Genomic DNA, 68,934 nt, shown 5'->3' with positions numbered 1-68,934 from the left:
GGATGTTGGAGGTTGTGTTCATTTGAGACAGCCTGTCTTTTCCAAACACAACACAGCATTTAATAATTCAACTGCCAATTCAACTTTCTTAAGGTAACAGCACATTGGCTGCTATTCTCAATTGATTTTTTTGTCTTTCTCCAACTAACTGCTTCATTGATTCTTTAGATTTATTCAACAATCATCTGTCATGAAATGTCGTCAAATATACTAACCGGTCAACATCAGGTGGAGTAGCTCTATATAAAATGAAATCATTCTAAAAATGTGAATGTTGACGATTAAAGAGTGGGCTTTGATCATTTTTCAGAGGCCATGACTGTTATGCTAAAAGAGGCACTCTCTATGATTCTTGGCCGGAGCCTTATTTTCTGTATAAATTACATACAAAGAAAGCTTAAGAGGTGTTTCTCAAGGGCTCAAAATTTTTACACTTACACTTCATTGGCAAATCTACTATGGAAAAGCTGAACTATACTTGAAGTGCTGTGTTTTACTGTGGTTTGGAGCTGAGGCAGAGATCAATTGCTTGGTTTCTGCAGCATCATCCCAGAAAGCCCCAAAGAGGCATGTCTGAAGGACAGGTGGGGAGCCACACAGTGCCACCTCAAACCACTGTCCCCACAGCAAGGGGCGGCGGCATTAGAGAGCAGCCAGGAGGAGGTCAAACACTGCCACGTCTGTTTGTGAATGTGGAGAACCGCTGCTGCAGATTATTTTCTTAATTAATGGATTAATCTGTTGGTTATCTTTTGAAAGAATCCTTTAATCTAAAAAATTAGCCTCGTTCCAGACACCAATTACTGCTTATATCTTAAATTTGTTCATGTTGAAGCTGAGTAGCACCTCAGTCCGATTATCATCCTGTCAGAAAATGTCCATCACAGTTTCACATCTGGCCAAAATAATCCAAAGATTTTTAATTTGCAATGCAAAACAGAGAGAAGCTGTGAATCTTCTGTGTGTCTGTAAGTAATGTGTTACTTTTAGTTTTTTTTAATGCTTTCATGTTGTCTACTCTTTCTGTAGAAGTTGTACTATTGACATACGACAGTATTCACTTGGTGCTCTTGCTTCATCAACTTAACTAGATTGACTTTGCACGATGTCTCAGAGTCCAAATATAAATTCAGCATGTGATATTTTATTCAATTCTATTAATTCTTTTAACATAGGGGGAAAAGTATTTGGTGTTCCAACACATGGCATGTCTGTAAGAGAATGGACGTAATGAAACAACACTATGTCGGAAATGATAACAAACAGACGGAGAGTGAGGCTGTAGACCAGAAACCATAAGTCAGTAACGAGTCACACATCTGTTATATAGTTATTGAGGTTGTCAGTGTTGCTTGTTGAATGTTGTCCCACTTTTCTTGAAGGGCTTGGCGAACACATTCATCCAGAACCATCTGAAACTGTTTCTTAGATGATAAATGTTAGAGTTGTGGACTTTCAAGTGCCTGGCTATGATCCTAACTCATCTCATATCCACTCTTCATACTGTTACCATTCATCACTCTGTGTATTGACTGTATATGTAGGAACAATTTGGGTTTTCTTGGTTCATTATCAGAACTTGTTTGAGTGTTTGGTTACTATAGCTGTTTGGTGGCCAGACAAAGGTGGCAGAGTTGCCAGTCCATATTTTTGTTAATTAGACTGGGATATTTTGTATTTTTTAGATATTTACTTAGTTTTATGCAGCATGGCACTAAGGGCAGCTCCACTGATTATACCTATATTTATCTCCTCCTTCGTATTTACATTTATGTATCTTAATATTGTTATTTACAGCATATTTTATCTATATGCTTAGTGTGTTCAATCCACTCTGTTCATACTGTTCATTCTATTTATATTCTTATAATACGATATACACCTATACTGCATGTAATGCACTTTTACTGCTCCTTTTGCCTGTCTGGTTAGATGCTAAACAGTTTTTTGTTGTCTTAGTACTTGTGCTGTGTCAGTTAGGTTTAATCTAATTGAATCTTATCTAATCTTATTTATCTGTGGGATTGTGGCATTTAAATGAAGCTGTATCGTCAGATGGCTGCTTACAGTCACTGATCAAAGAAGTGTCTGTGTTCTGGTCACACTATCAGATCATTGTTTTATAAAGCCACACCTGACCAGGGTGCAGATTAACTCAGTGGTCTAGAATTTGTAACCAAACTTGTAGTGCATTATGGGCTGCATTTAATGATTTTCTAACCTCATCAATAGAAATGAGACTTTCACATTATTTTGTGCAAGTCAGAAAAGACCAACTACATGCTGTATTTGTGTTTTTGTTCAGTCGAAGTGCACATCTCCGTTGAACCATCTCAGTTTCTTCTCACTGTAAAGCACAGTGTGTTTTAGACATGAAATTTGCTTTCGTGTATGTTTTCTATTAAACAATATAAAACTTTTAATAAGCCAAACCCGTTTCTTTACAACAATGTGGTTGCACTGCCCTCTTCTGTTACAACAGCAGATTTCATATTAATTGCTTAACATTCGCCCATAACGCATTGTGCCAAAAATAAATCGTTAGAGACACTGTAGTTCACAATAATAAGTGCTAACCGTTATCAATTATTGGGGATTGGACCAAAACCCTGCCATAAACCTGAAACTGCAGCTGTAAAACGCGAGCAGCCGTCAGTGCCATTAAACCGCCATTAACATTGTCCCCTCTCCACCTAATGCAACTCAGATTAGGCACTTAAAGTCACATTTGTCTGCCACATTATATCACACTGTCAATAACCTCTGTAAATTAAAACAATTGTGCAAATGCGTTCGTCGGGATTTGTGCAAAGCGGTTATCTAAAACACACAGCCTACGGTTTCTTTGTGGCGGCGGCCTGCCAGCGTTCCATTCATAGCAGGCCAATCAGAGCGCAGCTTACTGCGGACCTTCAGCCAATAGCGGCGCTGCTTGATGTTTGGCCCTGTTGCGACCGCGGACAGACAGAAGCAAGTGGACCGGTTTGAAGCTAAGCTAATTCAGTCAATTTACAGCTGGTTAATATCGATTTTTGCATTTGTTTCGTTCACAGCACACGCATGTATCTGTTTTTGAAAAATCTAAGCTACGTGTAAATATTTCTGCCACTAGGCTAACACGCAGGACTGGACGTTTATTTGAAGAAACCGCTTCTGTCCTGCTAGCTTTGTCGGCAGCGGGTAGGCGCCACTTCTGTTTGACAACAGCGCGATTCGGTCACGTTCCCGGTGTTGTTGTTTGTAGCGGCTCAGTTAAGGAGCTGATTTCCGTTAGCTGCAAGTAGCGAAAATAAAGAAAACTTCACATCGGTTTTAAAAAAAGTTAGCATGGCAGAATTCCTGGAAGACCCGTCGGTTCTCACGAAAGATAAGCTGAAGAATGAGCTTACAGCAAACAATGTGCCACTTCCCAGCGGTGAGCACAAAAAAGAAGTGTACGTGCAGCTGTATCTGAAAAACTTAACCATACTGAATAACAAGAAAAGCCCGCCTGCAGACACTTTCTCCAGCGACGAAGAGTTACCTGCCCCCGTGGTGTCAAACAAAAGTCGGTCTGGAAGAGTAAGTTCTTGTTTAATCGGATTTGTAAGCGTGTGATAGTAACCATGCGTCTGTTTGGACTGATGCAGCACCTTTATGGGTGTTCATCTTAACGCAGTGATTGATGGATTTTGGATCTTTTTGCAGAAAGCTACCAAAAAGACAGATAAGCCTCGCACAGAGGAGGTGGAAGTGACAGATCTCACCGATGAAGATTTAAAACAGCAGCTGGCAAAGCATGGTGTGGAGACAGGACCTATTGTTGGTGAGTTCCTGGATGCATGTCTTACCCTTAACACAACGTCAAAGATTAAACTCAAAGATGCAAACATGTGTTTATATATTATTACTAATTTATGCGGCACTTAATGGAGAAAAGTTGCAAAGCAGGTTACATTAAATAAAACGTTTGCTTTATCAAGCATAGCTGTTTGTGTCAGGTTATATTCTGTAGCTTTTCAAAAGTTTTAACTGTAGTCCTACTGATACTGAGATCAATACAGTTATCGCCATAGTCGAGGGTAAACAAAGTAGAAACTTACCCGATTGTTTTTAATGCAAAAACATGTACTGTTAGAACTCTGAACCCCATAAAGTGATGATAGGTTTGAAAAAATGCCCAAGCGATGCAATTTATCAGAGTAATCACAAAGTTTATTTTGTTATTTTATACTTTTATGATGTTCCTTTATTTTATTGTTTGTTGCTTTTATATGTAAAGCCTCTTTGAGTGTTTTGAAAAGCACTATACAAATAAAATGTATTATTATTATTTCATAAGTCTCATTGAAACAAATTCCAAAAATAAAGCTGAAAAAAAAAAAACATTCTGCAATCATGAAACTCAGCTGCAATGTGGAAAAAAATCTGAGACTTTTCTCCTGAACTTGGCTGAATGGCACTTTGACAAAGGAAATAAAAAACTGAAGTTGTAAAATATCTTTAGTATGCAGAGACACCATTTTTTCAGAATTGGTTACACTTGTAGACATTTTGAAAAAGGTTTTACATGTTGATTCCAGATATTTTTCAATTTTTATAAAATACATGATTCATGACATACCGTAATTTTATTATATTGCACATAAGACATTTTTGAATTCTCTACTTCTAGATTTGGTTATGATGTTTTCATGTTTAGATTAAAATGCACAAAGCTACATTAATTGGAGTAAAAGTACCATAGTAAGTACTGTATGCACTTTTGCGCCTCTTTTTCTGTCCTCTCAGCCTCTACCCGTAAGTTGTACGAGAAGAAGCTGCAGAAGCTTTTGGACCAGCCTCCAGCCGAACCTGAAGCTCCTACAGATGTCACAGCTCTCCCCAAGGCAGACAGCAACCAGAACGGCAACACAAACTCTGACCAGTACAGCGACAAAGAAGATGGTGAGCTCTGACCACACATTACCGGGGATGTTTTCAAATTATACTGGACTTGAAAGGACAAAATCAGCTTTTTTTAAATATATTAGTATGTTATAAAACATACTTTTCCCTTTTCTGCAAAAAATTGAACATCTGTTGTCATTCCTTGGGTAAGAACTGCCACACTGATTACTGTCCTAATATCGCCATGGTTCACAGTTCTTCATATTAACTGTTTTTCCAGAGGAGATTGCCGCGCCTGAACCAGAGCCAGTTCCTGTAGTAGAGAAGCCTGTGAGGAGCAGAGGAAAAGCTCCTGTCACTGTCAGAACCAGCAGCAGACGACAAACCAAGGTGAGGCACACTTTGCCATTCCTGATTTTGGTGATCAGAGTGTAGTTTCAATTTGTATGACCATATCTTAATATATCCTGACAGGTGGTGGAGGAGATAATTACTGAAGAGACCCCTAAAAAGGCCAGCGAGAGTGTTGTTGAAGATATCCTTGCCAATGAAATAAGCACACCAACAGGCATCAGGTAAGCCGTGCTCATTATAGACTTGTTAATTATTTTTCCTCGTGTCAAGATGCTCACACTCAGTCAAATATGTGAGTTGTGTATTTGGAAATATTCAAGGAACTGCAGGGTTTCTGCAGGGCATTAAAAAGCATTAATAGTCATTGAGTTGATTTTGCGAAAATTAAGGTCTTAAATGGCTTTAAAAATCATTACATTTGATTCTCAGTGGCATTATAAGTCTGTCTGCGGTTTTCAAGAAAAATATTCGACAGTAATAAATATATAATTATAGACTGCGATTCGTCAGATATGTACGTCCGCGTAAACATGCTGAAGCATGGCGATATTTGTTCCGACCGGTCGGGTACAGTTGCCAAAAGCTGCGTGTTTTTAAAGTGGCCGGCAGGTAGGACCAGGTGGAGGAGAGCTGGGAAAGGGTTGAAATGCAAATTCCAGCCAAAATGGCGAGAAAACGTGGATTTCAGAGAATGACTGCAGCCCGTGGGTGGTCAGGGGTGGTTTCCGGATTCAGAAATGGTGAAATGTAGGGACAGATTTCATATAAAAATCATCTTTTACAGAAAACAAACCCGTGTCATTTGTTGAGTTCACGGTCATGGCATTAAAGTTTTTACAGTATAGCATTAAAATGTAATAAAAAGCATTAAATATGACTGGCGGATTTCTGCAGAAACCCGGAACTATATAACTAGAATGTCAAATGTCCTAAACATGGAATGTGGAAGTTATTACTCAACTATGTAAACATAACTTGGAAGACAGTCCACTTGCTAGATTTGAAGGCAACATTTAACAAATCATCACTAAAGCTCCCTAAAGTTTGGTTTAAGCTGGCAGATGCAACAAGTCTGTGATGAGAAAGCAAACTTAATTTGTAGTAACAGATAGTGAGGTCTTGTTCTGAGCTGTAGAAAAAACAAGGGATTGGACTTTGACTGAGGATTTCTTTATTGGTTTTCAATCTAACCTGAAAGTCAATTTCATTGTTTGTCTAATCAGTGCAACCTGCAGACGTCCAATCAGAGGTGCAGCCGGTCGGCCTGTAAAACCAAGTGAGTACTGGCTGGACGAGTCCCGTGTCCAGCACAGTGTCCACACCGAGAGCCGCTCTTACTCTGAGTCTTTGTCCCGACCGAGCAGCAACGTTTCGTCAGGCAAAGCGCCTGTCCGACGAGGCTTCCTGTCCCTGTTGCTTAAGCTCCTGCTCCTTGTGGTGGTGTGCGGTTCTCTCTATTATGCCTACCAGAACCTGGATTCCGATCAGATCAACACCCTCAGAGGCCTCCTGGACAGCGTGGTCGTCCCGCTCCAAGGCGCTGTGGACACGGCAGCCGCCTACCTGGGCATCGGCAGCAGCGGTGCTCAGGAGAGCATCGGAGAGTAAAGACCCTCGGCCGTCCCTCACCACCTCCCTGCCACAGCACACCACGACTCAAGCAGTAAACCTGGCTCACCTCTTCTCTTTTCCTACATGTTTGGACAAAGGACACAGTTTTAATTGAAACAATAAACTTTCCTCTCGCTGAAGTCCAGCTCTCCTCCCACCACCAGAGGGAGGTGTACTCAGACAGTAGCTTCTGGATAACACTGTTATGTGGCAGTCAGAAGAGACTAATTTTAATGTTGAGTTTAATCTGTGAATTGTTTGTGTCTTTGTGTGTATTTAACCCTTCTATGTAGAAACGAGTGCAGAACGGAGAGGCCAGTTTATCCATGCATGGTTGTAGTTTTCGAAGGTCATACTGTAGTTTTTCTCTAACGCTCTGTGCCAGGTGTTTTTCTGATGGTGAAGTGCCTGGACACCGTTAGCACTTAGTGCCCTCCCATTTATTTCAAGCACAAAGCAGAGCTTCTACTAACACCAGAATGTCTACACGTGTTTCTCATTGAATTTCAAAATTTGCTCCATAGCTATAGATTTTAGGTAGAGTGATTCATTATTTCTATGGTGCTCAGGTTGATTCAACTCAAACTTTTTAAATGTGGTCTGTGCTGGGAGGAGACATATGGTGTAATCAGGACACATCACTGCATGAGGAAAATCAGCCCACATTCAACTTGAAGTACTTTTTTCTTTTCTTTTTCTTTTTCCAGTGGCTGATCGCTTGTTGAAAAAGCTCATATGGGGCTCTGTGATCACATCTCAAATCAGGATTCTATGTTTTGCCATCATGATTTTATGGTCAATGGATTGAGGTAGAAAATTTTCTGTACTTTGGGCATCTTTTGTCAACAATGTCAATTTAAAAAACTGAATATTTTAAATGGAAAAGCTCTTAAGCATCATCTACCTTTTTATTTGTCAAGTACTTGTTGAGGAAACTAAAATTGCAACATTTGACAACAGATTATTGATTTTTTTTTCCCACCCCTGCCACAATGCCCATTTGAGTTTACATGCGTTGAATTTTAGTGCTCTTGTGCTTTTCTTTATTTGTTGTTTTTATAAGATTTCTGATCCTTCGGTCCTGTATATTGGACTGGCTGTTGCAGTGCACCCACATAGCCCACCTCACTGACTGCATGTGCTCAGACAGCGCAGATTTGCAAAGAAGACACATGGAGAAAGTAAATCCTTTTGTTGCAGTTTACCCATTTAATGTTCCAACTATTCTTCTGCCTGGGCAAAATTACTACTAGTAAAGACACTGTAGGCTGCTCTGACTGGGGTTTTGTGCCCACTGGGAGAGAGGGAGCGTTCACTGGAGAGGACGTTGGGGGGTAAGAAGATTTCCTTGGGGTTTGGTTTCTATTTTGATATTTTTCTAAAGTGGTGTGTTCAACTTTTTATAGCACATTTTAAGGTAAAAATGTAAAGCAATATGTAATACATGCAAGTCATACTGTATCTTAATCTGAACCTTGCAGACTTAACACAACTTATTCATCATCAGGCAGCTCTCCCACAATGGACAGAAATGACAGGGGATATGTGGGTAAGGATTTTTAATCTGTTTATTTATGATAATGTAGGAAGTGTATCATAAAATAAACCTGGCTGTTAAATCTTCTTTTATCTTCTGTCTGAATCTTTTAAGCAGTACCATTTTTTTTGCATGTAGATAATTTAACAAACTAACACATTTCTTCTCCAAGAGGAACAACTCTGACATCAAAATCAGACCTGGCGAGTTTGAGCGGTTCAAAAGCTTACCAATCATTGTGCTGCCAAAAGGCTTTGGAAAGGTCTGCATGGATCACCATGCCTTCTTCAGATTTGTGTTCCCTGGAACAATCTGTCACACATGCCTCTGACGTGTGCGTCACTAATTAGTGACCCTTCTGCTACAACAGGTAATCTGGAACCATATACAAAAAAAAAAACTACTAGGCTAAAGAAACTCAAAAACAACCCAAAAATAATATTCACCAAAATATGCAAAATGCACTTGTTCTATATTTTCTATCACAGTATTCAACGGAACAAGCTGCAGCAGATTTGTGCAGATATGATCATTTGGAGATGATTATTTGAAACAATGAAAAGTTCACTTGAATAAAGCTTGTGGACCCACAAGAGGAAAAAGAAAACACAGACCTGATTATGCAGAGGCTGAGATACCAAAAGGTTTAGTCACCATATGAGCCTCAAGCTTCCCAGCACTGAATCCTACACTTCCAATAATGCGTCTTTGCACCATAGGTTGTCTTCACTCTCTGACTTTAACAAGGTTTTATGAATGTGCAGCATCCAAACTCTAATGAGCCGATGTCATCCGAGTCTCAGATGTGACAGAGGAGCAGACATTATAAAGTGTTTTAATCTTAGAAATAAAAGATGTCCCTATGACTAGTCTGAGTCTTTACAGTTTTAAAATGTGATTATTTTACAAATCCTGACTTTATGATCTTGAAATGAAAAACACCTTAACTAGGTGAACAACACATCGAAACAGCACAAAGAGGACGAGAAAAAAAGAGTTGCTGTACTCTGTGTTGTCCACTAGAGGGAGGTGTATCTCAGGTGATTCAGATAGCGACCAGATGCTGTACCTGTGCCCAGGTGCTCATCCTTCATATGCAGAGACTGCAAAGCCAGTCATTGGAAAATGAAGCAAGGGGCCAGATCATCATGCCAAAGACAGTATCCACTGAAACCGCATGCCATGGGAAGGTAGGAGATCCAACAACTGAGGTTCTGCTGAAAGCAAGAGTTTTGAAAAAAATTAAGAACCCTGACTAAATCTTATTTTGCCAATCACTACATACAAATGATTATCAATTGGTTTGATTTCTGGGCGGTTGACTTCATTGTGGATGCTGAACCTCCTTAAGTCCTCGATCCGAATAGAATAGAATATGCTTTATTGTCATTATACAGAAAATAACAAAATTGGAAAGCTTCTCCTTTTCAGTGCAAAGTAATCCTAAATAGTGCAAAACAGTCTATTTACAAATGTTCATTATAATTACCAGCGTGAATGTAACATACGCTGTTTAATAAAATTCTGTCAGGTACAAAGTAATTGACTTGTGCTCACTTTTTTAGCGTGCCTGTCCACCTGGTTTCACAATATTGTGTGCATTCACATTCCAGGGTCAACAATAGGGGTTTCCAGGAAAGTCTATCCATTTGTAACAGAGTGCTTTCACAGGACTTGCAAAATCTGCAAATCTCTAGCCTGAGTTTGCAATACGTGGATGACTTATTAATTTGTAGTCACGTAGAAGATCAGTGTGAAAAAGATTTAATTACAGTGTTAATAGCACTAAGAGGTGTCAATAAAGATTAAATTACAGTTTTGGCAACAAAAAGTTATTTGGGCAGACCAAGGGCGTAGGTTTGGTCTCAGCATTGGTAGGGACGATTTAACAGTATAACCTGCATGTACACTTTTTGCTGGGGACGGGACATTAATAAGACCAAACAGATTGGGTGAACGGGGGTCAGGGCTACATTTCTCACGAATATGAACCTAATTAATTGATAAGCTAAATGATCAATGCAAAGTAAATCTGTATTGACTTATACTAACTTTCATGTGTATTGGTTCAGGTGCTACACCATTCGATTCAAATCTTTGTTTTCAAAAACTACTAAAGAAACATTTTGAAAACTTCCAGAATAAATGTCTCGATTTTATTAGCAAATTTAAATTGCAATATTTGAACATAACTTAATTTATATTAGCATACACAATAAATACATGCTCTAGCCTTCTTTCCTTCTAAACCAGGCCGTTTACAAGAAGAAAAGCAGCAGCATGTGTTTTGTTTTTTTTTTTACTGTCAACACTTTCCTGTGAAACACAGACTGCAACCTCTCTCTCTAAGCAGCTTCTTGCTCACGGTTTTCTGGTTCTATATTTTCCAGCAGAGTTCACTACATTTCTCACAGTTTAATTAACGTTAACAGTAGAAAACACATACAGGAGGACAATTCTCTCTAAGCAGCTTCCTACTCGAGTTTTGCAGGTTAGCAAGTTCACACAGTTTAATGTTATGCTAACTCTGATGCAGGTCGGACTTTCAGTAGCAACATTAGTGGTGTGTTCCCCACGTCCACAACATTGACGTCTTTTTATATTACTTACAATGTCGTCTGCTGCTGCTGCTGCTGGCCGAAAAAAACTTCTAATATCCCTCATCTTCGAAGGGGGCGGAGAAGGCGGCATGTTTATTTCTTGTGTATTTCTGTCGGGGCTGTGTGAGTGTGCGTGTGGGTGGCGGCGGCGGCGGCGGCGGGGGGGGGGGGGTCAAGTCATCAGCCAATCAAACACACGTTTGATTGGACCGGCACATTCAGCAAGTGAAAAGGGGTAAATGTAAGTCTGAACCTGGTCTGAACATAATGAAAATAATTCACTTAATAATGGTAGGGTCAATTCTATCCTTACAACATATGGGAAGACAATCAAAATTACCTATATAACTGAACTCATTATATAATGCAAATAAGGTTGCTTAAAAGTTGGTGGGGACAATTTGACCCTCTTGAAAAGTTGGTAGTGTTATGTCCCTACCGTCCCTATGCAAACCTACGCCCTTGGGGCAGACCATTACAGGGAGATAAAATCCCTCACATGTGGCAGGCATAACCATAATTCCAAGACTGCAAACAGTTGGCCAAAGATTTCTTCTGGGGATAAGATCTAGCCAACTGTGGATCTGTGACCATGCTCTTAAAACAGCTCCACTGCGAGCATTAATTAAGGCAGTGGGACAATGTTACAATGGTCAGAAGAGGCTCAAGGGGCCTTCTAGGCATTGAAAAAGAGGTTCTAACTTGTCAACTGAAGTTATGAGTACACTGAATAATCTTGTGGGAAGCAGTAACCCAACTGAAGCCTATGGGGCCCACATAAGGCATGAGACAGGAAGTTCATGCCCTCTATGTCTGCACTCATGAGTTGAAACCAAGGGCATGCTGAGCCAAACAGAAATAATGCCAGTCTAGCAGAAATAAACAAGAGGAGGTGGTCTAATTTTTGGTAAAATTACATCATATGCATTTTGTTTGGGTCTTAAGATGATGGGTTGTGGCTTCCAGAACAGAAGAGTGTTTAAGAGAGGCTATATAAGATGACGTACTGCTTTATGTAGAGTTACAATCTTGAGATTTGTTTGTACAACATCTGTTTTGAACAATATTTGCATCAGACTCTGAAGACTCTTGAAACCATTTTTGAAGACTCCAACTTTTGATCCAGGATTGATTTTTGACCATGTGTGTGACAAAGCTGCCTGGTCATCACCTGCCCTTAGCAGGCAGACTGAGTCACAATGTTCTAAATACAAGCTAGGAAGTCAAACTAATGCAAACAGACAAAAATCACCAACTTACTGAGTTTACAGAGAAAGTGAAAGGAGGCTGAGAAATCAGAGACAGACCCAGTTCTGTCCAACTATAGAAATCCAGAGATTAACCAAACTGAAAAATACATCCAACTGAAGACAGACAAGGAGACGCAGGATTCAGAAGTAGGTAAACGGACAAACCGAGAAAACTCAAATACAGGAGAGAAAAATCTTTAAACCAAGTAAATCGGAAACCACAACTCCAGGTGCAGGTCAGTTGGCTAAAGTCTGGATTCTGATCAGATTGTTTCGTGATCAACCTTTGTCACCCGTTTCACAGATTCCCAACCAAACCTACTTTAAATGGGACTCACTGACTCATGCACATTACGAGCACAGGTGACAGAATCCTCATTGAAAAGCAGCATGAATATAGTTTACAGAATATTTTCTGTAAAATATATTATGTGTCATTTGAACAAAATACAGCCCCAAAAAAATTAAGCAACTGGCAAAATTGTTTAAACCATTTCCACCATACGCAGAAATAAAACAAATTAAAATCAGAATCTATTCAAGTTTATTAGTGTTTAAAAGCCACAGTGACTCAACTCTAGACATGTGCAGCACATTGGATATGGCTCCCTAGAAAACAACACGTCAAACTAGGGAGCAAAGTTGTGATCAGGCAAACAAAAGTGAATTATACCAGTTATTTGTGGTTACATGCACCTAGTGTTCATTTCAGTAACATTGTGTTTTAACAATAAAATCAGCTCTTTTCTTCTACCACATTAAAACTTTAGATTCAACATTAGATTCTTCTGAAAACTGAAGGATTTTCATTTATCTGCAATAAACAACCTCTCCTTCAGGTCCACATTCTACAAACAGTGGCTATTTTAAAATCATTAATATGCTCTTAATCACTTCCACATTTAAAATTAACTTCTAAATTCCGATTTAAAATGTAGTCTCCATCTTAGCTTCTGCATGTCATGAAGGAGGCTTTTAAAAGAGAAGCAATCTTTCACATCCAGCGGTCGATGGTACACAGCTGGTGAGGTGGAGGAGAGGATGTAACTCCTTCAGCTGGAGTCAGATCCAGGTCATCCTCTGAAACTCCAGGTGGAGGAGTGATGCGAAAGCAGTGCAGGAGGGAGGTGAAGAGGAGGAACAGCGCCATGTTGGCCAGACTCTCTCCAAGAGTAATCTTGCAGCCTGCAAAACCAGAACAGAACAGCTCAGCATGATCCTACAAGCAGCAAACTCTCTCAAGGAGCAGCTCCAGCAAACAAGTCTGACCTTTGGAAAAGACCACAAAGGCATTTCTCTGGATGAACTTGCCCTCCCCATTGAGAAAATGAGCAGGATTGAAGGTGTGTGGAGTCTCCCATTCACTCTCATCATACAGGACAGAGGTCAGCAGAGAAAACATGGTTGTTCCCTGCAGGGGAAAGTAGAGCAGGTCTCAGAACTGGACTTGGCATAAATCAAACGCCCAAATAACTGTTCCATTGTTACTACTCATTACATTTGTGCCCGTTTTGAATAATGGAGAAAGGTCTTGCGCCATTTTTGCACAATATTATATCATTGCTATGCAGTAAATGCTCTGAACAAAACTATTGTTAAAATAACAAGATTTAATTGAAACAGGTTCAGGAATTTTCAGAGACACGTCAACAAACCTGTTTGATGAAGTGTCCCTGAAAGGAAAGGTCCTCTGTGGTCTGGGAAGCGATGGCCATTGGGACGATGTTCACCATCCTCTGGGTCTCATGAATCACAGCGTTAGTGAATGGAAGATTCCGCCGGACCTCCACAGAGAGAGAACCATTTCCTAGCACCCTGTCCAGCTCCTCCTGGACCTGGTCTGCACAGAACCACACAACTTGCCTTCATTACTCATGTTGAATATAGAAATTCTACTGAAAGTAGAGATTCTGGGTCTAAACATGAACAGGATGTTCAGACTCCGTTGAAGAATCCTTTTGTGACTTCAGTTTGGTTACAAATTCACCACAAACCAGTGTGCAGTTTGCAAACAAAGTGGGTGTGTGCAGCAAATAGACAGAATATTCTGGAAATGAACCAAGTGGAAACATCAGTACTCCCACACTACAGATTATCCCAAATGTTCTGCCTCAGGAGGATCTCCTCTCTGAATTCTCACCCTGAATCTGTGGATATTTGGCCATAAACAGCAATGCCCATCTCAGGGTAGCAGATGTGGTGGTTCCAGTAGCCAGCAGGTCATCCACCAAGGACACCAAGTTCTGGTCAGTGTACAGACAGACTGGAACACCTGCATCCTAAAGGAAAGAACGTCCATTTATCATTAAACACTAACAAGGACCACACCCTTGATTTAAAGATTGTTTATTGGATGCAAATGATCACTGTGTTGATGACTGAGCTGAGATCAGCAGCAGATCCCAGGCCAGCAGACCTCCCAGGAAAAGGAGAAGAGATACACCTAAACATACACATGACAGGAAGTGGGGTGACTGAGGTGTGGTCCTGTTCCTGAACCTCATCTCAAAAAAAATAAAAAAAATCCATCTCCATCTAATCCAAAATGTCATTCATTAAAAAAGTCTCACCTGTTCTTCCTGCTGCCAGATCAGAAAACAATCCACCAACCCTCGGCTCACATCTGGGTTCAGCGTCTCTTTCAGATGCATCACAAAATCCTTTACTTCTCTGGCATCGTTTGCACAATTTTTTACAAAAGCTTGATGTATCCAGTGAATCATTCCGGGAAACAGGTTGTAAAACTGAGGAAGTACAGAGAAGATTATTCCAACAAGACTGAATTCTTAGATGTGAAACTGAACTAAATTCCAGTTTGCACTTCTATGTTTGACAACTAAAAGCTTGGGCATTTTTAAAAGCATTCATTATTGCTCTGGTAAATTGTGTTATTGTGGTTTTATACAGGCAGCTGTGTTTGTCATTTTAAATTTGCCTCAGAAATTTATATGAAAGATGGTCTCACAGTGCAAAGAAGGAAAAAATGTGAGGTTTGTAAAAGAATAGAATTCAGCAACACTAATATTTCTGTTCTTGGGTAATATTTAATTAAATGTTCAAATCTTGTCAAAACTGACTTTTCACAATGTTTTTGTTGCCATCACATGGCTAGCTTTCTGCTCAACTGCACTAGTCCATTTTTATTGATTAAACCATGTTCTTTGGGACCATTTTTATAAATCAGCAAGTCAAAAAGCCAACATTGAACCCACCTGGACTGTGGCAGAACCTGCGAAATAGGTCTTCTCAGTGACTCCAGACACTACGATTGTGAACCGAGGATCTCCATAGTCAAATCTGCTTCCATACACAATCGATGCAATGATATTGGAAACTGCATAATTCACAGGATCAGTTGTGTCAAAGGGGTTCCCTGAAAAGTGACAAGTTTATTTAGTGCAACATGAATATAATCTGTGTGACAAAAAAAAAACTTCACTTAACTTGATAACAAAGAAGCTTTAAACCACTGATTCTAACACGCTGTAGTTTAACCCTCTTGTCATCTTTGACGTCAGTTTCACCTGATTCAATGTTTTACATCTCAAAAAAAAAAAAAAGGCACCATTTCTCTTCATATTTAATGAAAATCCCTAATTTAACAGGGACAACTGGGTAAAGACCAAACATGTTTTCACAGTCCTGTACACATCAGTGATCTCTGGGATCAATTTGACCACAGGCATTTAGTTAGAAATAAATAACATTTTATACAATTTTGTTTTGGATGATATTGACATCACTGTAAGATACAATTATAAAATCTTGAAAAAAAAACAAAAACAACAACTGTGGGGCCCTAAATCTTTTTAAATTGTGTTCATTCTTCCTGGGGCCAAATTGATCCTGAACATAATGTTACTATTCTCGATAACAAACTGTTTTGTAATGCCAAATGTTATAGAGAACAAAAATATGCACTTTGAAATACTACAAAGCCATTAAAAACACATTCAATTTTAGGTCAATCAGTGACAAGTATTCTGGATGTATGAGGGGAGTGGGTTTTACTGAAAGGGCTACTTTCAAAAACACAGATGTTAGTAAATTTGAAAGGAGGGTAAAAATACACTCGCTACTTTACCTTTTATTACTTAGAATTGCATTATTCTAGAGAATACTCTACCTTCATGCTGTTCTAACACTCCTATCAGATATCCACATTCCTCCAAGATTTTAGCCTGAGAGAGACGTCGTGGCATCCCAAAGTCTTTAAGGGCTCTTGCAAAGATGGTTCCTGCTAAACAACAAATCATCTCATGACATACAGTCACCCTGACATTCTAAATAACACAACTTACAGGACTGAAAAGCCATTATATTCTTCAGCTCAAACAGGCATTATTTGTGACAGCAAGATGAAAGGTGTTTTAAAGGGCAGCGCTCACCATAACCTGGTGGGTTCAGATCCCGAAACAAAAGAGAATTATACTGCTTGTAGCCGGCCACAGCTGCTTTCACTGCCCTGTACCCGGCCAGAAACACCACTTTTTTGGGTCCCAAGTAAACAGTGAACACAGATCCATACTTCTTTGAGAGCTGGAAGAACAAAAAAAAAAAAAAAAAAAAAAGCAGTTAGTTTATTGGAATCATGAAATAAGAGTCCAGAAAGTGTTCTGAATCTGTGCCTCACCTCATACAGGCTTCTGTAGGGCCTCTTAAGGTCCAGCTGCAGCAAGTTTCCAACCAGAAGCAGCGGCTTTGGTCCCGGTGGTTCCTTACGTGATTCATTAGAGCTCAAAGCAGCATAGACCCGATAAAGAAGATAGAGAAGTTGGAGAAGAAGCAGCAGAACAAAAGCCAGCAGCACAACAGGGGGCCCAGCAATGAAGGCCTCCATAAGAGCCATTTGTTCTGCTGATCTTCTCCTGATAGACTGCTGGTGGAAGCTGCTGCTCTATAACTGGTCTGAACAATCAAGGACAATTGCTGCAGGTTGATGAAGAAATACCACATCTTTTGCTACTGATTATCAGCCCGCCCCTCATAGGAGCTTCAGCCAAAGATGTGGTTCAGCTGGTGCATAATTACATCAATCCAACACACCTCTGCTTCCAGGTGCATCTACCTGATTCAGGTATCAGGTTTCAGTCTTCTGCTGTTGTAGTGTTTCAGGTGTTTCTACGGTCTAAACTATTATCTAGTAGCTTCTAATCTTTCTGAGTTGTCCACAGAGATGACATTGTCAGCATTTACCAGAAATGTGTTTTACAAAAGCTTTACGTAGCCACTAGTCTAAATGCTGCAACCATCCAACACCTATGAAGACCAATTCCAATAAAGTTGGGATGTTGTGTAAAATGTAAATAAAAACAGAATACAATGATTTGTGAATCTTTTTCAACCTATATTCAATCGAATACACAGCAAACGGTGTAAAAAATGGCAACACTGACTGCTGCTCGTTCCTCACTTCAGCTAGCTGGAAAACCACTTTCCTTCTTCCAGCGTCTAGTAAGACACACTCTCATAACAACGGTCTGCGTGGATCACCATGCCTTCTTCAGATTTGTGTCCCCTGGAACAATCTGTCACACATGCTTCTGGTGTGTGCGTCACTAAGTAGTGACCCCTCTGCTACAACAGGTAATCTGGAACCATATACAAAAAAATACAAACTACTAGGCTAAAGAAACACAAAAAAATGCAAAATGCACTTGTTCTATATTTTTCTATCACAACATTCAGCTGAACAAGCTGCAGCAGATTTGTGCAGATATGATCTTTTGGAGATGATTATTTGAAACAATGAAAAGTTCACTTGAATAAAGTTTGTGGATCCACAAGAGAAAAAGAAAACACAGACCTGATGATGCAGAGGCTGAGATACCAAAAGGTTTAGTCACCATATGAGCCTCAAGCGTCCCAGCACTGAATCCTATACTTCCAATAATGCGTCTTTGCACCATAGGTTGTCTTCACTCTGACTTTCACAGTTTTAGAATTAGAAATATGCAGCATCCAAACTCTAATGAGCCGATGTCATCCGAGTCTCAGATGTGACAGAGGAGCAGACATTATAAAGTGTTTTAATCTTAGAAATAAAAGATCTCCTTATGACTAGTCTGAGTCTTTACAGTTTTAAAATGTGATTATTTTACAAATCCTGACTTTATGACCTTGAAATGAAAAACACCTTAACTAGGTGAACACATCAAAACAGCATGAAGAGGATGAGAAAAAAGAGTTGCTGTACTCTGTGTTGTCCACTAGATGGAGGTGTATCTCAGGTTATTCAGGTAGAGACCAGATGCTGTACCTGTGCCCAGGTGCTCATCCTTCAGCTGAGCTCCTGCTGAGTGAAAATACAGTTAGATGTGCTTTGTTATTTGTTGACAAACTAAACTGTTTAATGCAGAGCAGGAAAATGATTTAACTCAACCAGGAAGTAGATGTTTGACACTATTGACGTGTTCAGTGATAATACTCTGGACGGTTTCATGCATATTGATGGTTTTACACACATTTGCTGGGCCGGATATGCAGACTCTGGTAAAACTAGGGGTGGAAGGGTGCATATTTATCTCAAAGACAGCTGATGTCGTAATTTTGCTGTCATGTACAAAATATGCAACTCTGATCTTGAACTGCTGCTCAACCTACAGCCACTTTACCTTCCTAGTACATTTACCAACATTTTTGTATGTGTTGTGTATATCCCCCCAAGTGGGAATGCCACCAGAGCAGCCAGCCGGATCTCAGAATGTGTTCACCGCCATCTCCAGAACAAACCTGATGCTCCTGTTTTTATTCTAGGTGATTTTAACCATGGCGTCTTGGACAAATGTTTGCCAGGCTTTTACCAGTATTTGAAATGCAGTACTAGGAACAACAACGTTCTGGATAAATGCTATGGCAATGTCAAAGATTCTTACATGGCTAGAGAAAGACCCCCTCTCAGTAATTCTGACTAAAACACAATTCAGTTTCTCCCCACTTATCGATCTCTTTTCAAGTCAAACAAATCTGAACTAGGGACTGTAAAGGTGTGGTCTGACATGAAAAAAGAGGAGCAGAAGGGCTGTTTCCTGTGCAAGGACTGGGACGTTTTCTTCAAGGATGCCTATATAAATGCTGCTCCTGACTCAGTCATTGCTTATATCTCCTATTGTATTGACTCAATTATACCCCACAAAACAGTTAAGATATACCCTAATAATAAACCTTACATCACAAGGGAAGCAAAGGAGCGTACAAAGAGGAAAAAAGTAGCCTTCAAATTAGGAGATCAGGCAGGAGTCAGAGCTCCACAGAAGGACTTCAACCAGCAGCTAAGAACTTCTCAGCTGCAGCATAAGGAGAGAGCAGAGCAGGAGCTGTCGAAATCCAACACTAAGAAACTGTGGGACTCTATCCGAGGCATGACTAACATGGACATTAAAAGGAGGGCCTTGTTGGCTCAGAATGAAACCATAAGAGCAAATGAGTTAAATAACTTTTATTTGCGGTTTGAAACGGACAATGTCAGGGAATGCAATGCAATTTTAGAGAATGTATGCTGCAGAATGGATAAGGACAGAATAGTTATTTACCGTCAGTCTGTCACTAGTGTTTTTAGAAAAACAATGGGACCTGATAATGTACCAGCCTTCCTGCGGAAAACCTTTGCAGAAGAGCTCTCACCAGTCGGGCATCGACTTTTTCAGCTCTCCACACACTCCGTACCAGAACTTTGGAAAAAGTCCGTTATAATACCAGTCCCAAAAAAAAGCATGTCCCCAAGTGGACAATGATTTTCAACCGGTGGCTCTTACTTCTATTGTCATGAAATCTCTGGAGACACTCCTACTGGATCTCTTACGCCTGGAATTGGAGCCATCGCTTGACCCTTTCCAGTTTGCTTATTCGGGAAAACGCAGCACTTGTGATGCCATGGCCACTGTGATGCACTTGGCTTTACAGCACCTAGAAAACCCTGCAGCATATGTCAGGCTGCTTTTTATGGATTTTAGTTCTGCTTTTAACTCAATTCAGTCACACATTCTTCTCAAAAAATAGTGGTTGAGCTCGAGGTCAACCCATTTCTTATCAGGTGGTATCATTCCTTTCGTTCAAACCGTTCACAGCAGGTGAAATTTAACTCTGTCCACTAAAGTACAGCGGTAAGTAGTACGGGGGTCCCCCAGGGGTGCGTCAGTTCACCCTTCCTCTTCACCCTATACAACAACTGTGTCAGTAGCACTCAGCCATATCACTTGCTCATCAAGTTCTCGGACGATACTCTTATTCTCAGTGTGTTTACTCATAATCCAGACATACATAAAACTGCTGTGGATAAATCTGTTCATTGGTGCAACAACAAACTCTAGATTAACATGGAAAAAACTGTTGAGATGCTGATCGATCCCAAATCAGTCGGTGACCATAGTCCGGTGTCCGTACAGCATAACAACATTAAACAGGTCACCTCTTTTAAGTACCTAGGTGTGCACATTGGCACACACAGGTGGCAAATGTTTGTGCCAGAATCCATCAGCGCCTCCGTTTCCTCAGACGACTCAGGCTTTTTGGCGTCTGCAGATAAATTATCTTTTACTGTGCAACCATTGAATCCATACTTGGGTACGGGATTACCTGTTGGTTTGGGGCTCTCGCGGTCAAGTCAAAACATTGATTCATAACCTGGTGAAGATGCCGAGTAAAATCATGGGTATCCCTGTTCCACTAATGCTGCAAGACTTATTTATATAGACCACCATCAGGCAAGAAAACAATATTCTTGGTGATTCATCCCATGTCCTGTTCAAAGAATATGAGCTGTTGAATTCAGGCAGGAGGTAGAGTCCTGCTGTGCAGCCTCACCGTTTTAAAAACTCTTATCCCCATCAGTCAAGCTCATTAATGAGCAGCTAGGTGCAGTGAGCAAAGGGAGCTAATTGAGGGGCTGTGACATGTATGCATTTTAGTCATTATTTCATATTACACATTTATAGTAGGTGTTCTGTTTAATTGCGTTGCAGTGCAGCTAGATGTCTTGCCTAACATTTCTCCCATGGGAGACAGTGAACGTGACTAAATGGCAATCATTCTGGCAAAGACAGTTTGAATTTCTGGGTCGTCTGTAGTTGCCGTTGGACTGAACACAAACTGGTTTAAAAAAAATAATAATCGGTTGTTCCTGTCAAAGACCTGTACCTGGGAAGGTGCTCTCTATGAAGTGTTTGAACAGCAGCAGGTCGCCATATTCCAGCTCAGATTGTACATGGACTTCAACCAGCAGTTTGTAGCCCCTGCCAAACTTACTTTTCTTATGATGAAGACTCTAAAGACACTTGAACTGGCATTGACCATTACTGCACAGAACCTCACACTCCTACCTGCTGTCCCAGCATGAAGAGCAGACCATCAGAGCAGCTGAGAAGGTTACTTAAACCATTTCCACCAGATGCAGAAATAAAACAAACTTAAATTAGAATCAGTTCAATTTTATTAGTGTTTAAAAGCCACAGTGACCCAACTCTAGACATGTGCAGCATGTTGGATTATCGCTAGAAAAGAACAAATTATAGTGCAAAGACGTGATCGGGCAAACAAGTGAATTATACCAGTTGTTTGTGGTTACATGCTTGTGTTCATTTCAGTGACATGCATTGTGTTTTAACAACAAAATCAGTTCTTTTCTAAACAACCGCACCTCCAGGTCCACATTCTAGAGTGGCTCTTGTAAAATCAGTAATATGCTCTCACTCATGCATTTAAAATTAGCTTTTAAATTCTGATTTAAAATGTAGTCTCCATGTTGCTTGTGCATGTCATGGAGGCTTTTAAAGGGACAGCAATCCGTCATCTTCAGCGGCAGACGGCACACAGCTGGTGAGGTGGAGGAGCTCCTTCAGTTGGAGTCACAGCCAGGTCATCCTCTGAAACTCCAATTGGAGGAGTGATGCGAAAGCGCTGCAGGAGGGAGGTGAAGAGGAGGAACAGCGCCATGTTGGCCAGACTCTCTCCAAGAGTAATCTTGCGGCCTGCAAAACCAGAACAGAACAGCTCAGCATGATCCTACAAGCAGAAAACTCAAGGAGCAGCTCCAGCAAACGAGTCTGACCTTTGGAAAAGACCACAAAGGCATTTCTCTGGATGAACTTGCCCTCCTCATTGAGGAAATGAGCAGGATTGAAGGTGTGTGGAGTCTCCCATTCACTCTCATCATACAGGACAGAAGTCAGCAGAGAAAACACGGTTGTTCCCTGCAGGGGAAAGTAGAGCAGGTCCCAATACTGGACATTAAACACTCATAACTGTTCCATTGCTACTACTCAATACATTTGAGCCTGTTGTGAATGATGGAGAAAGGTCTTGCACCATTTTTGTAAATCATTGCTATGCAGTTAATGCTGAGCAAAATTCCATTGTTAAATTCACAATCAAAGATTGAATTGAAACAGGTTCAGGAATTTTCAGAGATGCATCAACAAACCTGTTTGATGAAGTATCCCTGGAAGGAAATGTTATGGGTGGTCTGGTAAGCAATGGCCATGGGGTAGATGTTCGCCATCCTCTGGGTCTCATGAATCACAGCATTGGTGAATGGAAGATTCTGCCGGTCCTCCATAGAGATGCAACCATTTCCGAGCACCCTGTCCAGCTCCTCCTGGACCTGGTCTGCACAGAACCAGACAACTCGCCTTCATTACTCATGTTGAATACAGAAATTCTACTGAAAGTAGAGATTCTTCTGGGTCTAAACATGAACAGTATGTTTAGACTCCATTGAAGCTTTCTGTGACTTCAGTTTTGTTACAAATTCACCACAAACCACAGTGGGGCATTACTGGGCTTCAGTAGATCAGCCAGTTTGCAAACAAAGTGGGTGTGTGCAGTAAATAGACCGAGAACATTCTGCAAATGAACAGAGCAGAAACAGCAGTACTCCCACATTACAGATCATCCAAAAAGTTCTGCTTCAGGAGGATCTCCTCTCTGAATTCTCACCCTGAATCTGTGGATATTTGGCCATAAACAGCAATGCCCATCTCAGGGTAGCAGATGTGGTGGTTCCTGTAGCAAACAGGTCATCCACCAAGGACACCAAGTTCTGGTCAGTGTACAGAGAAACTGGAACACCCGCATCCTAAAGGAAAGAACAGCCATCATTAAACACTACAAGGACCACATCCTTGATTTAAAGATTGTTTATTGGATGCAAATGATCACTATGTTGATGACTGAGCTGAGATCAGCAGCAGATCCCAGGCCAGCAGACCTCCTATGAAAAGATATATATATATATATACACATACATACACACACACACACATACAACAGGAAGTGGTGTGATTAAGGTGTGGTCCTGCACATTAGCTTTTTTTTATATCTCTCCATATAATCCTAAAATGTCCATCATTAAAATTAAAGTCTCACCTGTTGTTCCTGCTGCCGGAGCAGAAGATCATCCACCAACCCTCGGCTCGTATTCGGGTTCAGCGTCCTTTTCAGATGCTTCACAAAATCCTTCATGAATCTGGCATCCTTTTCACCATTTTTTACCATAGCATGAGGCATGGAGCAGATCGTTCTGGGAAACATGTAAAACTGAGGAAGCACAGAAGATTATTCCAACCAGACTGAAATTCTAGTTTGCACTTCTGTGTTTGACAAGTAAAAGCTTGGGCATTTTCAAAGCATTCATTATTAGTACAATAAATGCTTTCCCACCCCTCCCATCCCTCCCCCTTGCCCTCTTCGGTCCTTCTTAACCCGCCCGGCCAGCAGGCAGATGGGTCCTCCCTATATAGAGCCGGGTTCTGCTCGAGGTTTTTTCCCCTGTTAAAAGGGTGTTTTCCTTGCCACTGTCGCCTTTGGGCTTGCTCTGGGGGTCAGGCATATGAGTTCTGTAAAGCGTCTTGAGACAATTTGACGCTATATAAATTAAATAGAATGCTGTCATTTTGTGACTTTATATTGTCAGTTGTATTTTTCATTTTGAATTTGTCACAAATGAACATGAACGATAGTCTCCGTGTAAAGAAGCCAAAGTGTGAAGTTTGAAAAATACACTTCTTACACTGTCTTAATATTTCTGTTCTTGGGTAATATTTAATTAAAGGTTCAAAACTGACTTTATTCCTTTTTTTGCACTGTGAACAGGGGTGAAAGTAAGCCGGAACGGTCCGGAACTGCGTACCGGCAAAAGATCAGGTGGCGGAACGCAGTTCCGGGAAAAGATCTGCTGGCGGTACGCCGCTCTTCCACCGGTATCTATGGGTACGCCGCCCGGCCTGCCTGCTATCCATAGATATCGACCAGAGTTCACTCAGCAGTACGTGAGTGTTCATGCGTGTCTACTTCCGTAACACAGCGATTGTTATGGCCAATAGCAAATAGGTGCGCTTGATTTATTGCACTGGGGCGAGCAATAAATTACACACGTTCTTGTGATTAGCCGAAAAACTTTCAACAGGATTTACAATGGTTAGCATCGACGGAATGGGGTGAAAGTAAGCCGGAACGGTCCGGAATTATTACTAATAGTTCCGGCAAGAATTTAAAACTACTTTCACCCCTGACTGTGAACATGTGGTTATCATAACATGTTATCTGCTTGACTGCACAGGTCCATTTTTATTAACTAAATCATCTTCTTTGGGATTGATTTTATAAATCAGCAAGTCAAAAAGCCAACATCGAACCCACCTGGGTTGTTGCAGAACCAGCGAAAGAGGTTTTCTGAGCGACTCCAGACACTACGATTCTGAACCAAGGATCTCCATAGTCAACCCTGTTTCCATACACAATCGATGCAATGACATTGGAAACTGCATAATTCACAGGATCAGTTGTATCGAACGGGTTCCCTGTAAAGTGACAAATTTAGTGCAACATGAATATAATCTGTGTGACAGTATAAAGCTTCCCAACTTAACCTGGTAATAATTTTAAAAAAAAAAATTAGATGTAGATTTTACCACCGTTTAGTCTGTAGTTTAACCCTCCTGTCATCTCAGGGGTCAATTTCACCTGAGTCAATGTTTAACATCTCTAAAATGCTTCATTTCTCTTCATATTTAATGAAGATTCATAATTTAACAGGGACAACTGGGTAAAGAAAACATGTTTTCACTGTCCTGTACACATCGGTGATCTCTGATCAATTTGACCCCATTCTTTTAATTTTATAAAATATAAGAAATAAACATTTTACACAGTTTTGTATGATACTGATGTCACTGTAAGATGCAATTATATAATCTTCCAAAGAGAGGGGAAAAAAACCAAACAAACAAACTTTAGGGCCCTAAACCTTTTGAAATTGCATTCATTCTTCCTTGGGCTGAATTGATCCTGAACATAGTGTTACTATTCCTGATAACAGAAACTGTTTTTCCCCATTCCAATTATGAAGAACAAAAATATGTACTTTAAATAATATGCCATTTGAAACACCAAAAAGATACTATCCGATTTCAGGTCAGTGACAGTTATTCTGGATGTATGAGGGGAGTGGGTTGTTTTACTGAAAGGGCTACTTTCAAAGAGACAAAGATGTTTGTAGTTTGAAAGTAGGAGGGTAAAAATAGTACTCGCTACCTGACCCTTTATTACTGAGAATCACATTATTCTAGAGAATACCCTACCTTCGTGTTCTTTAAACGTTTCTATCAGATGTCCACATTCCTCCAAGATTTGCTCCTCAGAGATACTTTGTGGCATCCCAAAGACTTCAATGGCATTTGCCAACATGATTCCTGTTAAACAACAAATCGTATTACATACAATAATCGTGAGATTCTAAATAATAAAACTTGCAGGACTGAAAGGCAGTTAAAAATCTTCACCTGAAACCGGTATTATTTGTGACAGCAGGATAAAAGGTGGTTTAAAAGGCAGCACTCACCATAACATCCTGGGTTCAGATCCTTCAATAAAGGAGAATTACGTTGCTCATAGCCGTCCACAGCCAATCTCACTGCCTCATACCCGGCCAGAACCACCATTTTTTTGTGTCCCAAGTAGACAGTGAACACAGATCCATACTTCTTCGAGAGCTGGAAGAACAAAAAAAAAAAAAAAAAAAAAAAATGCAGTTAGTTTATTGGAATCATGAAATAAGAGTCCAGAAAGCGTTTTGAATCTGTGCCTCACCTCATACAGGCTTCTGTAAGGCCTCTCAAGGTCCAGCTGCAGCAAGTTTCCAATCCAAGGGTGCGGTGTTGGTCCTGGTGGCTCCTTGAATAATTCCTCAGGATTAATAGCAGCAGAGACAAGACGGAAAAGAAACCGCACAACAATGGGCCCAGCAAGCAGAGCAGCGATGATTGCATGCATAACAGCCATTTGTTCTTCTGCTGATCTTCTCCTGATAGACTGCTGGTGGAAGCTGCTGCTCTATAACTGGTCTGAACAATCAAGGACAATTGCTGCAGGTTGATAAAGAAATACCACATCTTTTGCTACTGATTATCAGCCCGCCCCTCATAGGAGCTTCAGCCAAAGATGTGGTTCAGCTGGTGCATAATTACATCAATCCAACACACCTCTGCTTCCAGGTGCATCTACCTGATTCAGGTATCAGGTTTCAGTCTTCTGCTGTTGTAGTGTTTCAGGTGTTTCTATGGTCTAAACTAGTGGCTTCTAATCTTTCTGAGTTGCCGACAGAGATGACATTGTCAGCTTTTACCAGAAATGCGTTTTACAAAAGCTTTACATAGCCACTACTCTAAATGCTGCAACCATCCAACACCTCTGAAGACCAATTCCAATAAAGTTGGGATGTTGTGTAAAACTTTGTAAATCTTTTTTAACCTATACTCAGCTGAATGTACAGCAAACGGCAGAAAAAATGGCAACACTGACTGCTGCTCATTCCCCACTTCAGCTCTCTGGTAAACCACTTCCCTTCTCTGTTCAGCGTGTCACAGCAACCAAGGTAAAATACTAAATATAAAAAGGTATACAATGCAACTAAAGGGACAGCAATCATATAAAGGAAATAAATAAAACACAGCAAATTAAAAATACATGTGCCTGACCCTGTCACACATCACTTTTCCCTTTAACAGCACTCAATAAGCATTTGGGAACAGAGGATGTTAATGATTGCAGTTGGAAGAGCTGGAGTCATTTTTATGTGAAATTTAGTCCACAAGAAAGCAAAATTTATATATTATTATGTGCCATTTCTGGAAGATGCACAATCTGTTTTAAAAATGCATTTATGTGTCACGCCTAATGAAGCATCCCATTAAATTTTGGAAAATAAGTGTAATACTCGTGTTTGTTTGCAAAAAAGGCATAGATAATCAGAGCTGTGATTTGTGTAAGCAGTAACACCTCTCTCTGTAGTATGTAGAATATTGTGTTTAGTATCTTTTTAGTCAACGTCGTACCAGCTGACTGACTAGAGTGCCAAACTGAGACTTTGTAGGGGATGGAGAGGCTTAGTCAATTAAATCCAGTAGGCTGCAGCCTGACAGCACAGCAGGAAGAGGAGCAAGCACACGGGACAGCACACCCACGGTGAGTCTCACTGTAGCTTTGGACAAAGGACAAGGAGTTGTTCTTAAAGTAGCTGGACCTTCAAGACAACAGGTGAACAGCCATGTTTTCACGTTGTGTAGATTTGAGAAATTTGACAGAGGCAGAAAGTATTGAACTGACTTTGTTTTTTGTGGGGGTTTTTTGCAATGTATTTATAAACTGTTATGCTTAGCTTATCATTTGGTGACAAAAGTAAAATTGTCCAACTTTTTTTGTATCAAGTAATAGCAGCTGAGCACAATCAGCTTTCATTTGCGTTCACTCTTCATCTTTTCTTCACTGCTTGTGCTCACTTGGGCGTTTTTCAGTCTTTTTTAGCCAAAACACGCCTCCAAGTCACATTTACTCTTGTAATCTGCTTATCTGTAATATATAAGTGGGTGTGCTTACAGTTGTTTTCGCAGTGGATGTTGACAGTTTTGTCTCATTTCCAGATGCACAGGCAGAAACATCATCGAAAGTACATTTTTTTGGATAACTTGTTTTTTTTCAAGAAATGCAAATTATGTTTAGAAGTTATAAACAAATCTCAGATGCAACAATAAACTGGCTCACCTGCAGGTTATTTAAAATGTATTTGTTCTGGGACTAATAAGAAAGATAAGACAAAAGAAAAAAATCAGTATTGCCCCCATGCTAAGCAATCATTTTAAAATAGAACTTTAAACTGTACAGCTCAATATGTGGCTTTATACTAAATATGCAAACTGCCTCTAGTTGTATTACTATCTATGCAGCATATTAAAACTATTTAATGTCCTTACTTCTCCCGTTCAAGTTCTTTCAGCTGCACAAACATTTGTGAAGTTGCTACACAGGTGTCTTGTCCACAGTATTGGAATGAAAAAGCAACTTTGTGATGATATTTTGCTTTCATGAAGGTACCAAGTGTGATTTGTGGAAACAAAAAAACTGCTGTCCCTCTGGTGACCTTGGATGTTAAGCCACCTTGTTATCTACTCATGCTTGCATGTTTGGATCGCACAGAGTTTTGTGGTGGTAATCCAGTTTCACTCGGGGATAACGAACGGACACTCTCACCAACGCATTTTCAGTAGCAGTGCATTTTCTGTGCCTCATACTTACTTTTTCAGTTATGTAGATAATGTCTTAGCTCAAGCATAGGTTTCAGTGCCGCATGTGTAGTACGGTTTTTACAGTGTGTGTGCAGCATATAATTCTTTAACCATTTCCAAATGTATCATTCAGATTCTGTTACTGCCTGGTATTATTTACCAATGGCAACATTATAGCTGTAAAGTCTGTAGCTTACTATGCTAAGCCCTTTGAGATGGCTTCTGTTGTGAATATGCACAAATGAATTGAGATAAAATTGAATTGAATTACAGCTGTAATATGGACCTATGAGAAAATGCTACTAAGTCTGTTTCCAAAAATATATAGCTAATGTTTAAAAATAGAAATCAGTCTCTAAAGAACAATAACAGTTGTTCTTCCTATTACATACAACGTTGATGTTCATCTGCAGTGCAGGTGCAGCAGATGGAAGCAGTGTTAAGGGATTACAGTAACTCCTTAACAGTCTGCAGTCAGTCAGTCAAGTTTGGCATCCGATTATAGTGCACCGTCCTCCATTTAGGGAGGAGGGTGGAGGGAGAGGAGCTCTGTGCAGCTCACAGCTCCTCCATCCAGCCCTGAGTCACATGCGCTCTGTGCTACTGCTGCAGCTGACTGGATACCTGCCCTGACTGTCTGGATCGCACAAACAGTGACTGTAGGAGGTGTTGTGGATGCAGGGGGTACGCAGCTCGGTGGCAACGCCCCTTAGGTTTCCATTCAGTTTGCCATGCTGATTACATGGTGGTATTTATACCTCACAGCTCGGAGCTTCGTCGAACAATGCAAGTATTGCTGCTGTTTTTGTGCCTCACTGTATGTCGTTTCAAGGTGAACTCTGCAGAGAGATCATGTGTGGGACAGTGCTGAGGTAGTGTGATTCCATTTGTTCTTGTCATGGATTGAGATGTCAGAGGATGCTTTTATTAGGGCTGCTAGGATAAATGTCAGGCTCTGTAATCCCTCTACACTCTGACCGAATGCAGTATTTATGAAGTTTGTGCACGCGAGGCTGCACACAGGACTGTTTGCTTCTGTTGTGTCTGTGTGAAATGTTCTTGGTGTGTCAACAGCCTGACCATTAACATTCTTCCATTTCTTTTTATTTGCATTCTTTAGCACTGAAGATGGCTTCAATCCTGCAGAAGCTGATCACTCCGCTGTTCAGTGGTCCTCCTGAGCCCCCTAGGAATAAAGTGACAGTGGTAGGCGTGGGCCAGGTTGGCATGGCCTGTGCTGTCAGTATCCTGCTCAGGGTAAGAGCCCCACTGGTTCTGCCTCTGCTTAGATTACCTTCCTGCCTGCTGGTGTCACAGAGTGGGGAATTACCCAGGTCTGGATTACTGATCTCTCGATGTCTGATCTGGGTATTATCCCCTCACTGTCCTTGTTAAGGAGGAAACTAACTACTGCACTTTAACTGGGCTTTTGTTCCTCAGCTGACATTTAGGCAACAAGTTTACCTTACTGATAGGCTTCAGAGTGAGAAATCCCTTTAACTAAACTTTAACACCCATTATACTGTGTGTTGTTTTATCTGAACTGATTTTTAGGAAGTTTTGAGATTGAGTCATCCACGATTATAGCCATTAGGATTAAAATAAACGGTTCTAAGTTGAAGGTATTTCAAGTGTTAGCCCCATTTGCAAAAGGCAGTTATGCTGTTGAATGTGTGTGCTGTGAATGTTCTGATCTTCCTGATGTGTGCAGGAGCTGGCTGATGAGCTGGCCCTGGTAGATGTGATGGAGGACAAGCTGAAAGGAGAGATGATGGACCTGCAACACGGCAGCCTCTTCCTCAAAACCCCCAAAATAGTAGCAGACAAAGGCAGGTTTATACCTGAAACATGCCATGAAACTCAATCTTATGACTCCATTTTAATTCCAGCATTTCCAAAGTTCTGCTGACTGGAACTCTTCGAATCTGGAAGTGAGGAAAAGTCTTTTTGCTGTTGTGACAAATTGAATTCTCTTTCTTTTACCCCAGACTACTCAGTCACAGCTAACTCCCGCATCGTCGTGGTGACAGCTGGAGTCCGTCAGCAGGAGGGGGAGAGCAGGCTGAACCTCGTCCAGAGAAACGTCAACATCTTTAAGCACATCGTCCCGCAAATTGTCAGATATAGTCCTGACTGCATCATCATTGTTGTTTCAAATCCAGGTACTGTCTGCCACTCTTCATTCCGTTTCTTCCTCTCAGACATGAAGCCATGCAGTGTTTCCCTTTTAAACGTCGTTAAAATCGCTCTCTAACAGTGGATGTGCTGACCTATGTCACCTGGAAACTGAGCGGCCTTCCCAAGCACCGCGTCATCGGGAGCGGCACCAACTTGGACTCCGCACGCTTCCGTTTCCTGATGGCCGACAAACTGGGGATTCACCCCAGCAGCTTCAACGGATGGATCCTAGGAGAGCATGGAGACACCAGTGGTGAGGAGTTTCTGCTTTGTCGGCCCTTTAAACTAAACCGCCTGTGAGCAAACAAACAGAAAGAATCACAGTGCGGTATTGTGATGGATAATGTAGGCCGTGTGTGGTACATGGATGAAGGTTGACCTTTTCAACATGTGTGTTAGTGCCTGTGTGGAGTGGAACAAACGTGGCTGGAGTCAACCTGCAGCTTCTAAACCCGAATATCGGCACCGACTGTGACGACGAGAACTGGAAAGAGACCCACAAGATGGTGGTGGACAGGTAAGGCCCCTTCATCTGCTGTATTTTTGCTTTGCTGATTAAATCTTTTGAGTTTTTTTAATGACCTCTTTGAAAATGACCAACGCCAAAATAAGAAGCCAGTATGATAAAATTAGTCAAATAATGTCGTACAGACTTGTCTGTACTTTACACAGACAATCATGTGAGAATTATGGCCTGTCCATTTAATCTATATTGCCAGCCAGTGACACAAAAAGTATTAAATTAACTGCTTGAAAGTAAGACTTTTTCTAGAAATTACATTTGTAAGATTTCCTTATATTTAGACATTCAACATTGCCCCTCTGCCTAAATGTCAGACTCTGTTGTTGTCACTGCTGCCACCGTTTCTTTCATCAGAAAAGTCTGGGTTTTTTAGAGTGTTGTTGAGTCCTAAGAGTTTATTTTTATCTCTTCACATCATTGCTTTAAGACAAGTCAAATTTAGTAAAACAGCTCCACTGTCCAAGCATACCTAAAGCCTTGTGTCGTGTCCCTTAGTGCCTATGAGGTGATCAAACTGAAGGGTTACACCAACTGGGCCATCGGTCTGAGTGTAGCTGATCTGACAGAGAGCCTCATCAGGAACATGAACAGGATTCATCCCGTCTCCACCATGGTGAAGGTAAAGGATGTTCATTCATTCTTTGATCCACATTGCACACAACCCAACAGCTTAGTCATTTTTAGTACATTCCAGATGCAGAAGGAGAAATCTGAAGTATATAATCCAGTTTACGTTCTAGTTTTAGTTTTATTTTGAAACGTTCCAATTCTCTTTTATGATAACAGAGCTAAAACAATTCGCCAACAAAAATGTATTAAATACAATCACAAATTATTTTTGATAATCAGTTTGACGGTTTGTTGCTTTGTGGTTGTATTAAATGAAAGGAATATCATTGGGGTTTGTATTCTTCATGGCACAATGCACCTTGAGTGAGACAATATTTGGTTGATTTATTAGTAAAAAAAAAAAAAATGTTGTCATCTATGACCCTAAGTTACTTCAACGTAAGGCTGCAGCTTAAAAGTACAAAATAGAAGAAAGAAATTTTCAGAGTGGCCTTTTATTGTGGGCAGTCTAAGGCACACCTGTGCACTAATCATGGTGTCTAATCAGCATCTTGATATGGCACACCTGTGAGGTGGGATGGATTATCTCAGCAAAGGAGAAGTGCTCACTGTCACAGATTTAGACAGATTTGTGAACAATATTTGAGAGAAATGGTGATATTGTGTATGTGGAAAAAGTTTTAAATCTTTGAGTTCATCTCATAAAAAATGGGAGCAAAAAAAAGTGTTGCTTTGATATTTTTGTTGAGTGTAAATCAGTTCGATTATGCACCATGATTATATGGAAGGGTCTGAGATCATTGGAATAATTTCCATAATTAATACCACTGTAGGGTCTCAGTCTTAATACTCAATAAAATCAGGTAAAGGATTCACTTATTGTCAGCAAAATTCTTCCACAGAGTCCTGACTTCTCCAACTTAATGCTCAGTCGTCTCTCAAATCAAAGCACAAGGAATCAACCTGCATGCAACACCGTCTGGGCAAGCGACTGACACCATAAATAAACAGTTTAGCTTTTATACAGGCACATAAACAAGCTACAATACCATGGAAATTTACTGAGTACATTGGGTTATATGAGTTCACAGTCACACAGTTATACAGTAGTTTGAAGTTATTAAGAAGATTTAATCATAACATTATTAGAATTTATAACATTTACATATATATTTAAGCGATTTTTTTGGCCTTTGTTGTCGTGAACAGTGGAGAGACAGAGACATGAAACATGGGGAGAAGAGTGGGGGAAAGACATGCAGTAAATGGGTCGAATTCAAGCCCACGACTGCTGCATCAGGAACTACAGCCTCTGTTTAGGGGTCGCCCACTGAACCTGTTGAGCGACAGGGGCATCCAATTTACATCATTTTTTGAAGATTTTTTTTAATCCATCTTGACCCTATATATAAACTTGTTTGACTAATTTGTGAAGCCAGTCATTTTCTGTCTCTCTCTTTTTTTTTTTTTACTTGATAGCACTAGTTCCCACTTTCACTTTTCCCATTTTGGACATAATAACTTCAACATTTGCAATTCAGATCCAGTGTAGCACTTGTTTTTTTGCCTGTGACTGTATATCCACATACAGACCATGTGGTTCTGCACCAACAGGACATGTATGGGATCAGTGAAGAGGTGTACCTGAGTCTGCCCTGCGTGCTGAACAGCGGAGGAGTGGCCAGCGTGGTCAACATGAACCTGACGGATGACGAGGTGGCCCAACTGCAGGCCAGTGCCAACACACTGTGGGACATCCAGAAGGACCTGCAGTCTGTCTAACTGACCAGAGGGGGGGCGCCATAGCAGCATGTCCCTGACTGCTAATCACCTTCAGTAACTTCACTCTGCATTCGCTGCATACCAGACAGCTCCACCGTCCTCACCTTCAACCCACTGCCCTCTGTAGCTTCTCGGGTGTTGAGGGGTTTAAAACCCACCAGAATTAGCTGTAGCCGTCAGTCTGCACACTTGTACTCGCTGGAGAGAAAACCAAAGGGGACATAGACTGAGAGAGAAACGCTGTGATCATTTGTCTTCGGCTGTGTAGCACTGTGGGACCATGTGTCACTCATGTTGCTTTGACGTGTAATAAAGCAAGTTTGTCGGTGCTTGAACAAGACATGCATTGTTTCAGTTATTAAGTAGTCAAGGGACAAAATACTGCGGGATAATTCTGTGGAGCAGAAAAGTACTGTACTGTAGACACCCATCATACATTAAGCAACCAGTTTAATGAAACATTCAAGACCGAATGAAGATAAAATGATGTAAATTCTAAAATACAGCCCAACTTCTTCTGTGGATCGATAATTTGTGTCAATCGATGAAATCTGTCTTTTTTTTTTCTATGTACTTATTTTTCTTGATCTAAAATCCTTTCTAATGACACTATTTTATTGGATGGATTTACCTTTAATGCTTGTGCTGCCCTACATACAACACACATTTCCGTTTTTCCTGCCTGTGTCATTTTATCAACAGAAGTGAAACTTAATCTCCTCTAAATCTCAGCTGCTTACCTCTGACTGACCCAGACATGACTCTCTCAGTGACCCCCCTGTGGACAGTGTGTTGATGTATGACCGAACATTATCCCGCCTGGTGTTAATCACTCAGTGGTGTGAATGAGTGTATCACAAAGTTGTTGCTCGAAGCATTTTTTAAAAATAGTCCTGTGAGAAGTGGAACTGTGAAAGGAAATCCCCACACGGTTCACACTGAAAACTGCTAGCTACCATCAGGAACAAGCGAGACACTAATGTGAATCCCAATGGAACAACAGCTTGCAGCCGAGGCATTTCATTTATACAGCATATTTAATTTTAAGTAAATGCAAACGACAACACATAATGAAAAATGTAATCGATATAATGAAATGCAACAACTACATAGCACAGTCTCTGATAACTTTCACAAATAGTTTAGATTCAGCTTTTGGTTGTCCCGGTAATCTGGATTGTCTCCACCTGAGGAAGAAAACAAAGATGTTGAAACTGCTAAGACAGTGGTCAGACGGAGCGGTGGTGAGTTTTACCTTCTTCCACAGCTTGCTGCAGGAGCTCCAGAAGAATTAAAGAAGTCAGAGGTGATCCCAGTCCATCACTGCTCCGGTTGGGAGTCTCTGCAAGGAAGCATTTCGAAAAGAAATAAGGTTAAGTAGATTACATGTGTAGATAAATGTGTCACTTTTGAAAGCAAATTTTGGTGAGATTAATACTTGGTATCAAACAGATGTCATGAAAGATTTTAGGTACCACTTTCACAAGGAAACAGTGTTAAACAATTAATGCAACTAGTTGCTTTATGAGTTTATTATCCCTTTTTAATGAAAAAGGTACTAATACTTTGTAGATCATTTGCAGTATGTCACTCATATGAAAAGAAATCTGTGTGTGTTTTTTTCTTTGTGCATCGTGATGCTCAGCAAAGAGGAAATTTTGTTCATTCACAAAATGATCACATCACAAGTTAGAAGTGTGCTCTTACATAGAAAAGACAACATACAGATCAACATTTGTTATGTAGGAGTTTGTTTACTTTATACCATCAGTCTGTGCAAAAAAAAATCCACAACTGAAGCACTCATTCACCATTCTTCCACCATGTAATCCAAAAAGTATCCGCATTGTGAAAATGGAAGAGCTGCACCAACAGAAGCAGGACCTCATTTGGTGCCATTCATCTAGTTGTGCTGAAGGAAACTGCATGTAACATCGTGAATTTTAAAAATGGGATTTGATGATGATGCCAGAAAACTACTCCCAGTTCAGCTCCCTCTGATAAAAGAGCAGACAAACATTACTATTCTCTGTCCCTGGCATTTTTTCTTCAGGTGAAAGTACTGAAAGTCTTTCTGCTTTGCTTACTGAGTAGTTGGCAACACTGAGTTGAAGTTAACAACTACGTATTTGGGTCTTTAGATCATAAAGACACTGATCATCGCTTGCAGTAATCAGAACAACTTTTGGGTTGAATTGTTGAGCTATTGCTCTAAACAATATTAATAAGTCGTCAATTCAGCAAGGAAATCTGCTAATAAGCTTTCAAATAAGTAATGAGCAAGTCTTCTGTTTTAACATGGAAAAACAAATATTTATAACTGACCAGAAGGTACTGAAAATTAATTTACCACTTTGAAAAGTCATTAGTTAACTGTATTAGTAAACAATTAACAATTAGATAGTCATACAAGCTTTTAAGTCCAAGTATGTAATTGTTTTTGTTTGAATTGGGAGCTGAAACTATATTTGTTTTAATCATATTATATTACTAGAGCTGCATCACATATTAGACATACCCAAATATGAAGTGTCCCCTTCATCTCTGCTGGTGCGCTCCAATACTGAACGGTGTCGCTCTGTAAAAGACCAACATTCATCACTGTTTTCTCTCAGTTCGACAAAGCAGCTTCAAACCGGGTAATTCTTGGCTGCTGTTAATGTGCTCTTACGTGCTCCTTTGAGGTATAAGATCGCCTGAGGAGTCCAGTTTCTCCTCTGAAAGACGGTGAAGAAAATATTGTTCAAGTTCACCCTGATATTGTCAGAAATGTTCAATAAATTCAGATAAAATACGAATCATCATAATAATTATCAGTTTTGACCCACCTGTGGTGCAGTCCAACACTGCGAAGCCAATGACACCACAAGTAGTATGACTAGAGGAGACATTGTTGAAATCTGCAATGGTATTATCATCATTATTAAATGAAAATAATAACAGAACACACTATTGTAGCATAAAATGCATCCATCTGGTCAAAAATCTAAACTTAAAGTATGTATATAAAGGCAGTATATATACGTTCAAATGATTAAAATCAACATTAAACACACTATAATGTAGTTGCATTAGCAGATTTAAGTATTTATTAATGCATTTAACAACATCAATACCTCCTCCTGTGGCCATTTATACTGCAGGCTGTTATATTTACAAATACTGAATGACAATAGCGTAAAACACAATCATAATAATACAAAATATGTATTCATATGACAAGTTAGAATTGTTGACTGTCCAATTTAATAAACACTTTTCCTTATATCTGCATATTTTTGTTATAGCATTATATTAATCATTTAATAAATGTCTACTTACTCATATTTATTTTTTATTAGTAATGGATTTTTTTAATATATTGTAATGTGTTGTGAAACTTTTGTACAGTGCTGACAAGCTTTAAGTTAACATTCTCAAATATCGCTGAATTCTTGGACAAATAAAGGTAAACTGGCAAAATCTAACAAGAACAACTATTATTATACTAGCCTAAACAATAATAATAATAATTGTAGTTGCTTACCGTCCACTTGTTGTGCTCTCCAGTGGGTTGCAGCCTGTTAAAGTGTTTGATTGGTGCTCCGTCCTCCTCCGTCCGTGTGTCACAGTATTTTAAAAACCACAATAAATCAACCAGCTCCTTATACAGCATCATTGACGAGGGTGATAGGTAGTCTAATTAGCTCACACCTTGTTTTTCAGCTGACACAGTGACAGGTGCTGTTAAAGCTGTCGCTGCACATTCATCACAGACACACGCACGAGATTCAAACTTTTGAGTTTCTCGTGAACAGCAGAGTGTCTTCACAGGGTCACCGCACGAAGACGTCACTGGTGAGATTTTATGAATGAAGCTGACGTGCCAGCGAGTACGTGCGTGAAGGAGGCCTGAAGTGTTGATGCTTTCTATAAAAAGCTGCACGCGTTACTGCACCATGTTTTGTTCTTGTCCTGTAAAAAAGGCTTAGGGTTTATTTTCATATAAAATTTCACAGAAATAACAAACAAGTGTTTCTTGAAGAAGAGTTAACTCGTGTGAATAGCACAGCATGCAAATTTATGGGAAATATAAAGTTACACCAAGCGTCTGGTTATCTTATGGCTTAAGTTCTCACTAACTAACATGTTTACATCTTGTTTCCTTAAAGTGTCAAAAAATAGAAAGGTACAAACAGCATTGGTCACCTGACAACGAGACTTCAGGGAGGAAATGCAGCCAGCAAGATGTGTCAAACCTTCAATACAACCAAAACCTGTTGTTTTTAGACACTGAAGTGGACAAAGAAAGGTAGTGGTGCCTTCAGAAATTTTTCAAAGGGGTGACCAGACGTAGCCGGTGAAAATCTTAAGGCGGCGCACCAAAACATAAGGCCACGATGGAATTTCAGGAATTCTATTCTGCTGTAGTAGCACAGAGTCTACTATCATGCATCCATCCATCTATACATCCTCATTAGGGTCACAGGGGGGCTGCAGTCTATCCCAGCGGACTTAGGGTGAAGCCAGGGAACTCCCTGGACAGATCACCAGTCTATCTACCAACTATCATATATTAATGTATTTAGTTTTTTCATTTTACAGTTAATGTTGCTAATTATTATCGGCATCTTGACAACACAACAGTAAAATTCTCACTGGCTTGTAAAGCTGGGAGGCTGTCTCATTGTGGGGGGACCTGAGGAATGGCAGAAGTAAATATCTTCATTTCTTGCACAATTTTGAGATGAAACATTTAAGACACATTATGGGGACATGTAAGAGTTTTAGATGTTTGCTGAAAAGGAGGACAAATGTGACCTTTAAACATAATTATCATTCTGTCCATCAAGTATTCATCTTGTGAACACAGCTGCTAATTGTGTGTTGGAAAAACTGTAGATGTGAGTTTGATATAGATTTCTGCATGTGAAGAGTGGAAGCCTGCTGTTTTGGAGCTTAATGGAGCTTGATCAATGGAGTCGTTCTTTAAGTGTTTGTTGGTTGTGCTTTCAACTACTTCTCCCATGAAGCATCAGTAAAAACTGAGAATGAATGATTTACCATTTTACACAGTGCCACTAATGTTACATATGAAGAGTTTATTAATTTTTAAAACTTATTTCTTCTCGTTTAATGACAAAAATCCAGTCCACTGATGAAGGTCAAAGGATGCAGCTTTAAGCATGCAGGAAATCTAAGTGGACCTTAAGGTGAGGGTGTTTTCTTTGGTGTAACAATCATTTCTGAAGTCAGCAAAGAACACTGTATTCTCCGCTGCTGTTGCTGCAAAAAAAAAGCACCCTAAGTTATAAAAGACACACTTTATTTAAAGTATGCACTTAGAAAAGTTACAGTACAACATATCCTAGACAAGCCTCTTACCACAGTGGTTCACGTTTCTGTAACATTTAGCTCAACGTTATTTATTTTCAAAGTACAAAATGAAAGTAACACTTCATAAAGGAACTGAATAAAAATCTCTCTCAGTGACTGTTGAGGCACACGATCCGGAGAAGTGGATGCTGTCAAAGGTTCATAAGTCTCCTCTGAGTTACACCAGTGGTCCCAAGTTATCAGTTCATAAATATCAGACTGGAATGATACATAAACCGGCTTCCAGACATAAAAAAAAACAACAGCAACAATTCTTGGTAACATCCAGTGGCAGTCAGATACAAAACTGTTTCCTTCTGACAGAAGAAACTTCACAATGTCATTCAGTCGAACGTACACAAATATATTTGTGTCTTTTGTGCAGGGAAATGTTTGGATTCTGAAGTGGCAATGATCCAGTTTTATACAGTCACCATTAGAAGCTCTGATAAATACTGAAACTGTTCTCCATTACGTGAACAGCTCCACGTTATACCATAGTGTTGCTCTCGCCAATTTTATCCACCAGCTGCAAGAGATTAAGGGAGAAGTACAGGGTTATTTACAAGAAGGACTGAAGCGGGACTTTGTAGTGATCATTTAAAAAGACAGAAATGTAGAGGATGATGTAAGACGTCTCACGAATAGATGAAGGAATCTCTTAAAAAAATGATGCGGACAGCCAGAAGCCCACAAAGACCCCCAAAGCAAACACCGTTCATTCAATCTACTTCACTGACTCAATGTTGCACTTCCCACCCACCAAGACTGAAACTGATCAGATGTACAGTTGTTGAGAAATATCAGCACACACAGATTCCTTCATTTATTAGTGAGATCAATCTGAAAATTGTTGGATTATTGATTGGTTTAGTCATTATTCTTAAAACAACAACAACAACAACAACAACTGTGGTTTCACCTTCTCAAACGTGAGTATTTAATGAGGTTGTTTAGTCATATTTCATACTTAACTCCATACTGTAACATTTGGACACTTAAGTCGAGAAATAAATGTATACTTCATGCTGGGCTGTGACAAACAGTAGCGGGCATTTTTCACCTACTGTTGACTAAATTGCATAGTGTCTGAATTGGTGGTTTAACAGTGTGTAAATCCACTGTATTTCTGAATGGCAGATATAGGACGATGTTGCAGCTTTTGAAGCCACAACCAAATTGGAAGTTCCTCAATCACATTAACACACATTAAAAAAAGAAAAAAAATTGACAAAATTCTGTCTGTGATGAATTAGATTTGCCAATCAAGTTAAAAATCTCCATTGCATGAAAGCCATTAATATTTTGCGGTGTGTGGTTGGTTGATTGATTGTTGTGATACTCACTGTACTGATCCCCGGTAAGCTGAGCAAAGACCCGAGCACAGGAACTCGTCGGATGAATCCGACTGCCACTGGGAAGAATCCCCTGTTGAAGAGAGTGAGAATGAGAAGAGGCCCAAGAATTCCTTATGATGACAAAGAGATCTTTTCTCTCTGAGCTGACCTGAATAATAGAAAGAACCCGTAGATCTCCAGAACAACTCCAACAATCGGCCAGCCGATCAGAACCACGAGGACTCCTCCCAGGAAGAAGCTGGTGGCTTTTACTTTGTGTCTCTGGAAGAAAAATCTGAAAGTGCGCTCCAGGCCGATGACGAAGGACAAACCAGAGACAAACAGAATCTGCACGGAAATAAACAACATCACAAACAACGTCACAAGTCTGGTGCTTTTCAGGTCGCACAGGAGAGACTTTCACATGGTGTCACAACGTGCACGTTTAATGGACTCACATTTCCAATGGCAAGGAGAGCTTTATCAAAAAACAGCATCATCCCAAAAAAGAGGAAAAACACGCCAAACCCAGTCAGCCCCATGCCAATTTCTGTGGATTTAAAGGAGCAAAGAAGTTGTTCTGTCCACATGGTTACATATCATTCACTGTTGTAAACATGACATTAACTTTAACAAAAAATAAATACATTTTTTTAAAAGCATGGTAAGTTAAGGTTAAATTCCTGCTAGTTTTAATCTTATGCTTTATTCTGGGGTTTTTTTGTTTTATTTTGTTGTGTTTTAACTTATTTTTTCCCCATTTGTTTACATTTGGGTAAATATATGAGTATAAGGCCTCACAAGGGACATTTTGAGTTGAGGGTCAAGTTTTATCAATAACCCCCAGATGTAACCTCTTTGTTTAACAAAACATAAATGAAAAAAAAACACTCGGAATATATTCATCCATCATTCCAATCTGAGATTTTTCTATTTCACAGGATATTAGCAGTAGTGACATTGCTATGTATGTAGTATAAGTATATAGATTCTCTCATCATTAAGTAACTCACGAAAATATTAAACTGTAGAAGGACTTTTTATTTATTTTTTTGTCAGCAATACAGTTGATAGATTTGGTCTGACTATTATTAGCTCTTTGAGGTACTGTGTCATTGAATTTTAGCTTTTTTTATTCCCCAAGGGAATGAATAAAGTATCTATCTATCTATCTATCTATCTATCTATCTATCTATCTATCTGTCTTCCTTCTCCTGGATCACTGATAATAATGTGGAACATGCACGTAGCGTGGAAACACAGTGGGATAACCTTATTTTGCCTAGAACACAGTGTCTCAAATTTTAATGTATTTTACTCTAAAATAACTGGAAAATTGGGCAATTTCAGGTTAAAATCTAGAACTGCTGGACTGGTGTAAACCCCCATCTCAACACTGCCTCTGGAGAGCACCATAACACAAATAAAAGCATGGAATTTAGGTTTTATTGTAATTATATACAAGCTTTAAGTCACAGATCATCTCTGAGGATGCAAGACAAAACAGCAGGAACCTGTGAGTGTATACATTCAATTCAACTCAGTTTGCTTTGCTGGTATGAAAGTGTCCAAGAGCAATATTGCCAAAGCAACATAAAACCTTACGTGCCTATAAATGTTCAGTATTTTGAATGCACAGACCGCAGACTGACTCTCCATTGTAAATATTCCTCACTGACGTGTAACGTGACGACGCTCTCAGCCAATCGTGTTGAGCCGTTAGCCTCGAGCTAAACCCGGTTTCACACAAAAACACCGCCGAGACAAAGAACGGCGGGGGAAAATATAGTAATATAGAAACAGTTCTTACTTTGTGAATCCGTAAGTGAAATCATTTTTGGCAGCAGCTGGACAATTTATCAAACTACACAGAGCCCGTAACGACTGTAACTTCCTGCTTTTGATAGCAGGCTAACTAAACTGTTGATGCTACAGCGGAGAAGCTAGCGGTGTGGTACGTCATTACGTCAGCCGGAGCCACGTACTCCAGCAGAGATCGCCTATTTGACAGCTGGCGTGTATGTCAGCAAACAGGCTGCAGATTTCACCCTGTGTTGGAGTGTGATTTGTTCCATTTGGTTAGATTAGCTGTTTATAAAAGGGATATATTAGGCGTCAAAGCTTATTTTACGCTATAAAAATTAGAAAGCTGCTCAACATTATTTATCTCCATTGTTTGGGGTACCAGTTATCCATTCAACCTCTCATGGGGCAGGACATGGCAAACTGAGTATTGCCACCAGGGCTGGGTCCTTAGTGCCATTTACGCATCAAAAAGATAACTACCTGGGATTTTTGTCTGACCCAGGTTCACTAGTAATGTTCTAGTTGAGACTAGTTAGACAAAAGTGCCACTAGTTGCTAAAGGAGTGACTAGCAGGAGATTTGGTTCAACTAGTGAAACATGATTTTGAACCAGTGTGACCAAATGTCCAACTAGCGCTGACCAAGACCTAACAAGTGTCGAAAACTGATGGCTTATATCAAGAAGTAATAGCCCAAAGGGTGGTAAGTTTATATTCTGCTGCTCTATCAGTCTCTGTGTAGCTTCAAGTAACCACAAAGTCTGACAGAGTGAGAGCTCGCTGCACTTTTGAATACGTGACGAACTGCGCATGCGCATCGTGGAGTGTAGCACTTCAGAACTGCGCAGTAATTGCGCTGTTAGCTCATTAATTCTTCAGTTCTGAGACATTTCAAAATTATTAACGGATAGTATTGTTACACAAACGGTACTGATATATAATTTGCGACTTTGTGTTCGTCACGTAAAAAAAATCAAGCACGCTTTTGGCCTTGTTGAGAATTGGACTCCAACTCCCATGAGCCACCGCGATCAGGAAGAACGCAATCTCAGTTTCAGACGTGTTCAAACGAGAGTTTGTGTAGCAGCTGAACACTTCCTGTAAAGCATAAACAGCGGCTCATTTGCAAATATGCGCCGTGTAGTTTTCAGGTTTAATAAGTAACACGTTTTTCCACCGACTTTCTTTTAGCACTGCGTCGCCATGGGGACCGTGATTGCCATTGTTCTCGTATTTGTCGGATGTTGTAGCAATGTGGTGTCTCTGGAGCTGCTTGTAAGGTCAGTGACAAACTTGAACCGTCTGTGGACTCATGTCGACTTTACTGCTAGAAGATCTTCTCAGATGTAACTGATGTCTGGTTTGGGCTCTCGCTTCACGAAAGGTGTTTACGGGATTAAACCGGAAGGAGGAGATTCATTAGCATGATGTCCAAGGTGGAAATCAGCTGTTTGGACTCCCTCACTGCTCTGATTAAGTTGCTGTTCCATGCTCTTGTATTGTTTCATTACATATTAACAGGAAGTTCTGTTTAATTAATTTAAAATGCATTCAGTGAAAGAAAAAGTCAAGACTAGTTAGTTATACAGCCCATTTAAAACAACAGATCCTGAGCTGAAAAGCTTTTGAATAGAAGCATGACTTACGAATCCCACAATTATTATTACAAAATGATCTGACATATTTATGTACCTCACTAATGTTTAAACTATAAATATTAATGTTGCATGATTTTGAAACAACTGATTTTGGATTATTAGATAGATGGATAGATAGATGGATAGATAGATAAACCTTTATTAATCCCACATCGGGGAAATTTACAAAAATTGTATTAATTTTCACCAAATGACTTGAATAACTCTATAAATATTTTATAGTTCTGCAGTGATTGGGATGATGTCGAAGAAAGTGCATTTGCATTGCAAATTAAAACTAATTTTCATACTTTGTGAGTACAGCTATTTGGAACTTTTTTCATATGGTGCAATACTGACAAAGACATTTGAAATAATCATTTTAATGTAGGTGGCATTCAGATCTGACTAGTACTAGTCAAACAGAGCTTTGTGATGCTTATTTAAATGGTTAAACAAATGAATCGTGTTGACTGGTGTAGTGGTAACTGACATTGAAGTTCTTTTTGGCAACCAAATCTTCCTTTTGTTTCTCTCCTGCCCTGCATTCATTTTGCTGTGCACATGTGGAGGCTGCAACAAAGTTCCTGTCTTGTAAATGAGATTGAAAAACAAAAACAACTCTGTATAAGTAATATTCTGTCAGACAGACCTTTCTTGTAGATTAGTCATGGAAATAAGAATCAGACATGTTGTAACATGATGTGTTTGAGTTATTTTATTTCACACTGCCTTACTGAGTTTTAACCATTGTTGGAATGACAATTCAAAAGCAATTTCCTCTGAAATTACAATTTGCACTTCAAATTATATTTCACCATGTGTTATCTTTTGATGAATGTTGACAAAATTGATTTATAGAGAGTGAACTTTTTAGTATTTAGTCATCACATACAGAGAGAGTTCCATATTCTGTCAACACAAACTGTATCTTTAAAGCTCAGTTTGTCTGACTTATCTTTTTTTAAACTCGTGTTTTTTCTGCTGCTCCACCTTTAGACTAATGTCTTTTATTGTGTTCCTCAGAGAGTTTCCAGGATGTGGCAACATAGTCACCTTTGCTCAGTTTCTGTTCATCGCATTAGAAGGTTTCATCTTTGAAACTAAGTTTGGACGCAAGAAACCAGCAATCCCTGTCAGGTAAAAAATGACTCAATAAAAAAAGGTCTGACCTTCCTGCTGCAGGTTAAAAGGAAAACCGACACAAAATCTCCGTATTTCTGTCTCTTTTCCAGTAACTATGTGATCATGGTGACGATGTTCTTCACCATCAGTGTGATCAACAACTACGCTCTCAACTTCAACATCGCCATGCCTTTGCACATGATCTTCAGATCAGTATGTATTACTGGTATTTCCCTTCCTGCTTGAATGTTCTCTGATATCACCATCCGTCATTTCCTCCACTTCAGTCTGACCTGTGTTTGAGCTGCTGTCTCGTTTCTCTGCAGGGATCGCTAATCGCTAACATGATCCTGGGAATCATCATCCTGAAGAAAAGGTAACCCTGCCTCAAGTCTTCCCTGCTAGTTAAAAGCATCTCTGTAGATATACATGAAGATTGATTGCTATCATTTGTGTCTCTCTCTGCAGATATTCAGCCAGTAAATACCTGTCTATAGCTTTAGTGTCAGCTGGTATCTTCATTTGCACCATCATGTCTGCCAAGCAAGTGGTGAGTCCTCTGCAAAACATGCTGCATTTTCTGCGCTGTGTTACTGATTGCAGTCTTAAAGAGCCCCTATTATGCACGTATACTGGTTCAAAATTAGTTTTTTGGGACAGACTTTTAAATATGTAACATGTTAAGGTAAATAAGTAATAAAAGAAAAGCCTGAGCTTCAAAGAAGATGATTTGGACAACTAAGGAGCAGGTCAAGAGAAAATAGCTCCCTTGACTTTGTAAGTTGTTGTTTTTTTTTTTTTGTGCTTTTGTTTGCTTTTATATGCTCAAAAAAGCTAAATAACCCGCTAAAGGAAAAGGAGAGACTCGGTAAGCATAATACGGGCTCTTTAACAATCTGCCGTTTCAACATTTTTATCATGCAATGATGCACTGTTGCTTTTTGTTTTTGCAGAATGTTTCCAGCGAAGGATCAGAAGATCAAGGATTTTATGCCTTTATACGCTGGCTTATAGGTGAGTAATGCTGCCTGGTATATGAATGGATAGATAAATTAGAGCTGGACCTATTGATTGACTGATATTAGCTTATTGCAGATATTTTGGCACCAATGTACAGGTCGAACTATAACGGACAAACCAGTGCAGGTCTTACATACCTACCTATCTCTACACCATGGCAGGAGTGGAGAACAGTTTGGCAGCACCCATTTATTACTCTGCTACAGGGGGGCAAAAACTTCTTTAAACCGATCACAATCATCTTGAGCGGTGATGAGCGCTGGATGAATCTACTTTAGCTGTGGAGCAGCTCACTGAGCTCATTAGAACCACGGGATTTGTTGGCGGTATGTGACTCTTGTATACCTTTTAATAAATCAATATCACAGAAGGTTGTGGGAAGTAAAATGGTTAAGTCGGTGTTACCGGTATGCGCCGATGTCACATTAAAAACATCCAGATACAACTGACGGTGGAAGTCATAAAACCAGTTAACGTTGGGTGTCATAGTCCTGCCAGATGCAGTCTGGACTTTCCCAAAGTGTGATCACAAGATTCAGTGTGTAAGCCTTTTGTAAACTTAGGACATATAGCGTTGCTGCTTCATTAGTTTGTTTAGGGAACGGCATTCTGTCATTTAGAAATATGTCAGTTTTCAGTCTAGGTTGGTGCTCAGAGGTTGTTGCCGTTTCCCAACGTGCAGGAGGAGCATAGTGGTACCAGTGTAAGTGTTGGCCCATAAGTGGAATATTCATCATGTCTTGTGTTTTTTTTTATGCTTTCTTTAGGGGGTACATTTTTCCTTTAATAGATATTTGCATGACAGATCTAAAACTTGAGGAAATAGAAAATTGGTGTGGAGAGAGAATATGACTCTGGATAACTGGAAGAAAGTGAATGAATGGATTAGAGATAAACGGAGAATGTGGGGAAAAGGAGCAGGGGCTTTGACACAAGCAGTGAAAGTCCGGCCAGCCTGGAGTAAACCAGAGACTGAGCTGCTAAGGGCTTCTTTTTATAAACAGGCATTGGTTTGTGCTCCAACCTCCTGGCCATTCTCTGCCTTTGATCTTTGACCTGCTTAAATCATACAACACATGTTGCTTTGCTGATTTCTGCTCATTCAGGTATCGCCATGTTGACGTTTGCTCTGCTCATGTCTGCGAGGATGGGCATTTTCCAGGAGACGCTGTACAAGCAGTACGGAAAACACTCCAAAGAGGCTCTCTTCTATAACGTAAGTGGCCTTTGAGTGCCGACCACCAGGCTGCCTCGTCTGAGTTGTTATCATTTGTTTTTCTCAGAGAACTGCGTTGAAATGTTTTGCACTGATTGTGTTAACGCGTTTGCAGCACTGCCTGCCTCTGCCCGGCTTCCTGCTACTTGCCACAGACATCTACAACCACTGCATCCATTTCAGTCAGAGCAGTAAGTTCCATCGATCGGTCGTGTAGAGCCTCTGTTTATGGCTCTAACTGGAGATATAGCTGATGTTTTTTTTTGCTTTTTGTTTTGGTTTTTTGCAGCTCCAGTGTTCATCCCTGTGGTTGGGTTTAGTGCACCGATATTGTGGATCTACCTGCTGATCAACGTCATCACGCAGTATCCTGCCAAGCGCTTTTGCCCTTTGTTTGTATTGGTTTCCGCACTGTCACATTTGATAGATTTTTCCAGATTCTGAACTTGGATGATCTGTTCAAAGCTCAGATTGCAGATGAATTCCACCTGTGACAAGTGGAGCTAAAGCATTTGCTGACCTGACTATTTTGATTAATCAGTTCATCTATATATTTCTTTTTTTACGTAAAATAGCCTAAATTCTCTGATTCCACCTTTTCAAATTTGAATATTTTATTTATTTTATTATTTCCTCTGAGGATGTATCTTAGGTTTTGGGAATCATTGATTGACATTCTTCACCCTATTTTGATATTTTATTGACCAAGCAACTAATTAATTAATTGAGAGAATAGCGATCAGATGAATTGGCATTAAAAATAGTCATTAGTCGCAGTGCAACTGAAAGCAGGAAGACTGGTTATCAAATCTCAGTACTTCTGAACATTGTTTCAAGTGTTATGACTGCATTTACCTTTAATGATAATATAGTTTTCTGTTTGGCCAAAGTTCTTGTGCAGCTGCAATAAATCATAAATGCTGATTATGGTACTCTGCAGACCATCATATGTGCTCCTCAGTAACACAAAAAGCATCGATGATCATGCTGAATGATTTTAAATTGTGAGATTTTGTTCCATCCTGTTGCGAACTTTAACTTTCCCTTCAGGTACGTGTGCATCCGTGGCGTCTTCATCCTGACCACAGAGTGCGCCTCGCTCACCGTCACTCTGGTGGTGACGCTCAGAAAGTTCCTCAGCCTCATTTTCTCCATCATTTACTTCCAAAACCCCTTCACCGCCTGGCACTGGGTGGGCACGGCGGTGGTCTTTCTGGGGACTCTGCTGTACACGGAGGTGTGGAGCAGCGTGCAGGCGGCGCTGCGTGGAGCCGACGCCAAGCAGCAGAAGAAGGCGGAGTGACGGAGCAGAGACTGACGGCGGAGTAGAAAACCAGCCACTGTGTTGGACTTAGGAATAGGTTTTGTTCAATTATCCTCCAGCAGTTTTGTACAGTTGAGGACGTCTTTTTTTCACATTTGATGAATACGGACACACAGCCGCTCACAGGATGAATCTGGTGGTCGGTTTTGTTTTCCTCGTCAGCAAATCCCATGAAAAGACCAAAACCAAGGTGTTACAAAACATTCACACATAAAGATGCAAAGTAGTTTTTTAGCTCTGGGGTTCGTTATATTGAACACATCATTGTCTGAATTAAAGGCCAAACCTTCTACACAGTCTTAATTCCAGACTTGTTTACCTCCCTGTGTTTGTTGAACCTGTTGGGGTTTCAATGGATAATTTTGTAAGATCATAACCTTAATATTGAGAACAGTCCAGTAAATTTGTATTTTATATATAATATTGCAGGATCTTAATAGTAATATTTAAATTAGGTTAATTTATATATTATTACTGCTAAGGCTTAATTTGGATATTTGCATTTGTAAGGTAGATTTAGATGACAACACACATAGTTAAACTTGCCTTATTTCTCTATTGGAGAGAATTTTGGCTCATAGTCTGTTGTTTTAAATATGCTGTTGAAATAACGGTGACTTGACTGTTTAAATGCAACAGCGCCAAAGCTTGTGTCTGAGCTGGAAGTGAAGCTAACTGGGCGATCACAGGATGGTTCCAGGAAGTTGAGCCTTTCTCATCTTCCCCCTGTAGTGCAGCCAGGCTCTTTTTCAGTCTGGGCTGAAAAGACAGATGTCGTTCACAATGAATAGCAGTCCCAGTTGTTTGAATCCTTGTGTGTGAATGTCTTGTTATGGGTGCTGCTTTAATACCTTATAGTCAGTGTTTTTGCAGGAATGGATCACATGACTACTGATGAACCAGAGATTTCTAGCCTCTTTCAGCTCATTGTTTTGTTTTTTTGGCTTCATTCTCATCACTTTCATTTAGTCCATTTCGACTTCAGAATGATGGAACAACCCTTGGTACACTCTCTGTTCCAATAGACAGCAGTTTGACGTTAAAAAGTGATAAGCCCAGAGCTGCATTCATCAGTTGGTTGTTTAGCAGGTATTTTTATCATCAACTTTAGGTGTTTTTTTTTTCATACAGAGCAGTTCAAGCACCCACAACTGCATCGTTTCATTTATTTAAAATAGTTTTTAACACCGTGGGACATAGTGGTTTTAGGGTCAATTTTAAGACAGAGATTGATGTCTGATGAGCAACCGGCAGTTTAAATACCCCCCACTCGTCCCACATGGGAGCAGCACACCCACCACACAGACACGATCTGTTTTTGTTTTGTGTCTCCAACTGTGCGTCTTCCTAATGTGTGCGTCTTTATGCTCATATTTCATCTGTTTGTTTCATGTATATATGCCATTTTGGTAGCCTAGCCGCGCTAGACAACCCAGGGCAACGAATTTAATTCTCTGCCAGGGTGGGTCTAGTTACCCTCCATAAGGCTCGAGGCTGGATTCTCCTAAAACTGGCCGGACCAATCACCATGAAGTGTAGAGTCAGAAGGCGGGCGTAACTAAGTGACGACAGAGGCGCGACGATTCTGACAGAAACAACCGGCGCACAATAAACAGTTATCTTTCGACTCGGCTTTGGCCACAGCCCTTAAAGATTTGAAGCTAAAATTCAACTTGAAAGATAAACGAAGGACGACACTGAAGTGTTTCATTGAGAAGAAAGACGTATTTGGACTTATGCCGACGGGATATGGCAAATCCTTAATATACCAGTTGGCTCCGCTGGTTGGGAAGCTAATGGGACTTAGCCAGAATCCGCCGGCGCTCTCGGAACTCCGTCAGCCTATTCGTTGCGCTGATTGGTTGTTTACCTACCCAATTGCTGCAGAGTGATTTGAAAGACAACCTTTTAGCCCGCCTCCCTCCCTGTCGAGCTTCCCTAGACCCTTGTGCCTTCAGAACATGGGTCTAGCGCGGCTAGGCTGCCATTTTGGTCTTTTGTGTCTCATTGAGTTGTACATCTCTGCCACTGTTTTGTCTCTTTGTTGTCATTTTACATCTCTTGACATTTCTGTGGTTGTTTTTGTCCCATTTTTGTCCATTTTTGCATCTCTTTGTTGCTCTTCTGTGTCTTTCTTCATTCAGTTGCAGTTTTGTCTTAGTTTATCTGAGTACCAGTCATATTTCTTTATGTTTTTTTTGTCCTATTTTGGTCATTTTCTGTCTCAATATGGTCCTTTTACATCTTTTCATAGCTATTCTATGTCTGTGTTTGTTTTGTGTCATATATTGGTAATTTTACATTTCTTCGTTGTTTTATGGCTCTTTATTGCTGTGCTACATATCTTGTTGACATTAGGGATCTTTTGTGTTGTATTTTGGGTATTTTGTGTCTCTGTTTGGGATACATTCTAATTCAAGAGCTCCCTAATCTGTCCATGCTGTTAGCAGGATTCATTCATCGCTGGTTTTGGTCTTTTCATTAGATTTGCAGACACCAAAAGAACACTAAAAATCCCAGACTTTCTCTCGTTTAACATTAGCTACCATCATAGATGCAGAAGCATGGTGCTTTTCTTTCATAGTGTCAGATTTAGTTACAATATTTATTTTTTAAATCTGACAGCTATCTCGCTTCGTGTTAAGGATCGTCAGTAGGTTTGCACTGAACACAGCCACGTGATGCTGAATGAACTGAAGCCATTGATGTTTGAGCAGCAGCTGGAGGTGGTGAGGCTGTCTGAACGTACAGAGGAGGGATTTATACACATCATTCGGTCACTGTGTCCTTATTGTCTCAGGTGTGTTGGACCAGTTATTTTTTTTTTTGTCAACAATAAATCTTTACTGACCGGTGAAAATAAAATGAAAACATGGCTGCAAATGGAGATGATTGATCCACCAGAGCTGCTGCAGGGCAGAATCATCTCTCATAACAAGAGGAGCATGCTGCTTCTGCTTATAGTGGAGTTTCATTACTATTTCATGCTGGGGACACCGTGTTCCCTCATGTTTCACTGACTTTAAGCAAGTCGACCAATCAGGAGCGGCGGCGTTGTTCAGCTCCGTCCAATGGGAGCGGCTGTTGCTGTCGCCCGGCGGTGGGAAGGGCAGTTAGCTGCGGCTGTTTGGGTTGATTTCAGTGAGAGAACATCCACGTTGTGAATTAAATAATCTGTTTAGCCGGAGATAGTCGAGGAGCTGCACCTGAGGGAGGGGATGGGGGGAAACAGTCCGAGTCACTTCTCCCAGGAGGAGGAAAGCGGAGGAATCACTTTTGTGAAGGGCATTCGGGTGAGTGAAAGCTCCGGAAAACTAAAGGTGCCTGCAGGCAGTTTGTGGAGCAGAAACAGAGGACGTCCGTGTCAGTGTCTCCTTTGGTTTTACACTAAAACTCTCATTCTTCATGAAGTCGTCCTGTGCTAGTTGTCACTCCAGTTACCCCGGTGTTAAATATAGAAGTAGCCTGTCAATAAATGCCTCTGACAGAAAACACACGTTCTGCTTCCAAAACCTTCAGCTTATATAGTTTTTTTTTTAATATCTTAACATGACAAAAACATGTATGATTAAATAACTTGAGTCAATCACTCACATCATTTGCTTATGCAGGCAAAAATGCCATTAGAGGTCCAGTGGGACTCATATACAGTATATTAATGCAGCCCTTAATTGGTTAAAAAATCTGCAACAGTTGTTAAATTAAGATTTTATTTTAAATTGCTTGAAGACAATTGCAATTTAAATGACGTAAGATGCAAATGGAAACATGAAACACTCATTCCAGGCTTTATTTCTGTCTTTTAGATGCAGATTCTTGGTCGATCCTGTATTGTTCAGCAGTTTGCTCCATTTGTTTCTTCAAAGTTGATTCTATCCCTTCAGATTCTGTTCAAGAGCTTCAGTTAAATCTGCAGCTAAATCACAGTGACTTAAACTTTTTTTAAAGCATGCACAAACGCATACTTTATTTACATATTAAACAGATACATTTTCGTACCATCTGGATACAATTAATACAAAATAGTGCTTGTAGGCCAGGGGTGTCAAACTTATTTTAGTCCAGGGGCCACATTCAGCCCAATTTGATCTCAATTGACCTGTAAAATCACACCATATTAACCTAGAAATAATGACAACTCCAAATTTTTCCTTTGTTTTACTGCAAAAAAAAGTACATTCTGAAAATGTTCACATTTAAGGAATTATCTTTTTACGAAACATCATGAACAACCTGAAATTTCATAAGAAAATAAATTTAATTTCAACAGAGTTATGCCTCAGTTTCCACAAATGAGATGCAAAATGACAAAAAAAAGACACAAATGACACAAAACAACAAAATAGACAAAAAATTAGACAATAAAGTTAGAAAGCGACAAAAGATGAACATGCATCAAAAACTAGACAAAAAATGATAAAGGGACAAAGAAAACAAGCAAAAAATGGACGAACAACACGAGACAATAAACACAAGATGACTGCACCTTTCAGAGTGTCCTTTTATTGTGGGCAGTCTAAGGCACACCTTTGCACTAATCATGGTGTCTAATCAGCATCTTGATATGGAACACCTGTGAGGTGGGATGGATTATCTCAGCAAAGGAGAAGTGCTCACTATCACAGATTTAGACAGATTTGTGAACAATATTTGAGAGAAATGGTGATGTTGTGTATGTGGAAAAAGTTATAGATCTTTGAGTTCATCTCATAAAAAATGGGAGCAAAAACAAAAGTGTATTTTTGTTGAGTGTATTTATCTTATCTAGGGCCAGATTGGACCCTCTGGTGAGCTGTTTTTGGCCCACGGGCCACAGGTTTGACACGCCTGTAGGAGGCGGTTATCAGTTCCTCTTTTTATTTTGTGATGCATTTTTAACTGCAGGTCTAAAAGGGCAACAAATTCCCCGTGTTTTATTTGTTTTATGTAAAATAATAACAACAAGGGGATCATAGAATAGATTGTTTTCATTGTGAACTATTATGAACTGATGTGATCAGTTTATTAGGTCGTGAAATTAACCAAAGTGATCTCAACAGTTGTTTTAATGAAACAAACTGATCCTGGTTCAGCTTGCTAGATTACCTAAAGACAGGCTTTGATAATAAGGTTTGCTCTTCTAAAGTCACCTCTAAAGATTAGTTTAATCTGGATTACTGTGTTAACAAGTTAAAGTCCCTCGGCTTTGTTGTTCCTATTGACTAAATCCTAAAAACTCACCACCGTGTATCTGAGTTGCATCTTTAACAGTTTTTGTCAAGACAGTATTTCCTTCATGTCTTATTAAAATGACTTTGACTGCATACCATTTATATAGGTGAAGGGAATTTGAAGGAGGATAATGATACAGAAAGTCTAACTCTACAATCTGACAGAATTGGTTGTTTGTGTTTGTTTCATATGAGACTCTGAAAGTCTGTCGTTTCAAGGTGAATATACTCAGCCATGGCATTGACTGCTTATTATGTTTAGGATGCATCTTGCAGCATCTAAAAACAGCATATGGGCATGCTAACAAGGTTAAAAAAAATACCATAGGACGTCTTCAACTTTGGTCAAACCTGAATTCCTGAAGTAAGAATGACTTAACTTTATTATTGTTGCTTTATTAAAGCTCCTCTGGGCATTTCTCTTTGCCCATCAAAGCAGATGGAAAAAGAAACAAAGCTGCACAAACTATCAGATTTTTTTAAAAATAGGCTGGTGGCGCTCATCGTTATTTTTCTTCTTCCTTCAGCTGTCAGACAGAGTCATCCACCGCATGAAACAGTCGCCAAAGGGCACCTGTCCTCAGTTTGCAGCTGAACCAGAAACCCCGGCGGTCACTGCAGTTCCTCCCCCTGCTGTGGAACACTTGTCGCCTCTTCTGTCGCCTCCTTCATCCATCCCCACTCCTCCTCTGGAAACTCCATCCCAGCCTCTGTCAGTGGAACCAGCTCCTCCCGTAAAACTGATCCCCCCTCCTCCAGTGAAGTTTCACTCCCTTCCTCCAACCTCCGTGGAGCCTGCAGCACCTCCTCCTCCTCCTCTAACTGACCCTGTTGTCTCGGCTCCACCTCCATCCACACCTTCCCCACAGGTTGAAGTACATATGGAGCCTGAATCTGTTCCTTCACCTCCTGCTGCCGAGCCGATAGTCCTGCCTCCTGTTGACTCCTTCGCCCCACCTCCTGTAGAGCCAGAAATCCCGACCTCGCCTTTGATCACTGAGCCGATCATCGAGCCTGTCGTCCTCCCTCCACCTGTAGAGTCCTCTCCAGAGTCTGTGGCTCCACCTGAACCTCCATCTCTTCCCTGTGAACTTGTGATACCAACACCTCCCACTACTACTGATCCTGCTGCTGTAGCTCCACCTCCTCTTGAATCTGCTGCTCCTTCACCTCCAGCAGAGGAACCGGCTCAACTTTCCCCCGCCGTCGAGTCTGCACCAGTTACACCAGTAATCCCACTCTGCCCTGTGGATTCACCTCCAGTTGAAGCTGCAGTTTCACCTCCGCAAGTGGAGACGGCACTGGTTGAGCCTGTGGTTGAACAAGTGCCTCCAGTCGTGGCTCCAGCTGTTGAATCGCTGCCTCCATGTGGCCTGCTTCCACCTCCTCCTGCTCCAGAGACAATTGCAGCATCTCCAGAAGTAGTTGCAGCACCTCCACCTCCTCCAGAGCTAATTGCAACGCCCCTTCTTGCTCCAGAGCCACTTGCAGCGCCTCCAGAGCCACTTGCAGCGCCTCCAGAGCCAGTTGCAGCGCCTCCGCCTCCTCCAGAGCTCTCTTTTGAGGAATCCCCTCCACCCTGTCAGTGTGTGGAGCTGGCTATTGTTCCTACTGATGCACCTGTAAATGTGCCCCTTCCGGAGCCTGTAGCTCCACCTCCTGTTGAACCACCTCCGTCTGCTGAGGCCGCCACCATCACCCTGACTCTGCCCCCGGTTGTTGAGGATGAAATACCTGTTGTCACAGCAGTGCCACCACCTGCAGCAGGTGAGTTTGGTCCATCTTTATCACCACACTTAGTGATATTTGCAAGTAGCCAAGTACTGACCGATGCATTTCAGTGCCACCACGTTCACTGGAACATGTTTGATTAATACGCTCATTCATGCAGATGCAGATGCTGCACATGGCGCAGATGAGCTCAGATCCACTGAGTAGGAAGCATCATACAGTAGTACAGTCTCAATAATATCCCATAGTTTCATCTGATACCAGAGAGTCGAACTGCCGCTGCGCTGGAACTTCGTGAAAAGCAAATCGGCTGCTTCATTTTGTCACAGGTTTTAGGTTTGTAGCAGCAGTTCAAATCGCAATAAATCCTAGAACTGAATTTCTTTTGCTCTTGTCTTTACATACAGCCCTGCCTGTTTCTCCTGAGGTGGTGGAGGAAGAGTTGAGGCAGAAGATCAAAGAGGAGATGCAGCAACGTCTGGAGGAGGAAATCAACCAGAAGAGGCAGGAGCTGCAGCTCCAGTAAGGACACGAGACTGAACGTTTTACTGAGTTTCTGTTGAAACTTTGTGGATGTGTGTGCGAAGGGTGATTTCTGTGTTTTGACAGTGTCAGATAAGAAGAATTAAAAACATAAAAGTTACATTTCTGAATCAGAGTAAAATTGTCTACTCAAGATGCCTCGTTAAAAGGTCTAATCTGCAACTATTCTGAAAACTGAAGTCTTTTTAAAAGCAAAAGTGCCAAAAATGGGGGGAAAAGCATTGTTACTGTATTCACTCTCCAACCGCAACTAACTTTTCTTTCCATAATCTGAAATATAGTTTTGATTTTGTCTATAAAATGTCAGGGAAACCTCCAGAACCCTAAAATATTCTGTTTACAAGAAAAGGAAATCCTCCCATTTAAGCTGTAACCGGCACAATCTGCTAGCAATGAATTGTCTGCTAATCAGCTAATTGATTAATTGATTAATGTGATTTGTGAAGGCTGGAGGAGATCAGGGCTCAGGCTCGAGCTGAGGCAAAGGCAGCAGCTCTGGCTCAGGTGGATGAGCAGGTGAAGAGGACTCTGGAGGAGGAGAAGACGGCCTACATGGAGAAGCTGACGGACTCTATCACCAAAGAGCGAATGAAGACCGAGGATGAGAGGCTCATGGTGCAGCTTTACGTAAGCAGAAGAGCACACGCGTGACTTTCGTATGTCAGGATCTCTCTTATAAATGTGAACTTCTTCCTCTTATTGTGCTTCTTTTTCTTTCTTGCCCTGTTGTTGTTTCAGTGGATGGAGATGAAGGTAAGACAGGGGAGACTTTATGCATGCGTGTCTCGCTCTTTTACTTTCATTCTGCACCGATCGCACCGAAATCAACCACCGTTTCTTTCTTTGAAAACAAGTCAAAAAAAGTAATTTATGACCACATGGGAACTGGGTGTTTTTGTCCACAAAATATGAACAAGATGGTTTTCGAGCTGCGCTGACGTTCTCCTCCGATGTTTAAACTCCTGCAGGCTCAGCAGCTGGAGGAGAAAGAGAAAGAGCTGAAGAAACGAGACTGTCTCTACAAGGAACATATCGCAAAACTTGAAGCAAAGGTTGGTTAACATTTTTGAGAATTAAAACGGTAGCTAGTGAGTTTAAAGTGAAACTGTGTAGGTTTTACTGAAGCAGACACTGTGGCTCTAAATGAGAGTTTTTACAGTACAATGATAAACACAAACACAAGCAATTATCCACCATTAGCGACGGATAATACCACTCAAGTAACTTTGTTTTTGGAACGTAAAAACACAAATAAGCACAAGATATCCAAAAGTAACAGCAGCACTAACCACATTCATAAGTTTGGGTAAATATTGCATTTGTTTTCTCAAGAAAAAGTTAAGAAACCCATAAAATGATTGGATGTCGAAAAAGAGAAGTGCGTTTTTTTTTTTCGAGGTCAGCAATCAAATGAACCAAATTATTGGCAGTGGCTATGTTAAAGTCAAATATCCTCAAGCAGTAACACCTGGATTTGCAGATGATTACTCACTAAGTGGTGTTATAGTATTGATGGTGCGAAAAATACTACATCAGAATTAAGTGAATGTGTCAGAAGTTCAAATGTTATTCTAAACAAAGAGCAACTTTCTCAGCATCAAATCAAAGCTACACTAAAAGATTCTAAGGGGGAAGTGTAAGGAGCTCTAAAATACTTTACAAATGCAATCAGACAGACCAAAGGTGACCAATCTATGCAAAGATCAATGCATCCAACTCTGTTCACTGAGCGATAGAAAAGCAACTTCACCACAGATACAGAAGTTACTGGTGGTCTCAGAGGATGAGTAGCATCTCTGGACCACTTTTCAGGAGGGGAAATGAGGCCAAATGTTTGGGGTGGGCTAAGACATGCCAGCATTTCACTGTAAATGGTGGAAAAGGTCCTAACTTATTTGAAATGTATGTAAATGCGACTCCACATCGATTGAGGAGAAGGAGTTCTCCATTCGTCAGAGATGTGCTCCATCGTCCGGTCTGCTTCTTCATGGAGAAGGAATCAAACTGCAGCAGGACAATGAGTCCAAACACACGTCAAACTTTGAAGAAGTACTCGACCACTAAACATTTATGGAGCGCTTAGAGTGAGAAAGCCAAACATCATAAGCTTTTTGGAAGATCATGCTGGAAAGACACGATTTTCAGAATTAAAGAAGATTAGTTAGATTGTAGATTAATTTTGTATTGTTTGTGCTCAAAACTGTTGCAATAAGTCTGAAACAAATGGAAAATAATCCTCAGTACTGGACTCACACCTTTGGGATATCAGTTAAAAGCCGTGCACACAGCCGGCATGCTTCACAACGAACACAACACATCTGTCTTTCAGTCAGATTCAGAGCTTATGAACAACTTCTCCTTTGTTATCTTTTCAAAGTCAAAGTGTCTCTCTATGTGTAATGAGTTAACCATGCATGTAGAATAAAAAGTATGTAGTAACAAAAAAAGACTTTTTTCATGCTGATTAGTCACCAAATAAACTAGCAGGACTCATCAAAAGTCGATTTTAGCTTCACTTGTTCAAATTTGTTTTGTCGGTTCAGTCATACACCTGGAAACATGAGCAAACATCCACACAAATGTCATCTATGCAGCATTGTTGCTTTTAGCTCCTCCACTTTAAACCACTGACGTATAAAGTTTCAAAATCTTTTGCCATTTCTGGCCACTGAGGGGCAGTGAGACTCAGCAGCACAGTGGATCAACAGCACAGTCGGATCATTAGTCCATAGTAGTGGTGCAACGGATCATCATTGATCCGTGATCTGTTCGAAACGATGTCATCGGTTTGGCACACACGTGACCCGCGAATCGATTTCTGAAAAAAAAAAGTTGTGCTCCGTCCGCACGCAGTTTGTGGCGAGCGGAGAAAGGAAGAGAGCAGACGTGGGGAGCGGAGGAAAGGAGGAGCTTGAACGCCCCGCGACACTTAAATCCCCTCTGTGGGAGCATTTTGGTTTCCCTGTCAAATAAGATGACGAAGGAAAGATTTCAGTGGACAAAACCGCGACGGTGTGTAGGCACTGTGGCATAAGAAAGCCATGTGACAGTGGAAATCTAATAATAAACAGACAAAACGTATGGGTTTTTTTTGTTCTTTTTTTTCTTTTTGCTGATCCGAAAAATGATCCGATCCGTGACTCTCGATCCGAGGACCGATCCGATCCCTGAGTTTAGTGATCCGTTGCACCACTAGTCCATAGTCAAGTGAAAGTAAATCTTTGTCTTTATTCTGGTGATGCAGCTGTGATATTTATTTTAACGATAATGTGAGGCGTTTGTGTCACTTTCACAGTGCACGGAGTTTTGCAAAGTGTCCGCTGAGAGCTTCCAGAAGGGCAAAGAAGAGACTCACAACTGTTTTGCGTAAGTCAGCGTTCTGGGTTTTTGTAGGATTCACATATGCAGAGTGGGATCAGTGTTGTGAAGCATTACTGCTGCGTTTATGTTCGTGTTAGTCATGTTAATGTGTCTTTTCAGGCGTTTCAACATCCAGCCAGTGTGTGGAGACCTGCAGAGTCAGATACTAAAGTGCTACAAGGAGAACACAGGACAGACTCTGTCCTGCTCCAGCATCGCCTCGGCCTACATGCAGTGTGTGGACAATGCCAAGAAGGTACGAGCCAACGTTTCAACACGTTTCTTGATTTCTTTCTTCTCTCCTTCTGATAACCTAGATTATTTTTCTGATGTGTTTTTTGATGCTCCTCTATTTTAAAGTTAGCTGATTTTATATGTATCTGTGTAAAGTGTCTTTGAGTGTTTTGAAAAGCGCTATAAAAATAGAATGTATTATTATTAACCTTTTAACCTGCGTCTGTTCTCTCCAAACCCAGAACAAGCGGATCACTGGCGGTTAATGTGACATCTGACAGGTTCACTGCTGCAGCAGAGAAAACACGATGGACAGAAATCCACAATCAGACACGACACAGAAGTGACAGGAGAGCAACTGAAGACGTGCCATATAACCGCATGAACCGACGTGTCTGGAGTAGTCTTCCAGTGCGGTGTGACAAAAACCAAACAGTTTAGCTTTAAGTAAAGAGACACTCGATGTCTGCACCTTTCTCTGGTTCTTGGGATCACCTTTAAACCAACTGGACAGTGTCTGGGATTTTAAAGTGCTTCTAAGAAACATGTTTTTTTCACAGCAGTGTGAATTCAAGTCAGGTATTTGTACGAGATATATGATTAATGAGAGCCTGTTTAATCATTGTGTGTGTGTGCCTTGATGTCTGGAAAGCTCGTGTTAAGAGTGCAGACACACGAAGGAACCATTAAGTGAGCAGAGTGCAATGTAACGAAGACTTTTATGAAAAACAGACACATCAATAAACTCAATATAAATATATGAATGCTTCAGCTCTAAAAATTATTGGTGGGGCTCTGCTAGATTACACACGCTGACATACAGGATGCAGTGCTGACATTTAGATCGACTAACTGTCTTCTTAGCCTTGTAGTGGCAGAAGGAAATACAGTATTAGGGTTTACTTTATTTGGTGCATATTTTAGTCATGGAGCTTATTTGAAGAAAAGAAGCACGGTTCTGAGAAGTCAGTGTAACACTGCTTAATTATTCCGCCAGGAGCTCAATATTTTCTGTCTCTTTCGTGTCATTTTTTGCCTGAATCACACATCTGCCTGAAAGGTCGACACAATCTGCACAGCAAACAAGACTAACTCGCTTTTCATTAAGTTGCAGTAATTGCAAATAGATCAGTCTGGCTGGATGTGCAGTATTATCATCATTATTACTAATAATGAGATGTGTCCTCAAACACAACATGTCTTTTCTGTAACAGCATTTGGAGAAATAGAGAGATCCCAAACACATAGCAGGTATTTAAGACAGAACTATATCTACACTGCATGCACAATTATCAATATTTTGACCTTATCGTCATTTTCATTCATATTTTCTAACTACCTTCTACACTCAATAAAAATATAAATGCAACTTTTGTTTTTGCTCACATTTTTTTTATGAGATGAACTGAAAGATCTAAAACTTTTTCCACATACACAATATCACCATTCTAAGGCACACCTGTGCACTAATCATGGTGTCTAATCAGCATTTTGATATGGGATGGATTATCTCAGCAAAGGAGAAGTGCTCACTGTCACAGATTTAGACAGATTTGTGAACAATGTTTGAGAGAAATGATCATATTATACATGTGGAAAAAGTTTTAGATCTTTGAGTTCATCTCATAAAAAATGGGAGCAAAAACAAAAGTGCTGCATTTATATTTTTGTTGAGTGTATAAAAACTTGAGTGCTAATTGGCTTTAAGCATTATCATGTAATGTGTATTTTTGTAATGAGGGAAGGTGTGACCTAAAGTGATTGTCACCTTATATCAATATGTGCATAATCATTAGGCAGCTTCTTTACCGAAGACAAAATGGGCCCAAAAAGAAATTTAACAGACTCTGAAAGGTGAAAGATTGTAAACAATTCCTTTCAGAGGGATGCTTTTGACGTAGGTTAGCTATTGAGGCGTGACCACCAAACAATCCAACGTTATGTTGCAAATAGTCAACAGGGTGGCAAGAAAGATGCAAATTAACTGCTAAAGGCTTCAAAAGAATTAAACGTGAAGCTCCCAGGAACTCATTAACCTCCAGTGCTGCCATATTCCAGAAATGTAACCTGCCTGGAGTGTCCAGAAGTAAAACTGAAATGTCAACACTGGGCCAAGAGATTTCTGAAGACAGATTTTTTGAAGGTTTTTTTCCACAGATGAAATGAGAGAGACTCTTGATGGATCACTAACGAGCACAGAGCTCCACAGGTGGAGGTGGGGTTCTGGTATGGGCTGCTATTATTAAAGATCAGCTAGTTGGACCTTTTTGGGTTGAAGATGGACTTAAGAAGAACTACCAAACCTGCTGCCAGGTTTTGAGAAGATACTTTCTTCAAGCAATGGTAAAGGAATAAGTCTACATCATTAAGAAGCCATGATGTTTATGCAGGACAGAACTCCATCACATACACACGTGGACAAAATTGTTGGTACCCCTCAGTTAAAGAAGGAAAAACCCACAATTCTCACTGAAATCACTTGAAACTCACAAAAGTAACAAATAAAAATTTATTGAAAATTAAGTAATCAAAATCAGCCATCACTTTTGAATTGTTGATTAACATAATTATTTAAAAAAAACAAACTAATGAAATAGGGCTGGACAAAAATGATGGTACCCATAACTTAATATTTTGTTGCACAACCTTTTGAGGCAATCACTGCAATTAAACGATTTCTGTATTTGTCAATGAGCGTTCTGCAGCTGTCAACAGGTATTTTGGCCCACTTCTCATGAGCAAACAGCTCCAGTTGTCTCAGGTTTGATGGGTGTCTTCTCCAAATGGCATGTTTCAGCTCCTTCCACATATGTTCAATGGGATTCAGATCTGGGCTCATAGAAGGCCACTTTCGAATAGTCCAACGCTTTTCTCTCAGCCATTCTTGGGTGTTTTTGGCTGTGTGTTTTGGATCGTTGTCCTGTTGGAAGACCCATGACCTGCGACTGAGACCAAGCTTTCTGACACTTGGCAGCACATTTCTCTCCAGAATGCCTTGATAGTCTTCAGATTTCATCGTACCTTGCACACTTTCAAGACACCCTGTGCCAGATGCAGCAAAGCAGCCCCAAAACATTACTGAGCCTCCTCCATGTTTCACCGTAGGGACAGTGTTCTTTTCTTCGTATGCTTGGTTTTTGAGTCTATGAACATAGAGTTGATGTGCCTTACCAAAAAGCTCCAGTTTGGTCTCATCTGTCCAAAGGATATTCTCCCAGAAGCTTTGTGGCTTGTCAACATGCATTTTTGCAAATTCCAGTCTGGCTTTTTTATGAGTTTTTTTCAGCAGTGGTGTCCTCCTTGGTCGTCTCCCATGAAGTCCACTTTGGCTCAAACAACGACGAATGGTGCGATCTGACACTGATGTACCTTGGCCTTGGAGTTCACCTTTAATTTCTTTGGAGGTTGCTCTGGGCTCTTTGGATACAATTCCAACGATCCGTCTCTTCAATTTGTCATCAATTTTCCTCTTGCGGCCACGTCCAGGGAGGTTGGCTACTGTCCCGTGGGTCTTGAACTTCTGAATAATATGAGCCACTGTTGTCACAGGAACTTCAAGCTGTTTAGAGATGGTCTTATAGCCTTTACCTTTAAGATGTTTGTCTATCATTTTTTTTCGGATGTCCTGGGACAATTCTCTCCTTCGCTTTCTGTTGTCCATGTTCAGTGTGGTACACACCTTTTCACCAAACAGCAGGGTGACTACTTGTCTCCCTTTAAATAGGCAGACTGACTGATTATGAGTTTGGAAACACCTGTGATGTCAATTAAATGACACACCTGAGTTAATCATGTCACTCTGGTCAAATAGTTTTCAATCTTTTATAGAGGTACCATCATTTTTGTCCAGGCCTGTTTCATTAGTTTGTTTTTTTAAATAATTATGTTAATCAACAATTCAAAAGTAATGGCTGTTTTTGATTATTTAATTTTCAATAAATTTTTATTTATTGTTACTTTTGTGAGTTTCAAGTGATTTCAGTGAGAATTGTGGGTTTTTCCTTCTTTAACTGAGGGGTACCAACAATTTTGTCCACGTGTGTACATCCAAGTCCTCCACTGTGTGGCTTAAAGACCTTAAAGATGACAGAATAACGACATCCTCACTGATCTACGGAGAACTTTGGGCTCTCCTTAAATGTGAGATTTACAGTGAAGGAAGATGATACACCTCTTTGAAAAACATTTGGGAGGCTGTGGTTTGAAAAGGTAATCAACAGATCCAGAAATTAACAGACTCCATGGATGGAAGCCTCATGACAGTTATTAAAAAAGGATGGCTGCATTAGTCACTGAATATTTACTTTATTTATTTATTATTTATTTATTTGTTGAAATGTCAGAAGTGCTTATTTGCAAATTTCAAGTGTATTTGTTCTTCTTACTCTAAAATGAAAATGGAATAAATGAAAAAAGTGAGATGGGATTTTTTGTTTTCCGTTTAGTTGCATAACAATTCTGCACACTAATAGTTGAATATTAATTGAGCACACATAGATATTCTCCCTAGAAAGCCAAAACTCACTGTTTTTCTTTGTTAAATTCTCAGGTTTGAGGTTGATTAACATTTTGGATTGACTGAGAGCAATGTGTTATTTCAAAAATGAAGATTTATCCTCAATAATATAACTTGTCTAGTAAGTGTGCACACAGTGTGTATCTGATTTGTCTGCTCTTGTGGTATAATTTGACACATTTGATAAAAACTCGACATGAGCGATTGCACAAAGTATTCATTTACTGTAAATACGGGTCTAATTATAGGTTGAGTTTGAGGAAAGAGGAGAAATCTACACTCCAAAAGAAAAATCTGTTTCTCTGAATTGCTTGCTACAAACTCAGTCTAAGCGACGATGTAAATAATATAGAATAATAAATAAAAAGCTGTTCGACGTGAACATTATCCTCCCACAATGCATTGCCCAAAGGAACTAAAGAGGCTAATCCCAGCTGGACCACAACAACAATAATCATCACCAATATTCACTGGATATTGCAAACAGACAACTAGAATAAACATTTCAAACAACTTCCCATTATTTCATAGGATAATTAATTATATTAGTACATTATAATAGTTGTTCATTATTGTTATTGTTCAAGATTAAATATTTCTCACTAATAAACTATCTATCTATCTATCTATCTATCTATCTATCTATCTATCTATCTATCTATCTATCTATCTATCTATCTATCTATCTATACAGCGACATACAGTTTGTCCAAATAAAATGTCCCTAAATGAAATAATAATTTGGCTTTTTTTGGAAGGAAATTCATTGCTTAAATTAATTGAGAAATCATAAATAATCAATAGATTTTTCCACAGAAAAATAGCTGTTAGTGGCAGTCGTGTGTCTTGTCACAGTTTTAGAAAAAAATGATACCATCCTGCAGCTACAACAGTCACCAGTAGAGGGCCCTCCACCTGCAGCTACACGCAGCTGATTCACGACTGATATCTTCACGTTTTTCAAGATCGGCTTTGCAAAAATAGGAATGCTGACCAATTCGAAGTTGCCTGTGAGTCTTTTTAAGTGCTTGAAGACGCATTCACATCCTCATCATTTAAGTCTGAGTTGCAGTTCCACATTAGTTCTTTACAAAATAGGCCATTTAAGATCTGACTTCAGAAATTCATAAAATAGTTTTGACAAGAAACGTTGTCTTTACTGCTTTGGATGTCTTAGTTCGCCCTGATTTGACTGAAATGAACACTGTCATTGTGAAGCCTTTATCAAGACAGAAAGCTAATTTTAACTGCTTCATGTACTTTTGGGAAATTTGTGAGGCTGTTAGTATAAATTTCAGAAATCAAGAAAGTGATAATGTGTCTTATATGTAAAACTTTCATCTGAAAAAAATGGAAATACTTGCAAGTGAAGTAAAAGTGCTTCAACGCTTCTTATTATTAGTACAGCACTTTTAAAAACGTGGTTAGTTACATTCAAACACTTCTCCGTGCCAGAATATCAGTACCATTAACAGTGAGTGAGTCATTCTGCTTCTAAGTTTAGTTTATAAAAAAAAATCAGACACACACAAAAAAAACATGGTGCAGCTAAATGAAGGTCTTAGATTCCATGCCTGATAGCGTGTAAGTGTTGGTCTCATGTGATTTTAGGTACATCATATCCTGCTTCATCTGAGGAGGAAGTGGGTGTTTGCATGTGCGTGTGCTTGGGTGTACAGACATAGATGTTGGGAGAAAAGTCCAGTTTGCATGCAAGAGAATAAAAGAAAGGATGATGAAATAAAGACTCTGCAGCCATGAAAACCTCCAGAAAAAATTCATTATTGTTGGGTTGATGGGTTTAAAATGAGGCCCGCTCTTCTGAAAGCTTCGATATTTTGAACTTAGCCTACATGTTAGTATGTTGAAATGCAAGTCTTAACCATTTATCCGTTTTATTTTGACTCTTTAAGATAGCAAGTTTCTGCTTTGACTGCAAATTGCTTGGAATTGGCAGTCTGAGAAAGCTCTAGTTTGACAAATCGAATTTATCAAATGTTGCAAATGATTGTCACAAAACGAAACAAAAGAAAGCAATTTATGACAAACTGAGGGCGACATTTCGTGCTTGTTTTTCTTTTGCAGCGCAGAGCAGCGGCTTCATCCGCTCACAGCACACCAACAGCCAGGAAAATAAAACAGAAGTGAAGCTGCGGTCTGCAGACCAGACCTGACGTCACGTTCTTTCATTACCCACAGAGGAGGCAGCGGCCAGCTCAACACTGTTTATCTGTGGCTGCTTGTGTTTATGCACTAGAGCAGTGTGTGTGTATTAAACATTATGTAACTGAGTTCAAGTACACCCGTGGCTTTTAAAAGTAGCATCTGGCTTTTTGTGAGTGTTTGATCTATTTTTGCTTCCTAATGGAGACCAAACATACAAACATGCACCTTTGTGCTCTCTGTTTTTATAACATCTCGAGAAATTATTTGTTGGTTACCGCTGGTTGTTCTCATTTGATCACTCACTTTCTAAATATCTGTTTGATTCTTACTTTGATGACTTATGGCTGCAAGTTCTGGCCAGTTCAAGAGACAGCAAGTGTGCAATGTTAAGTTAAATAACTTTAATATCCAAACAGCAATCAGATGGGTTGCCTTGACATGTTGCAAAGACATTCATGTTCTCCAGAAGATGAATTTTACTGAGTATGACGATGATCTCTTGGCTTTCGGTGTTAGCTACAGGTCAATATTTGTGCCTGTGAGGAAAATGTCTCAAATAGCACCACTATCACAGAGCTGCTGGCAGGACTGTGACTTCTTAGACTTCTTTTATTATCAATGGATGAAATTATTTTGGTGGTTAGCACTTTCGCCTTGCAGCTAGAAGGTCCCTGGTTCGCCTCCCTGCCTTTTTCCTCTTTCTGCATGGAGTTTGTGTGTTCTCCCTGTGCATGTGTGGGTTTTCTCCGGGTACCCTGGCTTCCTCCCACAGTCCAAAAACATGCTGAGGTTAATTGGTAACTCTAGGTAGGTGTGAATGTGAGTGTGATTGTTTGTCTCTACATGTAGCCCTGTGATAGAATGGTGACCTGCCCAGAGTGTCCTCTGCCTTCACCCCAAGTCAGCTGGGAAAGGCTCCAGCCCCCTGCAACCCTAATGAAGGTTAAGCGGTTTTAGATAATGAATGGATGAAAGGTGTCAATAACATTAATTGGCCTGACAACAGTTTGCAAGTAATAAGTCATAGTTTTGGTTCTACTCCTTTGGGTTTATGTTCAGTCTTACAAATATAAACCAGCATTACTAAACAGTAGGCACACAGACTTAGTAAGTAAAAGGTGACTGTAATGGCACACTCAGCAGTTCACCCAGATAAAGTTTGCAGGAGTTGCTTTTTTTTTTGCTTATCTGCTACTGTCTGCTATCAGATGTCTGCTTTGACTTCATGTGTTTGCAGCTTATTGCACTGTTGTAATGTGTGTAAATATCACTGATGGTTGCAGGTTGTGGTTCTTCCTCTTTGCTCACAGGGCAATTTCATGTTGCTCTCTTCCTGCTCTCACCTCTGCTTGTATTTTTGAAGCCAATTGAATGTTGCTGAATGTGCCCTTCTGCATTTTTGTGTTCTTGCATCGTGCATAGAAGTTAATTCGTAGGTTTTAATCACTGCAGGCTTAAGAACAAAGGTTAGGTGCTGCAGTAAATGGTCCGGATCTGGGCTGTAAATGCTCACAGGGTTTAAGAATCAGACTAATTCCTGGGTATGTTTTCTGTTAGTCAGATGAGGTAGAATCTGGGTTGCCAATGGAATCACAATGTGAGGAATAAACTTCTTAAACAGTATTATTTTTTACAGTTTGGTCAATATTTGTGCAATACTTCTGTCACTGAACTAGGGAATGCTCTTTTAAGATGCATCTTTACACTGAAGTTACTTTTGCAATGTTGAATACAATCTTTTTTTATTTTTAAATGTCAGTTTTGGTCCCCAAGTTTTTCCCTATGATTGAGTTTGATGCAAACAAACTCCATGATGCTGAAGCGGTTCTAGATGCTGCCTCGGCCTGTGTGTCCATCTGCTTGCCACCAGCGGTAACTGGCTGCTGATGTTTCACCTTCATCTCAGGTTTAGCTCTCTGAGGGTGGGATCATAATCAGTCAGGAAATAATGCTAAATTTGCCAATATGCTCATAATGTTTTTTATAAATGCAGCATGTAATATTTTTTTTAAAAATTCCATTCATCCCTTTTTAACACTAAAGAAGGAATGTTTGTTGCTGAAACACACAACGTCTCTACAGCAGAATGAACTTCATGAAAAAAAGTGTGCACTCTCTTGGAAATAATAATGGGAAGATGAAGAGTGGAGTCAAACACCAGTAATCACAAGTTAGCAACAAGTCGCTAACCTTGCCAGCAAGTTGATTTCTCGTGATATTTGTGAGTTCACAAATCTCTCAAGAAAGCATCTTGTACCGCTCTCGCTTTCACTGTTCGTACAGAGCCAAGTTGGCACGGGCCAATCACGCAGCAGTATTCGTGTGTGGGGCGGGATATCCGGGTGTGAAGACGACAACACTCTAGACGACACCAAGCGCCAGTAGATCAAAACAAACATGGCAACGGAGGACAACGATCGTGTAGATGCTGCTATTAAGTCAGTTTTAGCCGAATCTCGTATCGCTTCTTTGAAGGAAGAACAACGAGAGGCGCTTTGCGCATTTCTGGATGGTAAAGATGTTTGTGG

The 68,934-nt window shown here is 40.2% G+C and overlaps 8 protein-coding genes across 10 annotated transcripts; 4 read left to right on the top strand and 4 right to left on the bottom strand.

Moving 5' to 3' along the window:
* Positions 1-2,934: 2,934 nt before the first annotated feature.
* On the top strand, positions 2,935-8,458 carry tmpob (thymopoietin b). Its single transcript, XM_022216988.2, has 6 exons — positions 2,935-3,561; positions 3,688-3,805; positions 4,771-4,926; positions 5,150-5,259; positions 5,344-5,444; positions 6,447-8,458. Exons 1-6 carry the CDS (start codon positions 3,328-3,330, stop codon positions 6,829-6,831), a joined length of 1,104 nt encoding a protein of 367 aa, XP_022072680.1. The 5' UTR covers positions 2,935-3,327; the 3' UTR covers positions 6,832-8,458.
* A 4,436-nt stretch (positions 8,459-12,894) lies between these two features.
* Positions 12,895-14,872, bottom strand: LOC110967404 (cytochrome P450 2K3-like). The gene is made up of 5 exons (XM_051952087.1): positions 14,792-14,872; positions 14,362-14,500; positions 13,877-14,061; positions 13,491-13,593; positions 12,895-13,406 (listed from the first exon to the last, which is right to left on the bottom strand). Exons 1-5 carry the CDS (start codon positions 14,870-14,872, stop codon positions 13,216-13,218), a joined length of 699 nt encoding a protein of 232 aa, XP_051808047.1. The 3' UTR covers positions 12,895-13,215.
* A 947-nt stretch (positions 14,873-15,819) lies between these two features.
* LOC110967403 (cytochrome P450 2K1-like) lies at positions 15,820-26,486 on the bottom strand. The gene is made up of 13 exons (XM_051952086.1): positions 26,304-26,486; positions 26,056-26,206; positions 25,796-25,906; positions 24,855-25,015; positions 23,583-23,753; positions 23,154-23,292; positions 22,639-22,823; positions 22,267-22,408; positions 22,016-22,186; positions 21,539-21,575; positions 16,855-16,957; positions 16,654-16,760; positions 15,820-15,832 (listed from the first exon to the last, which is right to left on the bottom strand). Exons 1-13 carry the CDS (start codon positions 26,484-26,486, stop codon positions 15,820-15,822), a joined length of 1,674 nt encoding a protein of 557 aa, XP_051808046.1.
* A 2,801-nt stretch (positions 26,487-29,287) lies between these two features.
* ldhbb (lactate dehydrogenase Bb) lies at positions 29,288-34,167 on the top strand. Of its 2 annotated transcripts, none has more exons than XM_022216995.2 (8): positions 29,288-29,560; positions 29,895-30,031; positions 30,486-30,603; positions 30,763-30,936; positions 31,032-31,205; positions 31,352-31,469; positions 31,971-32,094; positions 33,660-34,167. In XM_022216995.2, the coding sequence occupies exons 1-8, from the start codon at positions 29,506-29,508 to the stop codon at positions 33,825-33,827; spliced, it is 1,068 nt and encodes a 355-aa protein (XP_022072687.1). In that variant the 5' UTR covers positions 29,288-29,505; the 3' UTR covers positions 33,828-34,167. The 2 variants fall into 2 exon arrangements, with proteins under 2 accessions (XP_022072687.1, XP_051807838.1); XM_051951878.1 differs by lacking the exon at positions 29,288-29,560 and adding an exon at positions 29,631-29,646.
* A 189-nt stretch (positions 34,168-34,356) lies between these two features.
* Positions 34,357-36,721, bottom strand: LOC127535094 (spexin prohormone 1-like). The gene is made up of 4 exons (XM_051952085.1): positions 36,656-36,721; positions 36,499-36,544; positions 36,346-36,405; positions 34,357-35,169 (listed from the first exon to the last, which is right to left on the bottom strand). The coding sequence occupies exons 1-4, from the start codon at positions 36,716-36,718 to the stop codon at positions 35,057-35,059; spliced, it is 282 nt and encodes a 93-aa protein (XP_051808045.1). The 5' UTR covers positions 36,719-36,721; the 3' UTR covers positions 34,357-35,056.
* A 2,394-nt stretch (positions 36,722-39,115) lies between these two features.
* On the bottom strand, positions 39,116-42,478 carry golt1bb (golgi transport 1Bb). Its single transcript, XM_022216993.2, has 5 exons — positions 42,330-42,478; positions 40,978-41,069; positions 40,689-40,867; positions 40,529-40,610; positions 39,116-39,711 (listed from the first exon to the last, which is right to left on the bottom strand). The coding sequence occupies exons 1-5, from the start codon at positions 42,352-42,354 to the stop codon at positions 39,673-39,675; spliced, it is 417 nt and encodes a 138-aa protein (XP_022072685.1). The 5' UTR covers positions 42,355-42,478; the 3' UTR covers positions 39,116-39,672.
* Positions 42,479-43,359: 881 nt separating this feature from the next.
* On the top strand, positions 43,360-52,158 carry slc35b4 (solute carrier family 35 member B4). The gene is made up of 10 exons (XM_022216991.2): positions 43,360-43,604; positions 44,988-45,101; positions 45,197-45,299; positions 45,413-45,462; positions 45,555-45,636; positions 46,040-46,100; positions 47,213-47,322; positions 47,438-47,513; positions 47,612-47,687; positions 48,373-52,158. Exons 1-10 carry the CDS (start codon positions 43,528-43,530, stop codon positions 48,623-48,625), a joined length of 1,002 nt encoding a protein of 333 aa, XP_022072683.1. The 5' UTR covers positions 43,360-43,527; the 3' UTR covers positions 48,626-52,158.
* Positions 51,685-60,484, top strand: LOC110967409 (uncharacterized). 2 transcript variants are annotated; one of them, XM_022216996.2, is made up of 9 exons: positions 51,685-51,939; positions 54,384-55,623; positions 55,995-56,109; positions 56,577-56,757; positions 56,869-56,883; positions 57,099-57,182; positions 59,426-59,496; positions 59,611-59,746; positions 59,967-60,484. In XM_022216996.2, exons 1-9 carry the CDS (start codon positions 51,865-51,867, stop codon positions 59,988-59,990), a joined length of 1,941 nt encoding a protein of 646 aa, XP_022072688.1. In that variant the 5' UTR covers positions 51,685-51,864; the 3' UTR covers positions 59,991-60,484. The 2 variants fall into 2 exon arrangements, with proteins under 2 accessions (XP_022072688.1, XP_022072689.1); XM_022216997.2 differs by lacking the exon at positions 56,869-56,883 and having other exon boundaries at positions 51,687-51,939.
* Positions 60,485-68,934: the final 8,450 nt, after the last annotated feature.

Source organism: Acanthochromis polyacanthus, chromosome 8, assembly GCF_021347895.1.
Source record: "Acanthochromis polyacanthus isolate Apoly-LR-REF ecotype Palm Island chromosome 8, KAUST_Apoly_ChrSc, whole genome shotgun sequence".
In the NCBI taxonomy this organism is placed as follows: domain Eukaryota; kingdom Metazoa; phylum Chordata; class Actinopteri; family Pomacentridae; genus Acanthochromis; species Acanthochromis polyacanthus.
The sequence above is the reverse complement of the archived record's forward strand: the minus strand, read 5'-3'. Positions and strand labels throughout refer to the sequence as shown.

Coding starts and splice junctions, on each gene's coding strand:
- LOC110967403 (XM_051952086.1), bottom strand. CDS start 26,486: ATGCATGCAATCATCGCTGCTCTGCTTGCTGGGCCCATTGTTGTGCGG. Junction 16,958..21,538: donor TCTTCATGCTGGGACAGCAG/GTAGGAGTGTGA, acceptor TGCTGCTTTGAG/CTCTAATGAATCACGTAAGG. Junction 16,761..16,854: donor CCTACAGAAGCCTGTATGAG/GTGAGGCACAGA, acceptor TTGTTCTTCCAG/CTCTCAAAGAAGTATGGATC.
- ldhbb (XM_022216995.2), top strand. CDS start 29,506: ATGCTGATTACATGGTGGTATTTATACCTCACAGCTCGGAGCTTCGTC. Junction 30,604..30,762: donor CAAAATAGTAGCAGACAAAG/GCAGGTTTATAC, acceptor CTTTTACCCCAG/ACTACTCAGTCACAGCTAAC. Junction 30,937..31,031: donor CATTGTTGTTTCAAATCCAG/GTACTGTCTGCC, acceptor GCTCTCTAACAG/TGGATGTGCTGACCTATGTC.
- golt1bb (XM_022216993.2), bottom strand. CDS start 42,354: ATGATTTCACTTACGGATTCACAAA. Junction 40,611..40,688: donor GGGTTCTTTCTATTATTCAG/GTCAGCTCAGAG, acceptor TCTCTTCAACAG/GGGATTCTTCCCAGTGGCAG. Junction 39,712..40,528: donor GCTTACCGGGGATCAGTACA/GTGAGTATCACA, acceptor AATCTCTTGCAG/CTGGTGGATAAAATTGGCGA.
- tmpob (XM_022216988.2), top strand. CDS start 3,328: ATGGCAGAATTCCTGGAAGACCCGTCGGTTCTCACGAAAGATAAGCTG. Junction 3,562..3,687: donor ACAAAAGTCGGTCTGGAAGA/GTAAGTTCTTGT, acceptor ATCTTTTTGCAG/AAAGCTACCAAAAAGACAGA. Junction 3,806..4,770: donor GGAGACAGGACCTATTGTTG/GTGAGTTCCTGG, acceptor CTGTCCTCTCAG/CCTCTACCCGTAAGTTGTAC.
- LOC110967404 (XM_051952087.1), bottom strand. CDS start 14,872: ATGCATCTGAAAGAGACGCTGAACCCAGATGTGAGCCGAGGGTTGGTG. Junction 13,594..13,876: donor AGGGACACTTCATCAAACAG/GTTTGTTGACGT, acceptor TCTGTCCTGTAT/GATGAGAGTGAATGGGAGAC. Junction 13,407..13,490: donor CTTTGTGGTCTTTTCCAAAG/GTCAGACTTGTT, acceptor CTGGTTTTGCAG/GCTGCAAGATTACTCTTGGA.
- LOC110967409 (XM_022216996.2), top strand. CDS start 51,865: ATGGGGGGAAACAGTCCGAGTCACTTCTCCCAGGAGGAGGAAAGCGGA. Junction 51,940..54,383: donor CTTTTGTGAAGGGCATTCGG/GTGAGTGAAAGC, acceptor TTCTTCCTTCAG/CTGTCAGACAGAGTCATCCA. Junction 57,183..59,425: donor TCGCAAAACTTGAAGCAAAG/GTTGGTTAACAT, acceptor TCACTTTCACAG/TGCACGGAGTTTTGCAAAGT.
- slc35b4 (XM_022216991.2), top strand. CDS start 43,528: ATGGGGACCGTGATTGCCATTGTTCTCGTATTTGTCGGATGTTGTAGC. Junction 45,300..45,412: donor TGCACATGATCTTCAGATCA/GTATGTATTACT, acceptor GTTTCTCTGCAG/GGATCGCTAATCGCTAACAT. Junction 46,101..47,212: donor CTTTATACGCTGGCTTATAG/GTGAGTAATGCT, acceptor CTGCTCATTCAG/GTATCGCCATGTTGACGTTT.
- LOC127535094 (XM_051952085.1), bottom strand. CDS start 36,718: ATGTCTCCTCTAGTCATACTACTTGTGGTGTCATTGGCTTCGCAGTGT. Junction 36,545..36,655: donor AGTGTTGGACTGCACCACAG/GTGGGTCAAAAC, acceptor ACCGTCTTTCAG/AGGAGAAACTGGACTCCTCA. Junction 36,406..36,498: donor CTTATACCTCAAAGGAGCAC/GTAAGAGCACAT, acceptor GGTCTTTTACAG/AGCGACACCGTTCAGTATTG.